Below are 72089 nucleotides of genomic sequence, written 5' to 3' on the forward strand. Positions count from 1 at the left end.
TCATCTGTTAAATAAGAGAGTTGGACTGTTTAATCTCTAAGATCTCTTATAGTTCTAATCCTATCAAAATATTTTTGTGCTTTTTCTGATTATGCACCTTATTCATATCTATTTCCATTTCTTGACCTTGTGACATCTTCACATGAATGAATGAATGAAAAAGCATTTACTATTTTTCAGGTAAACACTGGTAATACAAATACAATACAAGACAATCCCTGTCCTCAAAGAGCTTTCTAATGGAAGGAGACCATATATGTTGGCAAATGATGACCAAAGAAGGAGACTTGGGTCTGGTGAATTACAAGGACAGTGATCCATAGGCCAGTTGAGTGGCATGATCTTTCCATAAGTTACTCATTTTAATGGTAATACTGAAATTATTACTATGCTGAGACCAAGAAGTAGAAAAGGGGTATAGGTGTATTGGCAAGATACTTGACAACATGGTCCAGGTGTCAAATGAATGGAGTGAAAAGTATGGCATGGTTGGGTACAGAGTGAATATTATCAACCAAAAAGTTGGGAGTAAGTGGGAGTAGAGAGAGTTAGCTAAAAAACTGAGTAAATTTACTCCTATAAGAACTAGAATTATTATTTCTGGGAGTTCAATCCTGATAATTCTATTCTAAGGGAAGGGCAGTGGTCCAGGTCTCCTTAAAAAATGGTTAAATGCATGACCTGGGGTCTACTAGATATAGCCAAGCAGATAGACAGAGGGATTTAATGAACTAAGTGGATTTACCAGTGTAAATTCTCTGCTTCATGGGCAATCTTGACTCTAGAGAGCCAATGGTGATATATGCCTCCTTGCTCTTAATAGAGAGACAATGAGGCTTTTGTTGTCACTCACCCATTTCAGTCATGTCCAATGATTTATAACCTCATTTAGAATTCTTTTGGCAAATGCTGGAATGGTTTGCCATTTCCTTCTGCAGTTCATTTTACATGAGTAACTAAAAGCAAAAAGGGTTAAGTGATTTGCCCAGGGTCACACAGATAGTAAATGTCTGAGGCCAGATTTTTCTTTTTTCTTTTTCCTTTTTTTTTGGCAAGGCAGTGGGGTTAAATGACTTGCCCAAGGTCACACAGCTGGGTAATTATTAAGTGTCTGAGGCCGGATTTGTACTCAGATCCTCCTGACTCCAGGACCAGTGCTCTATCCACTGTACCACATAGCTGCCCCTGAGGCCAGATTTGGACTCATGAAGTTGAGTCTTCTTAATTCCAAGTCCTTCACTCTATCCACTGTATCACATGGCCAAATTCATTGGTTTGTTTTGCTTAATTATATTTCTTTATTATAAGTTAGGATTAAAAGGGTCATTGATAAATGGTAGCAAAGGAAAAAAAAGAACTCTAATATTACATTTTTTTAAAGAGAAAAAAGAAAACTTTTAAGATGTTATTCATATACCATTTCCCAGTGGAGCCTTTCTTCCCTGATGCTCCTAACAGGAAGTAATATTTTTCCTCTTAATTTCTATAGGACTTTGTTCTTACCTTTTTCATAATATGCATTGTTTTAGTTCTTTGCATTGATGTCATTTGTGTTGTTGTACTGTTTTGTGTGTGTGTGTGTGTGTGTGTGTGTGTGTGTGTGTGTGTGTGTGTAGTTTGTTGACTTCTTACATTACCTCATGACAAGAAGATGAATCTGGTGTCTCAAAGTCTACTCAGTGGCATGCTACTACCTATCAGTTTCAAATATGTAGCCACTGAAGGACTGCATGTCTATTGTTGGAGGACTACCCTAAATGCAGATTGGTTCATATTTAGAAAGTTGGTTCATCAAGAATCGAATGTTTTCAATCTTGGCAACTCATGAAACCATCTACTAAAGATATATAGGGACTAGAATCTATTTTATTTAAAGGAAGTACTCACAATGATGAAATTCTGAACCTTTGAATGATTAAAGAATATGGACATGTCTTATGTCCCTGACTAAATTTTAATTCCTTTAAGGCAAATCTTCATCCCTATGATCAAGCATTAACCTTGTATATATTTGATGTCCAATGAAATATTCTTAAATTGAGTTCTTTTTGACCTTTGCTGTACAATGTAGTATTCAATATGAGCAACCTCTTTCTCACACATGGGATCTCCAGAATAGCCTTTCTTCTATGAATCTATGGGTCTGTATCTACTTACTACTTTAGTAGCTCATGAGCCCCCACTAATATGTTTATTTTTCTTTTCTTTTATTTACCAAAGGAATAATTCAAAACAAAGGTATTTAATGAAATTTCAGAGTAAGAATAACTATCATAGAGCATTTCCTTCTCTTTCTTCACTCTTTATCTAGAGTATAATCTCCCACAAATACACTAGTAAAGGGAAGAGTGGATATACCTAGGGATTATGTATGACAGATGCTTATGTAAGGAGTATTTGTGACCAGGGCAATGAATTTCCTGAGGCCAGATTTGAACTCATGAAGTTGAGTCTGGGAGTGGAAAGGTGTGAATTATTCTATAGCTATTATTATTATTCTTAACTCTGCTATGGGGAAATAACTTTGTTTTGAACTAATTGTTTTCTTTAGCTAATTAAGGGGGGGGGAAGGAAAACACACATAGAGGGACTCATGAACAACAGTATTGAATGGATATAGGTCCATAGACCCATTAGTAAGAGTAGGCATCCTCTTTGAGGGCAGAGACTGTCTCATTTTTCTATTTGTATCCCTTGCCTAGCAAAGGGCCTGCTACACATTGGCACTTATAAAATGTTCATTGATTGATTAATTGATGGATATGGATACTTTTTATTGATGTCATCAAACTGCTTTCTCTAGGTTACTTTCTCCAGTCTGTTGGATAAACACCAAGTTAATATGTTGTATTATCTCTTCTGTTCCCTGCAGAGTGTTATATCTCTGAAGCCCAATTCCACACAGGAATTACTGGTAAAGACCAATTGTTGAATTACTGACTCATGGGCAGTATATGATTGCTGATTTTTTGAAGTTATACTTATCTCTGTGTGTGTGTGTGTGTGTGTGTGTGTGTGTGTGTGTGTGTGTGTGACATCCCACACAAAATCATCATTGAATTTAATGCTTTAATTGACTTAAAAGATCTCATACTCCTACTCCCTGATTTCAAAGTTTTTAAAATAAATGGACCAATATGATAGAACAGTTGACCTGATAAAGTCATCAGATATTAGAATTTGCTCTTGAGCATTGAAGATGAGACAGTTTGTTCATTTCTCATAAGATCATAGAATCATAGATTCAGAGCTGGAAGGAACCTTAGAGATCATCTAGTTCAATCTTCTCATTTTATAAATGAGGAAGCTGCAACCCAGAGTATTAAGTGACTTACCTTTGATTATATAGGTAATAAGTAGTAGAAAGAAAATTACTTATGCCCCCAAGAAAACTTCCATTTCTTAGTATACTGCTACAGGACTAATTAAAGAGCCAAAGTTAGTTACCAGAGCATGGTGAGGGCTAGTACAACCTTTCTCAATTGCAAATGTTATTATAAAACTGTATATACAGTTTCAGCAAAAATTCAGGCTTAGGGCCTTCAGAACAGTGGAAAAGAGAACTGGTAAAGAGTGTGTGCCAGAGGGGCATTATTGTCCCTTGCAATCAGGTCAATTGGGAAAGATTAAAATGTCATTTTGAATGATTACCTGATATCATAATGCATAGACAGTCCTCAATATTGCCTTTTTGATCCATATTATCTTCATTTTTTAAAACAAAACCCTTCCATGCATTAGTTTCCCATAAAATCCCTCTAACCTCCAGCTAGCATTCCCAAGATAGTAAAGACTGTTTTTCTGTTATGGATGAGCCTATTGCAGAAAGTGCAGATTTTTGCCACTTAATGAATTGTAAATGAGCAAGTTTTCCCCAAGAGATGGAAAAAACACTTAAGTAATGGAAAAGACAAGAATTTGCCTTTACTGAGTAGTGTGTGTTGACAGAAAGCACTACCAACTCTCCTTACTGAGAGAGTTGCTTTCTGGAAATAATTCAGTCATAGTAATCAACTTAGGTCTTTGGAGATGTCCATTCATCCAAAGAGAACATTAGGGAAATCACTAATCAATTCATATTTTTTGTAGGGATCAACTAAGATCATCATAATGATGATTCATAAATACACAAAACTCAGAAGCTTATCCTGAGATAGCCCCATCCAGCCAGACATGGATGGCACAGCTTCCTTGGATTAACTCAACCTCTTTGTTTAATCCTCAAAACTATATAGTATGATGGAAAGAATGTTCATTTTGGAGTTGAAAGACCTATGATTATATCAGAATACTTTGACAAAGTATATAAACTAAGGCAAGTCACATGGCTCTCAGCCTCAGTTTCTTTATCCAAAAATGAGGTTAATAATTTTTGTATCTTCTATGTACAAAATAGGGCTATTGAGAGGAAAGTGCCTTGTCAATCATATTTTAAAAAATAAACATTGTGTTTTCAATAATAAAATCAATTTCCTCTTCTTTCCACTTCCATTCTTAAATATTCAGTCAAGTAAAACAAATTCTCATATTGGCTACTTCCAAAAAAAAAAATAAGTCACATTCTATACCCCAAATCCATTACCTCTCTGTCAGGAGGTAAATAACATTCTTACTTATTAGTTCTTTGAAATTTGGCTTGGTCATTGTGTTGATCAGAATTTTTAAGGCTTTTGAAATTGTTCACAAGCTATTATAAAAGTGGATGTAGCTATAATGATCTATACTGTTCTTCTGTCTTTGGGCAACCCTTCTACTTTCTCTGGAAAATACTTTGCTCATGAATACCTCTTGCCAATATTCTGAATTCAACTCTTTCCATTACAGCTATAAAGATGGCACTACCCATTCCTCTCCACATACCCCCAGGACTACCTCATATACAGGTTTTCCTCCAAGTTAAAATTTCAAGGTATCTCTCTTCCAGAAAGTCCCTATCAGTTCTTTGTCCATTAGTAGAATGAAGATGATCTCTACCTGAATCTGATCATTAATCAATAATTATATGTCTTCTCAATTCAGTTTTATTTATTATCCACTTCCTTGTTCACAAGCTGGCATCACAGCATGGTGTAGGAGTGTTGGACTTGGAGAAGTATCAATCCAAGTCTCTCTAACACTCTAACAATTCTAACACTCAAGCAATTTCCCTTCCTTTCCCTGGTCCCCAGTTATTTCATCTAGAAAATGAAGGCATCTAATCAGATGTTCTCTAAGATGCCTTACAATTTTAACATCCTGTGACGAGCCACTTGCCCTTAGAGAAGAAGCCATCTAGCCCATCTTGCAGGATTCCCCCCCCATCTCAACATTTTTTTTACCTTAAGTAATATAAATTAAGTAAGACTTGTTCCACTACCTTCTTCCCTTGCTTCTGTATTTCCATGATGCTTGATTAAATAAAAAGGAGATATTTTAACAATTAGATCATTATTATGGGTTTACTTAAAATCCAAATCCAGTTTGACTCAGACCAAACAATGCTGCAGATCATAGTCACTTTCCACCCCAGCCATTTTGCTACCCTTCTTGCAGTCATCTGTTCATCTATTCCCTTCCTATACAAATTTTTCTACCCCTTGCTCTGAGTTCAGTAATCAAATTGTTCTGGAAGGGAATGTTAATTAACTGGCCTATTGATTAACTCACCAGCCATGTGACTCCCTTTCATATGTACTGTTCCCATTCTTGAGTACCATGAAGAAGGGGGCTGGCTATTTCACTCCTTTATGTATATCCTCAAGTAAGCATATCAGAATTAGAAGACTTTCAGCCTGGAAGAAGCTTCAAGAAGCAGTGTAGTATTTTGAAAAGCATTGGATTAAGTCAGAGAACTTGGAATCAAATCCTCTTCAGCTGTTGTTACTGTTATTCTTCACCTTTCTTTCTCAAAGAGTACCAATGACATTCAGGAGGGTTATGACTTGACTTGCAAGTGAATTGGACTTAAGTGATTTGCACAGGGTTGTGCAAAGTCATAAATCTCATTCTTCAAAGTCATTGGAGTTCAGTGGCAAGATTACTGGTGATGACCCAGATGCAGAGGAAGACTGTGGCCTTTTTAAGATAAGGTCATTCCCTGGCCTCAGTTTGTCTGTGGTAATGCCCATTCAGTAGTGAAAGGCCAGATAAGAACTGAGGGAAAAGATGGCTTAATTTGCCTCTATGGAAGAATCAGTCTGAGAGTGAAAGACCTTCTGAATTTTTGGCCATAACAGAAACAATTGATAACCCTGAGCCATCAAAACCCAAATAGTGTTCAAGCGAGATTTGGTCTGGGATTTATTGGCCAATCAGTGAAAGCCAGCATGATTTGAATTTAAACGCATAGTCCGGTAATTCCATTTGATTCCTTATAGACTTTATCAAGTCTCATTTTTAGAACTACTTTTCTAGAAATCATAAATGAAAATATATGAAATAAAAGTTAATCATCCCAGTTTTTTGAAAAAGAAATGATAAAATAAATAAGTAGAGAAGAAAAAGTCTAGCTCCCAAATCCCAAGATACCTAATGAAGTAGAAGTGCTCTTTCTTCATCTTCCTCCTCCTCCACATGGTGAATCATGTGCTCCATATGGTGCTCCATCCTAAATCTTGGAAAAAAACACTCTTTTCCTCTAAGATTCAGTTTCCTCACTTGTGCAATGGACTAAGTTGGTTGACTAGGTTCAATTCAATGAGATAAACGTTGATTAAGTATCAACTATTTACATGCTAGATGCTTGAGGCAGCTATGTGGTGTAGTTGCTAGAGGACCAACCTTGGAGTCAAGAGAATCTGAGTTCAAATCTAGTCTCAAACATTTACTAGCTGTATAACCCTGGGCAAATCACTTAGCCCTGTTTCCTTCAGTTTTCTTCTCTATAAAATGGAAAAGAAAATGGCAAACCACTCCAGTATATTTGCCAAGAAATCCCCATTTAAGGTCATGAAGAATCAGACATGACTAACTGACTAAGCAATAATAAGAATGCCTAGGTGCTATCATTTCAATGATAAAAATGAAATAGTCCCTAGCTTCAGGGAACTAAACTGGGCTCAGCTTTGTATGTGGACAGATTACCTAACATGGAGTTACCCATACCATATCTTCTGGGAGGAGATATTCTTCATTCCCTTATCACAAGCATGGGAATAACCGATTGAATAGGCAGAAAAGGGTGTGTCTTTGACTATTATACCAAGACAGGTCCACTGTCTCTTTTTCTGGCTTCATCCAAAAAGGTGAAAGTTCTTGTCATCCATAGTATGGACACTATGAATTGAGGGAAAAGGATAACTCTTTTCCCATTTTTAGACTTGGTTTCATTTGCCCTTTCCAATTCTAGGCACAGATGGTGGAGTTCCCAGACCTGGACCTGAACCAGAGTGACCTTGAAGGCAGGATTCTAGGTTAGATGTAAGAGAGTCCAGAGTCCAGAGAAGCCAGGATACCTTGGACTCAAGCCCAGCGGGGAGTGGTATTTGATCTGCCTATGCTAAATCAACTGAGCTAAACTGTGAACTGAATCCCCTTCCATTCCCCAGAGATTGAAGTGATGCATGGTGAATTATTTGGGGGAGGAATGGTTTTTATGTAAATATGCCAACTTATCTGACCATAAAATTATTAAAAGGATCTAGACCCCAGGGGATCCCCTAAATTGGAGAAACACCCTAAAGTAGAAGCCTCTAAGTATAACAAAGAACTCTGGGGGAGGAGTGAAATGGAGGGGGTGTCCAGGAAAGGCATTATTATATTTATATTCTAAAGTAGGGATGCAATGTGTAATAACTTATATCTTCAAAATTCCATGATTTTAGATTTCTAAGCTAAACTTTAGTCTTCCAGTGAGATCTTCTAAGGACTCAGTCTGACAAATCTCCAGGGAAGGAAATTCTAAGCTTCTTCTCCAATACCCTCCCACAATGACCATCCTCCTTGTACCATAGCTACAAATTCTTTCTCAAAAGTAATGGAAAGGGGGGTGGCTAGGTGGAGCAGTGGATAGAGCACCAGCCCTGGAGTCAGGAGTACCTGACTTCAAATCTGGCCTCAGACACTTAATAATTACCTAGCTGTATGGCATTGGGCAAGCCACTTAACCCCATTGCCTTGCAAAAACTAAAAAAAAAAAGTAATGGAAGGCCTCAGGCTGCAATGAAATTGGACTTTTTATTGATGAAAATCAACTGGTCAGAGACCTCTGGATGATGGTGTCTATACGAGGTGTAAACATCATACTTGAAAATCCTCTTAGCTTGTGATAAGCTCACAGACCACAGCACTTCATAATGGTTAGAGAGACATACAGTCATAATTACTGCTCCTTTTGGAGGCAGCTGTTTGTGCCACACTGCATTTCTGTGACTAATTTCTGTTACTAAGTCAGAGAAGGAATGAAAAAGCCAAGATCCTAATCTAATCAGTGCAAAATGAAAAACATGCTATCATGACCAGACCTTGGAGTGTTTTCATATGAGATTATGAAGGTTAATATCACTTGAATAAAGACAATGAATTTAAGGTAGTGAAGAGCAAAGGCCTTATGAGATATGACCAATTTCCCTGAAGGCTTTCAGTCTGCATATAAATATCTGACACCTTTCTCCTCCCAATAGAGAGCCTCCTCTTAGTGACGTAGGAGACAATATACTTGCCAGGAAATATATATTCAATTCCTGACTCCAAAATTTAATAGTAGTGTGAGGTTAGCTTATTTGCATGTTATATTCTTCAGCTGCAAAGTGTAGGGGGGATAGGGAAGAAAGAAGAGAGTCAAATAACATGATGTCTAAGGCAGCTTGGTATAGTGGGAAAAGCATTGAATTTGAAATGGTAAGACCTCAGTTTGAAACCCTTCTCTGATGCTCTGATGTCAAATGACTTAACCTTTCCAAACCTCTGGAAAATGAGTTAGTTGGACTAAATGATCTCTTAAGTTTTCTTCTAGATTTAAATCCTATGAGCCTAGGACCTGCTTAAACCTGTGGCCCTTATTTAAAAAATAAAGATGCCATCTATCCGTAAAGGACTGCAGTGAGAAAAATGCTTTGCAAGACAATACTATAGAAGAGGATGTTGCTATTTTCGAGAACTAATCTCCATCAATCTTTGATAGCTCTGGAACCTATGCAGTTTAAATGATTCTTATTTATCAATTATATTGCCTTGCTTGCTCCGAGACAGACTTACTCTTGCAAAGACACATCCATCAATAAATACGTTCATGTGTGCATGAACACATGCAGCCGCCCACACAGATCAACACAGGGCTCAGAATTTTCCAAGGGGAACTAAGCAATCAAGAGTGTCCTTTTTCAAACCTGGGCTCTTTCCCACCCAGCCCCCACATTGGCTGCCAGAAATCACACCATGCTGTAGTTCTATACTGACTCTCTGGAGTGACTCATCCTCCTTTTATTTTGGCCAAGGCTCTGTCAATTAGAGGACAGAAGACTTTTCCTGGAATTAGTATGTTGTATAAATCACCTATGGAGGTGTCAGCAAAAAGGGGAATGATAGTGGATTCATATTGCTGTTATTTATCCCTTAAGTGACCTTGGTCAAGTCATCTCAGGTCTTTAAACTTTAGTTTCCACCTGGGTTAAATAAAAAATTTAAACTAATAAATAAGTATGATCCCTTCTGACTCTAGACCCTTCTAACCCCTCTCTAGGTGGAGAAGCTACCTTTTACATTTTATTTATGAAGGGAAGTCTACCTGTTACTTTTATATTGTATATAAAGTGATGTTAATGCTGTCAACCTGTGGCAATACTCAAATATCTAAATATATCTGAGATCCCATTGATTCCCTTCAATGACATATATCATAACCTATCCATGACTGTCCATTCTTCATGACTTCTGTCCTTATCCTCCCATAAATTTGTCACAAAGAGGCCCACCCCAATATGCTGGGGATCCTCCTTTTCCTTGTCATCACAGGGTTATTCACTTAGACTGTTCATCAATTATCCTTTACCCTTGCTCCATGACCAACTTTTCTTTTTTGAGCATACATTTTACCAGAAATATCCCTTATTCTAGAAAGTTTTCTAAGTTCCCTATTTTTTAAAACAACAATCAATTAACAAATATTTTCATTTTCAATTCTTTGGAAACTGATGAGTTCAATGTCTATCAGATATACAATAATGTTATTTAAAAGATGTATCCAGATATTTTTTCTCAGGTCACTGAGCAGGTCACTGAAGCCCTTTTTGGATAGATAGCATCCTTATTTTTTGGATTAAGGACCACAGACTCAAGCAGGTCCTGGAATCATATGATTTAAATCTAGAAGATTTCTAGGAGAAAGTTGGGGTCATTAAAATAGTTTTGTAATTTTCTGGAAGCAATTCAAAATCCATTCTAGTTCTTTTATTTAATTTTTAATTTCACTCATTGTTCATTTATAAATGTAAATAAATATACTGATAGAGAAGCTCTATAAATTTTTTATTTAATAGTCCATAATAATCAGGAAACCATTCTTTATTCACTTGTTTTTTTTCCTGGGTGAATAGTTGGACCAAATTATTTTTAATAGTTGTGGATCTCTTTCAGGAGGCCCTACAATGATGTAGAACTTAATGACACCAAAAAGAAGTTATCAATCATTCAATGTTTATTAAGTACCTAGTATTCAGTAGACATCTGGAAGGACTTTGCTATCCATAGGGTATATTTGAACTTTGCACTAGAAGCTCCATCAAAGTAGTGAATAATTTTATCAAGAGTATTTCTTCTTGTATTATGCCTAGCTAGATACATTTTCTCAGGTCATTGAGCAAGGTCATTCTTTTCATACTTTTCAAAAACTCAGTTAATTTTTGATGTATATACACTGTGTTTGAGAAGATTCTTTAAAGCTACATTTTACTTTACCAGAGCGAATTTTGGCCTGATTATCTTCAAGGTAATCTAAAGTTATGACTATTATTTTAGTGGAATTTTGTATTCTGTAAATCTTTCAGCTGATTATGTGATCAGTGAAGATATATTCTATGATAGAATATTGCTTTTGAAAGAATTCCTAAATATCTCTAGTAGGTCTGTATTCCAAAGATATCATTTAAAAAAGGGGAAAAGACCTACATATGCAAAAATATTCATAGCAGCTCTTTTTGTAGTGGCAAATTGAGGGAGATGCCCATCAACTGGGGAATGACTGAACAAATATTGGTATGAATTTGATGGAGTACTATTGTTCTGTAAGAAATTATAAGTGAGTGGACTTCAGAAAAGCCTGGAAAGACTTTCGTGAACTGAAGTTAAAAGAAGTGAGCAGAACTGGAGAGCTCTGAACATTGTAACAACAATATTGTGTGATGATCAACTATAATGGACTTAGCTCCTTTCAGCATTTTACTGATCAAGGAAAATTCTAAAATACTTGCCACCCACAGAGTAGACCCCAAACATACTATTTTACTTTTTAAAACTTGTTTTTATGCTTTTTTTATTTCTTATGACTTCCCCTCCTTAATTTTTTCTTTTAATTCTAATTCTTTTTTCTACAACATGATTAATATGTTAAACATGATTGTAGATGTATAGCCTATTTGAAATTACTTGCTGACATAGGGGGGGAAGAAATAGAGGTAGAAAAATGTAGAACTCAAAATCTAACAAAAAGATGCATGTTGAAAACTATTTTTGTATGTAATTGGAAAAATAAAATAAAATAATATTAAAAAAGAAAGAATACTAATTCAATAGCCATGAGTATTAGTGACAAGATTCTGAAAAAAAAATTCTTGTATGGTGGAAAAGGAGAGCAGAAACCTGAGAAGGAGGTATCAAAAAGAATGTGGTAAAATATGTGAGACCAGTAAACTTACCTAGGAAACCATCTTCATTTTTTGCAAAAAAAAAAAAAAAAAAAATGAGAGCTAGAGTTGTCTCTTACAGGGAAAAAGAACTTAGAGAATAGTGTAATAAGGTATGAGTATCAAGTAGAAAGAGATGGTCCTCTTCTAGCTCATAGTGGAAGTTTGGATGATTCAGACAGATTCCAAGAATGATGGAACCCTCTGTTTAAGTAGCCAAAATGTTAAATTGCCTGAATGTTTTCAGGTGGGAAGATAGGAATAGATAAGAATCAGGATGAATTCAAATACTACTTCCTTATTAAGAAACCATTAACCCTTAGCATTACCCTCAAGATGCCATTATCTTAATAGAGTGGAAGGAAAGAGAGATAGTTGACTGAGCTTGCTACCAGTGTTAATACATCTCCTGTCTATTCACACAACCATCACTTGACCCATTTATCTCTGTGTATATCTACACATGTGTATACACACATACCCATCTGTACATACCCATCTGTACATACAGTTGGTTTTGCCTTATGTATGAAGACATACATGTAAAGTAGCTTAGTGGCACAGAAGAGAAGGGTGAAGACTCATTTTCCTGAGTTCAAATCTGGCCTCAGATACTTACCAGTTGTGTGTACCTGATCAAGTCACTTAACCATGTTTGTCTCTATTTCCTCAGCTGTAGAAATGAGCTGGAGAAGGAAATGGCAGACCATTCCAATATCTTTGCCAAGGAAACCCCAAAATGGGCTTCAGAAATAACTGAAAAACATTTAAACAACAACAGTACATGTAAATAGGCATATACTCACAATATGTATAGATAGATATCTATATATATATTTATATATCTATGCATACTGTTTATATATGTCTATGTGTTGTATATGTGTGTGTATACATACACATATGCATATACATCTGCTTAGTAGTAATATCTCTATGTCAAAGGGTTTGCATAGTTTCATGACTCTGAGAGCATAGCTCCAATTTGTTTTCCAGAATGACTAGATCAACTAAACCATTTTGTAACTGCATTTTGGCCTGATTATCTTCAAGGTGATCTAAAGTTGTGACTGTGTATGGTGGTCATAATAGACCCCATCAAGGGTCTATTTTTTTTAGAACAATTAGAGAAAAGGCAGTAGCTCTGGAGTGAGAGTCTCTGGGTTTGAATTCTGACAATGCTGTTATACTACAGGGCTTTCTTGTGTGATCTTGGGAGTGTCATTCTATAACTTGTACTTTTCTCTGTAAAATGAAGATCTTTGACCAGATAAAACTTAAAGACCTCCCAACCACATTATTATATTAAGGAAAGTTTACTGAACAGTAACTAATCTTTACTGTTGATTAGTGTTTAAAATTTAAACAATCTGAACAGAATAGAAGGAAAAAAATAGGACATCGAGGACCCTGGAGGCATAGAATCCTCTTGGAAATGTATGGAAGAGGCTATTTCATTGACAGAGAAGACTACATGAAGTTTAAGGGAAACATGTCTGAGGTCTATAAGAGGAAATATCTTCCTTTATTAAGAGACCAAGATTCAGTACATGGCTCACAAGGTCTAAATATAAGCAGCAATGAATATAAAACAGAGGAACTCAACTGGTGCTATCCAGAGTTGAGCATAAGGGATTTTGCCATATCTAGGAGGGAAAAAACCAAGAATTTTAGCTGGCTTATTTTCCTCAGTGCTGATATATTCTGGCCAGCCCAGCCCAACCTTTATGTGTTTGACTGCTTTTTATGAGAGAGATGTGAAAGGTCCAATAGATAAAACTCCAAGAATATTGCAGAGGCACAGGTATGGCAGTGTTGCTTGGTGTAAAACCTCATCCCCTCTGCTTCGTCTATAGAGGGCATTTGCTCAGGAGCTTATGTAACATATTTGTGCTTGTTGTAGTGCCCAAGGTCAGGTGTCATATAGTTTGAGATCTAGGAAACTGAATGCATCCAAAAAAGGAATTGAATGTCCATTACATATACTGCAGATTCAACTTGACAGATAAGATATCTGATCCTTTATGATTGAGAAAGTTGGAACCCTGGATGTTAACTTTGACATAGTCTATAATGCCAGTATGGTTTCAATATCAAAATACAATGCAATCCAAGAGTGTGCCATCTGAAGATACCCAAACATAAGATGCCTAAGTAGCAATGGACTGAGAATCCCTCTAGACCTGGAAACTGTGCCAACACAAATCTACCACTGTCTGAAATACTCAATAACTAATTTTGGCATGCAAATAAGACATAGCTAAGGTGAAGAACAGAAAAGAAGTCTGAAAGTATTATCATTTTTGTCACCTGAGCTGATCTGTAGGGCTTTGGGTTTACAGATGTTGTATTCTGTCCATATATGTCACTTCCAAGTTTGATGCTTCTGTATTTTGTTTTATTTTTCCTTTTGTTTCTAAGTACAGCACCTTTAAAAAAATTATAACATTTTCTTGGTAGAACTAAGAGTTTTTTTCTGGGACTCTGGTCATAACAGAGGGAGAATAGAGTGGGGAGATTGGGTGTTCCAAGCCCTTTGACATACCAAATAGAAAAAAGGCAATACAAGAGGTGAAAATTTGAAGAGGAAATAGATTGAGGAGGCAGGGAATAGATGTGATTGTAATTGTTTGTCTGTTGCCTTTGGCCTTCTTGTTCAAAACATTATCACTGAATCCTTCTCCCTCCCCCCCAGTATACACCTTGAACCATCCTTTCAGGTGAGAGTACTTCCTTGCAAGTTATCTCTTGTCTGGAGTTGCTTTCATCAGATTTAGAGTAAGTGGAGATTTTTTTTTTTAGGTTTTTGCAAGGCAAACAGGGTTAAGTGGCTTGCCCAAGGCCACACAGCTAGGTAATTATTAATTGTCTGAGACTGAATTTGAACCCAGGTACTCCTGACTCCAGGGCTGGTGCTTTATCCACTATGCCACCTCGCCGCCCCTGATTTAGAGTGTTAGTCAAGCTAACCAGATGCTGTAGGTACAACTTCATCATTAGGCAATATGAGTAGATGGGGTTAGAGTTAAAACAAGGGTCACTTTATAAAAGAACTTTATGTAAGTCTACATTTTTTTCAATGCAAAAAAAAAATCTTGGCCACATGGTCCTTAATGACTTATTTGAAGATAAATCAAGTCCCATGGTATAATAGAAAGAACACTAGATTTTTAAGTGGGAGGTTTTAAATCTCATCCTTGCCATTTAGTACCTTGTGACTTTTGCAAGTCACTTTTCTTTGACTTCAGGTTCCTCATAAGCAAAATGAAGGGGTTGAGCTATATGATCTTTTCAATTTCTTCCAATTCTAAAATCCTGTGACTTGAAGTCATAAATGACAGGGGAGGTGTGAAGCTTCCAGTGAACCTAGAAGGCATGATTTTCAAAATTTACCTGGCAGTGTCTTGGCATCAGTCTTGATGCCTAATAAGATGAACATCCCTGCACCAGTTGTGAATGACTCAGTATCCACTGCCAACTTGCATTAATATCTCCTGGATTCCCTCACTGCCTGAGCTCTCCTAAAGTTCCAGATCTGGTCCAGTAGCTGCTACCACCCCCATTTCTATCTTTACTGACCCATGTATGATTAAATCCCTTTTCCTCCTGTCAAAAGAAATGAGATTATGGTTCAAAACTATCATTTAAAAATCATTTTATTGATACTTTTTGTTTTCACATAGCATTCCTTTCTAAATATATTCCTTCCTTTTTTGCCTCCTTGATGAGTCACTCTTTATAACAAAATTTAAAGAGAAAAAGAAAAAAAAAGCTGTTCATGAAATACAGCCAACTCATCAAACATGTCTGAAAGTATATAGCATGTTCCACATCCATGTTAGAACATGGGTGCATTTTCTCAATCATCTGGTAACTCTTGCTAAGTAACAGTGCAAACAAAAGAAGTTTGCCTTAAAGTCAAGGTCCCCTGAGCAAAAGGGATAAGGCTTAGGACAGAGTGCTGACATAAAGCAGAGGGATCAAACACACAATGCATGGTTCACAACACTCTGAACAACAGACAACAACAACAACACAACACCTGATTAAAATATAACTGGAAATATTTGAAAAGTAAATAATATACAATAAAGCACAGATAATGTTAGATTTAAAAATTAAGTCAAGATGCAACCCTATAGGGCTCTTTATGTATGTATTAGAGATTATTTTTTCTATCTGAATTTGGCACCATTGATATTAAAGGCCTGGCAATTAAGAAGAAGTTGGGGTGGAATTGAAGTTGGGTTAAGTAAACAAGCTTTTTTTGTTTTTTACAAGGCAATGGGGTTAAGTGACTTGCTCAAGGTCACATAGCTAAGTGTATATTGTGTCTGAGATCTTAACTCAGTTCCTCCTAACTCCAGGGCTGGTACTCTCTCCATTGTGGCACCTAGCTACCCCTAGTAAACACAAGCTTTTTAAAAGTACTTATGTATAAGGCATCATGCTTAACAGCATGAATATGTATATATATATATATATATATATATATATATATATACACATACATATATATATATATATATGCAAAAAAGTTCCTATTCTCACAGAGTTTACATATGAAAAGGAGACGCTAGCACATAAAACAAAGTTTAAAAGGATTAGATTGGATTATGGGTGGAAGTGGAACAGAAGGTACTCTCAGGGATCCAAGATGAAGAAAGAAGTCCTAAGAGTCAGAAGAGCCCAGAAAGGAAGAAAGGAGTAAACCTTGTAGTTGTAAAACATACTGTTGCCCATGTTGGGAATTTTCTCTCTCTCCTTTATCTATTGAATTTCTACATAATCTTAAAGTCTGACCTCAATGACAACTTTGTTTTGAATTTTTCCTTATTTATTACTATAAGTAATAACTTTACCTTGCGTATGTCGCAGGTACTTTGCTTCTATCTTGCTGATATAGCCATTCTATAATATTGTGCATTATAACCCATCTGTCTCTCCCACACAGAAATGGATAGATGAACCCAGACCAGGAGAATGTCAGATCCTATAAATAATGAAGAGAGTCACGTTTGAAAAATTTGGAAGGAGATTGAGTTTGAATATGAAGAGAGAGATCAAGGACATGGTGCTTTAACTAGGAAAAACCCACGATCCTCTTTCTATCAGTTTTGGGATTTCTTATCTAGCTAGTTTTATGCAGGATCACCCTTTCTGAAAAAGTGAAATTTAATATGTGTAGTAAATAACAGGACAAGAAGAGACAGCTAGGTGGCAGAGTTGATAGAACACTGGAGACAGGAGGACCTGAGTTCAAATTCAGTCTCAGACAATAATTATTTAACCATGAGACATTGGACAAGTCACTTAACCCCATTATATTGCAAAAAAAAAAAAGACAGGAAGAAAAACTGGCTATTCCAAGTGAAACTTGATTGCCTATAAGGAAAATCAGGGTCTGATCCTGTCCTGTTTGTTCAACCTATGGTCCACCTTCAGAAGAGAATTTCTAAGGGCTCTTACATTGCATCAACAGTGAGTTGATTCATCAAGGTCTCATTATTTGAATGTTTTTATATACTTCCATTGGACTGAAATCATCATATTTTACATAATAACAACAATAATAATATTTATAAATAATATATAATATAAATTATAAATATATATAAATGATTATATGATTATAATTATTTCCCCTCACTAATTCATTATATTCTGGGCCATCACCAGTTATCTTGACTTTTCTCTTGTCACTAGACTTCAATGACTCTGGAAGAGAGAAAGAGGTATGTGTATGAATCCAATTCACATGCAAGTCAATATATCACCCTGGTCTTTGAAAACAAAGAACAAACAACAAGTTGATCCATGCAGTGCTTTGTGAATGAATAGCCATGGGTTCAAAGGTCAAACTTGTTCTCAATTCAGAATGATGAAAAATTGATATTCCAGGCTTTTTATCAGTCATTTGAAGGATGGATATAGTGGTTAGGAGTTTCATTTTTGTCCTTATCTCTTTCCCTCTAGCATCTAGTGCAATGTCTAGAACATAATAGGCATTAAACAAGTATTTGTTGGGTTTGCTATAATTTAGTTTTGCCATGATTAAAACATTTATGCCATATGACTTCAAATGAAATTTGTTGTTGTTCAGTTGTGTTCAATTTTTGTGACCTTATTTGGGATATTTTTGACACTTAAGGGGTTCCCTCTACAGTTCATTTTATAGATGAGGAAACCGAGGCAAGCAAGGTTAAGTGACTTGCTTAGGATCACACAGTTAGTAAATGTTGGAAGCTACATATGAACTCTAGAAGCTGAGTTTTCCTGACTTTAGGCTCAGCACTCTATCCACTGAGTCATTTAGCTGCCCTTTAAATGAAACAAATTGAGTAGAGAATGAGTGGAAGAATTCATTGAAAGTGAGGCATTATACTCATAATTGAAGAATGAAGACCCCCCTCCCAATGATGCAGTAAATTGATACCTCATGAAGGGATAAGAACAAAGGGAGATGGTGAACTTCCTGAGGGCACAGACTTTTTAAAAAGATATTTATATCTTTCCCAAGATGCAGTATAGTGTTCTGAACTCAGTAAGTACAGAATATGAATTTTGTTTAGTTTTATTAGATTCTGAAAAAATTATAACATTTCTTTGTGGCAACAATCCCCAACTTGCTATATGAGGAAGTGAAAAAGCACACAAAAAAGTCAGGAACAGCATCAAGACTCAACCAAATACACAAAAAGAAGATTCAAATTCAAAGTGATGAAATGTGAAAGTGACAACAAATTGAATCCTTCAATATTTGAAAGAAGGGAATGCCCTGAACCAATAGAAGATGATATTATTAACACAAAAAAGGAATCAAGAGATCATCAATAACTACCAGTTCTTATATCTTCTCCTTTCCTATTCTCTCATCTCTATCATTTACTTATTTACTTATTTATTTATTCATTCATTCATTCATTCATCCATTCATTCATTCATTTGTTCATCCATTCATTCGTTTGTTTGTTTGTTTATTACTGGTTTTTTTATTAAAGATTTTATTTATTTTGAATTTTACAATTTTCTCCCAATCTTACTTCCCTCCCTCCACCCCACCACAGAAAGCAATCTGTCAGTCTTTACATTGTTTTCATGTTGTACATTGATACAAATTGAGTGTGATGAGAGAGAAATCATATCCTTAAGGAAGAAACATAAAATATAAGAGTCTATCATTTATTTATGAAAATGAGTTACCTATATATTTAGGGTATCCTTGGCGGAAATATTAGAAGAGAATAGGTAAGATTTCACAAATTATATCATACAGCAGATTATGGGATCACAATCACAAAATTGCCCAAGCTATTGTGAATAAAAGATACCACTGTTATTTATTATATAAAAACATATTTTATTGAAAAATTCTACTTTGAATTCTTCTCTAACAAGAGATAGTCTAAGCTGTGCAAGTTCCTTGGGAACAAGGATTGTTTCATTCTTTCATGTATGTTTTCAGAGTCTAGTAGAGTGAGCAATTAATAAATGCTTGCTGATTGATTGATCTACACATGAACAAGAAGTCAAGGTAAAGTTAAGCGCCTGTCATGAGAGCAGACTACCAAAAACTCAGAACAAGGTGAGAATATCTTGAATTTTGAAAATTAACCTTAGTAGTGTAAACTTATCTTTGGTATTGTCTCACCTTAATGTTGGTGGGAGAGGAGAAATTATATTGTTTCAGGAAATAGAGGAACCACAAATGATCCTTGAAGGTAAACTGCATATAAAATTCACTGGATATCATCAGGTTGTGCTCCTGAAGGTCAAAGAAATGTCAAACCAAAGGTGACTTGTTCAGCATACCCTCAGCACTGAGGGAGTCATACTAAAGCCATTACCTGGATAATAAAAGCTAGTACTTACGTAATAATACTTAAAGGTTTGCAAAGCTTTTTACATTTTATCCTCTCCATTGGCCTGGGAGATAGATGCTTTTATTATTCCTATTTACAGTTGAAGAAGCAGAGGCAGATAGATATTAATGACTTCCTGATCACTGGTATCTATCCAAGGCCAGATGTGAATTGACTTCTTCATCACTGAGCAGCAGGTGGTGCAACAGATCTGGAAATCAGAAGACTCGTCTTTTTGAGTTCAAGTCTGACCTCGGACACTTATGGGCTGTGTGAGCCTGGGCAAGTAATTTAATCATATTTGCTTCAGTTTCCTCATTTGAAGAAATAAATGACAAGCCACTCCAGTATCTTTGTCAAGAAAACTACTATTATTGTTATGGAGAGTCAGATACAATTGAAATGACTGAACAACAGCAACAAAGTATAAAATGTCATGACTACAAGTCAGACTAAGAAAAACTAGACTAGAACCAAGTCTTCTCACTTGAAATCCAGTGCACCCAAGCGTGTACAAGACTGTCAAAGAATAACAAAATCATAAATAAAATAAACAAAGAAAAGAGGGATAACCTGTACCCTTATTTGAGTGTCATTTTGAGGAGAGGTGAGAGAAGCAAAGTCTGGTCAAAGGAATAGGAGGAAGCATGAATACATCTCGATGAACTTAAGGTTTTGAAATTTTAATTCTGCTGAGAACTATGAACTTTTTCTTCATAGTCACTATTTGGAGCTGTTAAGAGAGGTTAAGTAATCTGTCCAAGTTTACACAACTAGTTACTTGATCCTAGGTCTTCCTGACACCATGTCTAAAATTTTATTAACTATACTTTCCACCTTATCTGCAGTTGTTTAATCAGTTGTGATGTTGGTTGGAGTGAACTATCAGACCCAGCACTAGCTACCAGTTTGGAGTTTGCCAGGGAATTCTTTTGCCTTAGGCTTCTTCTGCATTATTCTGAGCCACTTTTAAGTCAGGCAAAGAGGTCTTATGGTATTGCAGATAGAAAAATGAATTTAGAGTGAGAATTCCATTGCTAACTACATGACCTTAGATAATAAATAAAATAGTTCATATTTCTATGGAGTTTTAAAACTGATAAAATTGTAAAATAGCCCTATATAGTTTTAATGATCCTCTTTTATAGTTGAGAAGAATGAGTTGCTTGAAGTCACAAAGTTGGTCAGAATAGGGATACAAATGACCATCCCTTACTCCAAAATCAGTGTTCTTCCCATTGCATCATGTTCCTTCTCTGGGTCTTGTTTTCCCCTTCTGCAAAATGAAGAGGTTGAACCAGTTAATCTTTAAGGTGACAACCTCTAACACTTCCTAGTTGGGTGACTCCAGGAGAATCATTGAATCTTTTGGAGTTTTAGTGTACTTACCTTGTAAAACTGGAATAATGCCTGCAGCACTTATCTTATATGGTTAAAGTGGTCTGTAAGTTTAAAGCATGTTTGAATAATCTTTCATTCCATTCTCATATTTTTATGGAATTCAGGTATTATTTATCTCTTCTCATCTTTTTTTTAATGTAGTACAGATAGAAATAGACCAGGGTCAAGCCACTATCCTTACTGTGATTCTTTTACATTTAGTGTTCTATGGACTATTGATGAGGTGAATAAGATAATTACTTTGGTAATTGAATAAGAATCTCAGGTTATGAGCTCATGTTCTGGAAAAGAAGACCAGAATAACCTCATTATCTTGATTACGTTGATTAGGGTTCACATAAACTGGGAGTAGTTTGGTATCAAAATGAATAGTACCAGACATGAAGTTAGAGGGACCTGAGCAAAAATCTGGCCTCAGACACTTACTAGTTGTGTGACCTTGAGAAATTCACTTCACCCCACTTGTCTCAGTTTCCTCATTGGTAAAATGAGCTGGTAAACATCAATTGGGGTCATGAAGAGTCAAATACAACTGAAATAACTTGATAGCAATAAAAGGGGCTTGGAATGATACTTATTTTTTGAGTAGCATGTGGCAGAAATGTTGGGAATCATATTCCCTTAGATTCACATGATAAGAAAGAAGTTTAGTAACTACTGTTGCCTTCAAGTCAAATCTGAAGAGGCAGGAGATGGTATAACCCCTTGCCAATGTGATTGGTCACTTCTCTCAGTGCAGGATAAGAGCAGAGGTGAAATAGGCCAGAACTCAAGTCTAATTCAAATGAAAAATAATGGAAAAGAATGCTAAGTGACAACAGAAAGGGAGATCCCAGAGAGCTAAAGCTAGGTCAATAATAAGTGCAGTCAAAGAGCCAAGGGCAAAATCAGTCTCAAACCAGGACTTTCAGAAGGAAATGGCAAATTACTCCAATATCTTTGCCAAAACAAACAAACAAACAAACAAACAAACCCACGGACAGCTGTTCCATGGGGTCATGAAGAACTGGACATGACTGAGCAACAAATATCTGCAAAGAATGGGCTATTATCTCATTCCTCTTCTGTGGAGACAAGATTGGTTTTCATAATTTTGTGGCATTCCATGGCAATTGTTTTCTTGTTCTTTCTACTTACATTGCTGTAGTTGTGTAATATATAGTTTTCTCCATTCTGCCTTTTTTCCCCTTTGAATTAATTCATGTCTTCCTTTGCTTCTCTATTTTCACAATAGTTATTGTTTCTTAGAGCACAGTGATTTCCCACAATTTATTTAGCCAATCCCTAATAGATGAGCATCTACTTTGTTACCAATTTTTTGCTATCACAAAAATTATTTCTAGAACTATTTTGATGTATTTAAGGCCTTTTAAAAAATCATTGACCTCCTTGGGGTATATGTCTAACAGTATAATCTGTGGGTGAAAGGGTTTGATAATTTTTATCATTTTCTTCTCATTATTACAAATGACTTTCCAGAATAGTCAAAACAATTACAACTCTATCAACAATGCATTAGCATGCATTTCTTTCTATAATTCACAACCCCTCCAATATTGACCATTATCATCTCCAACATTGACTTTTTCTATCTTTTAATGTCTTTGCTAATTTTTTGAGTGTCTTCATATCCTTTTGTTACATATTAATTAGACTAGATAGACTAGATACAGGGCCATCTCTAGTCGTCCTGATTCATATATGGCCACTGCATTCAGATGACTTAGCATAGTATGCCCTCACTTAAATCCAATTAATGTGCTTGTCATCGTCTTGCTCAAGAACAAAGGACAAACATCATCATTAGACTGGTAGGGGCAATAGGTAGACAGAGCTCTAACCTTGGAGTCAGGAGGACAGGAGTTTGAATCTAGTCTCTGATACTTGACTCTTACTAGCTTTGTGACCTTGGGCAAGTCGCTGAACTCTGACTGCCTTGCATCCAGAAACATCTCCAGTCATCTTGACTCATATCTGGTCACTGGACCCAGATAGATCTGGAGGACAAAATGAGACTGGTGACTTAGAACAAACAGTACCCTTTTACTCAAATCCAATTCATGTGCCTGTCATGATATCACCTCCCTGGTGTTTTGGTCTTCCTTAAAAATGAAGAACAACAGGGCGGCTAGGTGGCGTAGTGGAGAAAGCACTGGCCCTGGAGTCAGGAGTACCTGGCTTCAAATCCAGTCTCAGACACTTAATAAGTACCTAGCTGTGTGGCCATGGGCAAGCCACTTTAACCCCATTTGCCTTGCAAAAATCTAAAAAAAAAAAAAGTTAAGGACAAATATTAAACACAATTAAACTGGTACATTAAAGAATACCAGAAACATAAGTTACTTTTTTAAAAATTTAATATTTACTCTCATTTTGTACAAATAATGTTTTTTATACATTAATAAAATATTCTTGTTTAAGAGTAAATGAAATAACCCCTCCCCCCATAAATATAGACTTGTTTGAGCAATAAAGGGGAGAGAAAAAAATTAAAATTAAAAAAAATAATAGCAATAATTGTAGGTATGGCCAGGTGGTGCAATGGGTGGAGCACCAGCCCTGGAGCCATGAGCACCTGAGCCCACATCTGGCCCCGTACACCCAACAATCACCCAGCCGTGTGACATGCAAGCCACCCGAACCCCACTGCCCTGCAAAAAACCAAAAAAAAAAAAAAGAAAAAAAAGACCCCAAATAAAATAAAATAGTAATAATAGTAGGGGTTGCTGGGTGGTGGACAGAGCATTGGCCCTTGAGCCAGAAGCACCTGGGTCCAAATCCAGCCTCAGACAACCAACAATCACCCTGCTATATGGCCCCAAGCAGGCCACCCAGCCCTATTTGCCCTGCACCCTCCAAAAAATAATAATAATGATAAAAAATGTGCTTCAGTCTTTGTTCCAACACCAACAACTCTGTCGCTGGTGGATCACATTATTTATGATAAGTCCATCACAAAAGTTACTTCCATATTTTTCCACCATTGCCATTGCTGATCACAACTCCCTCCTTTCTTATTTCTCCACTACTACATACTGTACTATATTTTCTCTCTCCTTTCACTCTGACTCTGCTGTAGGGTAGCTGAGTGGTGCAGCAGACAGATCCCCAGCTCTGGGGCCAAGAGTCCCTGAGCCCCCATACCACCCCTTAGGCCTAGCATCCACCTTGCCCTATGGTCCTGGACAGGCCTTCCAATCCCAGCCCCTTGCAAGAAATAAAAAAGAAAATGTGTTATATCTGACCACTCTCCCCCCATGGTCCATCCTCTTCTCCATCACTCATACCCCCCCTTCCCCCATCCCCCTCCTCTCCTTCTTACTCCAGATGCCTATACCCCATTGAGTACATATGCTGTTTCCTCTTCTAGCCACCTCTGATGAGAGCGAAGATTCCCTCATTCCCCCTTGCCTTCCTCCCTTCTGTATCATTGCAACAGCTCATTGTAATAAAGAAAAATCTTATTATATGAAATATCTTGGCCTATTCTCCCCTCTCCTCTCCTTTTTCTTTCTCCCATCACATTTCCCTTTTTTCTATTGACTCCATTTTACACCATATTTTATCTCCAATTCAGCTTTCTCCTGTGCTTCAACTATAAAAGCTCCCTCTACCTGCTCCATTAACTAAGGTTCATATGAGTATTATCAGTGTCATTTTTCTGTGCAGGAATATATGCAGTTCATCATCAAATCCCTCATATTTTACCCCTCTCCTCCAATCTCCATGCTTCACCTGAGTCCTGTATTTGAAGATCAAACCTTCTGTTCAGCACTGGCCATTCCAATAGGAACATTTGAAATTCCCCTGGTTCATTGAAAGTCCATCTTTTTTCCCTGGAAGAGGACATTCAGCCTTGCTGGGTAGTTGATTCTTGGCTGCATTCTAAGCTCTTTTGCCTTCCAGTATATTATATTCCAAGCCCTATGAGCTTCCAATGTAGTTGCTGCTAAGTCCTGTGTGAACCTGACTGCAGCTCCACGATATTTGAACTGTGTCCTTCTGGCTGCTTGTAATATATTCTCTTTGACTTGGGAGTTCTGGAACTTGGCTATAATATTCCTAGGGGTTGGTTTTTGGGGATCTCTGTCTTGGGGGGAATCGGTGGATTCTCTCCATTTCTATTTTGCCCTCTGCTTCTAGGATATCAGTGAAATTTTCCTGTAGTAATTCTTTGAAAATGATGTCAAGGCTCTTTTCCTGATCATGACTTTCAGGTATTCCAATAATTTTTAAATTATCTTTCCTAAGTCTGTTTTCCATATCAGTTGTTTTTTCAATGAGATGTTTCACAGTTTCTTCTAATTTTTCATTTGTTTGGTTTTGAAGTATTGAGTCCTGGTTTCTCATAAATTCATCAATCTCCCTGAGTTCTATTCTTTGTCTGAAGGATTTGTTCTCCTCAGAGAGTTTTCTCATCTCTTTTTCCATTTGGCCAATTTTGCTTTTTAAAGCATTCTTCTCCTCAATAACTTTTTGAACTGTTTTATCCATTTGACCTAAGCTGGTTTTTAGCATGCTATTTTCTTCAGCATTTTTTTGGATTTCCTTGACTAGGCTGCTGACTTCATATTCATGTTCTTCCTGCATCTCTCTCATTTTTTTCCCCCAGTTTTTCTTCTAACTCCCTCATTTGATTTTCAAAGTATTTTTTTGAGCTCTGTCATAGCCTGAGCCCAATTTCTGTTTTTCTTGGAGTCTTTAGGTGCAGGAGCTTGTGCTTCCTCATCTTCAGACTGAGTATTTTGATCCTTCTTGGGCTCATATGCAAAATATTTCTCAATGGTGTTCCTCTTGCTTCTCTGCTTGCTCATTTTCCCAGCCTGAGCCTGGTTTTGGGGTGCTTCCTGAGCTTTTGGGACACTCCCACAAGGGACACTCCCACAAGGGTCTAAGTGTGTGAGGCTCTGTCCTCCCTCCTGTTCTGTGAATGACCATAAGCGCCCCCCTCTGCCATGGGGCTGAGGTGGAGGGGGCCCCTGCTGTTCTATGAGGGGGCTAGACTGTGATCAGGATCTGAATGTGGTCAGAGTCCCAGAGTCCTGTTCCAGGGGCAGAGTTCGACAGTCTTTCTCTTCACTCCCCTCCCTAGGTTCAATGGGCTCATGCCCTGGGGGCTCTTGATTACTGGCTCTGCCTGCTTCTGTTTCCTGGAAATCGGCTGTGCTGGCCACACTGCTCTCTGTGTGCCCTGAGGGCTTCACATGCTCTTGCTTGCTCTGGCAGAGGTCCCCCACTGTTCCCCCAATTTGTACCTGGTGCTCCCCAGGGTGTAGCTCAGGAGACTCCCCTGCTGCTGTGAGCCATGGCTCCCAGTGCCCTGGGGCTGCCTCTGGGAGGCTGAAGTTCTTTTGCTCTGGTGGGCCACCCCTCTGGCGGGCCACCCCCTCTGACCCTGGCAGAGCAGAGCCTTTCTGCTCTTTTCCAAGTTACCTTGAGTAGGAGAACTGCCTCATTGGGTCCCTCTGTGGGTTCTGTCTCTCGAAAATTTAGTTAGAGTCCTTAGCTTATGAGTTTTATGACAGAGCGCCTAAGACACGATCTGTTCTTGTCGCCATCTTGGCTCTGTCCCCAACATAAGTTGCTTTTAGCAAAGTATTTGACCAACTCTCTCAGGATATTGGTATGGAAAAGTTGAAAAGTTGAGATTACAGGTGTGAATGATAATTTGTTTAGGTAGATTTAGAAATGTTTGAATGACAAGAACTGAAGAATAGTTACTAATGGGTCAATGTCAACTTTGAAGAGTATTTGCAGTAGGGGTAGTTAGGTGGTCCACTGGATAGAGCACCGTTCCAGGAATCAGGAGTATTTGAGTTCAAATCCGGCCTCAGACACTTAATAATTACCTAGCTGTATAGCCTTAGGCAAGCCACTTATCCCCATTGCCTTGCAAAAACTAAAAACAAAAACCCACAAAAAAAAAGAAATATTAAAAAAAAAACCAAACTATTAATAAAAAAGAATGTTTGCAGTGGAATACCCCAAGGATATGTCCTTGCATAATTTAGATAAAGGTATATGTCAACTTTTCAGTGACAATGAGCTAGTGATGGGGTAGAGAATGGTATTTTTTGAATCTATTGATTGAAGATTGTTGTGAATCTGCCTAAAGTGGATGACAGAGTCAATATGTAAAAAGTAACTTGAAAGTTTAAAAAGTTGGGCTAGCTCTAAGAAGATGAAATTTAATAGGAATTGACTTGTTTAAAAAAGCAACTTCACAAGTGCCAGACTGGGGAAGAATCACTACATATCATTTCTGGGGAAAAAATACTATCTGGAAATATTTTATGGATTACATTAATGGGCATTCCATGACAATGGATAATACTAACTTTATCTTATATTGCATTGAGAACTACAGTATCCTGTCCTAGAGCATTAGTAACTCTGCTGTACTCTCGTGAGGTTAGACCCCATCTGAATATTTTGTCCAATTCTGGATGTCATATTCTGGCTTTAGAGTGGAAAACTAAGTGAGATAGGAATCAGAAAAACTCAGTTACAACTGTGCCATTGATCTATTAATTATTGTTGTTGTCCAGTCATTTCAATTTTGTCCAATTGTCAGTGACCCCATTTGGAGTTTTTTTGGCAGAGACACTGGAGTGCTTTGCATTTTCCTTCTCCAGCTCATTTTTCAGAGGAGGAAACTGTGACAAATGGGATGAAGTGACTTGCCCAGGGTCATAAAACATGTGTCTGAGGTTATGTGGAAAAGAAGAGATTATATATATATATATATATATATATATATATATATATATATACATATATATATATATATATCTGCATGTAGATATATATGCATAGATGTAGATGTAGATATAGAGATTATATAGGTATAGATATAGATGATAGAGATAGAGAGATACAGATATAGATATGGATATGGATATAGATATAGATATAGATATAGATATAGATATAGATGGTATAGATATAGATAGTATCTGAAACCAGATTTCAATTCAAGTTTTCCTGATCCAGATCCAGCACTCTAATCTACTCTTTCACCTGTCTCATTCCCAGGCCTTCTGGTAATTTATGATCCCTGATGAGAATATTTAGAGGGAATTCATGGTGTATCTCCTCATATTGAAATGTAAATAGTTTATCTTTGTTTAGGTCTATATGATTGTTTGTATATATATTTACTTTTTTATGTTTGGTTTGACTCCTATGCTTGCACTTCAAAGTTACTATGTTGCTCTGCTCTTTTTATCAGGAACACTTGAAATCCTCTATTTAATTTTTATCCCTTTAGGATTATACTTAGGTCTGCTAGATGATTTATTCTTGATTGTAATTCTATATCCTTTACCTTTTAGAATATCATAGGCTAATCTCTCCTTTTATAATAATAACTGTTAAATCATGTGTGATCTTTAGTGTAACACCTCTGTATTTGAATTCTTTCTGATTTCTTGCTATATTTTGCTTTGATCTGAAAATTCTGGGTTTTGGCTATGTTGGAGTTTTCCTTTTGGTGTTCTTTGAGGAACTGACTGAAGGATTCTTTATATTTCCACTGTGCCTTCTGGTTCTAAGATATTTGAGCAGTTTTCTTTTCTGATTTGTTGAAATGTAATCTCTAGTATCTTTTTTTTGCTCATGAAATTCAGATAGTCCAATGAGTATTTAATTTTTTTCCTCTTTAATTTGTTTTCCAGGTTGGTTGTTTTTACTTTGAAATGTCATATATTTTCTTTCTTCTTCTTCAGTCTTTTAACTTTGTTTTAATATTTCTTGTCTTCTTATCATAGGGAATCATAAGCTTCAACTTGGTCCATTCTCATTTTCAGGGAGTTTATTGCTTGGGTAAGATTTTATATCTTTTGTGGCAACCTATTAATTCTCTTCAAATTCTTATTTAGTTCTCTTTTCTTTTCCATTTTCCCCCCTCTAACTTCTAATTTCTTTATAAAAGACATTTTAGCTCTTTTTTAAAATAAACTCTAGCTTTATCTCTTCCAGGAATTCTAGTTGAATTTGTGCCCAAACTGGGTTTTTCTCCTAGGAACTGCTTTGGAGTTATTCTTTTCTGCACCTTGAACATTTCTATCAACATAATCTCATTATATGGTGGAATTCTTTTTCATTATTTTTTTTTGTTCATTCTTCCAGCCTACTTCCTGCCTTTGAGTTTGATATTAGTGCAGGGATATGCACATTTCTGGTGGGAATATCTGGGATAGTGCTAGTGTTGCTTTCTTAAGAAGTTGAATGCTATGTTATTTTAGGAATCTCAGGTACCACTCGGCCTGGAAACCTGCAATCTTTCAGCTCTTTCAAAGTGATCTGATCCAGGGCAAAGTCTGATTGCTGCCTCCCTTGTCTGGACTCTAAGTTGCTGAATCTGGGCAATAGGCCTATGCTTGTTTCTCTTAGAGTTTCAGTAGTCTACTATTGAACTTAATTTCTCTAAGTCAGCTGGAAACCTCTGCTATTTCAGAGTGATTGAACTATAAACTTCCCTTTGGTTTGGATTCCTGCTCTAGTTATTCCTCTGTGGTCTTCAGACTGAGCTAAAAGTTGGAACTGAGACCATACTTCACTCCCAAGGACAGTCACATAGCTACTGTTTACTGTTCTGAATTTCTTTTTCTCAGAACACATCTTATGGTCTTATGGTCTGCAATTGCTCATCACCCCAGAATGGTTGCAGGTCCCTTCCTCAATCTGCCCAGGACCAGTGACCTCCATATCAGGTAATTAGCAGTTGGCACCTCTTCCTGCATTCAGCATGGGTCTGGGACTTTGTTTTGCCCACATGTATAGCTTTTTGTCTTTCATTTCCTGGGTTCTAGAATGTTCTCACCAGTGACCCCTGGACAGCCATTGCCCAATTGGAAATGAATATTTCTTGAAATTAATTAAATATAGATTTTTATTCTGCATAGTCTAAGAATTCAGAACTAGAACCAATGATATCAGTTGAAGAGAGGCAGAATTGAGAAGATGTCTTCCTGATTTCAGGTCCAGCTTCTATCCTCTATGCCACATTAGCCACTCCAGCCTTCAGGATGGACAGATTCTTTCTTCTCTCTGGTCCTCAGGTTCCTCTTTCATATGCCACTCAACATTCTATGATTCTGTGACACTATTAACTTTATATAATACTAGACTCATGTATAGAATAGTAGACAGCAACAAAGTGTGATTTTATAAGAGATGGAAATGATATATTCAAAAAGTTTTGAACAAAAAATGTCACAGGATTATAGATTTATAACTTGAAGTCACTTCAGAGATTATCTAATCCAACCCTCTTTCTCTATCAAACTACCAAAATTTTGGCATTAAACATTAAGGACTTGGGGTCTTAAAGGCTTCTAGGTCACTTAATAAAATGCAAATGAAGATATAGTTGACCTACTTACCAAATTTTAGAAGGCAAAAATTGTGAAGATTAAATAATATGTTGCTTATCAGAATCACGATCCAAACAAATTTTAGCAGGTTTGAATAGTGGGTTGACCAAAAAAGATAAAATTTAATATAGAGAGTTGGGTGGCACTGTGGATAGAGCACTGATCTGAAATGGGAAAATTTGAGTTCAAATTCTTCCTCAGGTGTTTTATCATTAGCAAATCTCTTAATGCTTTGAGTCTCAGTTTCTTCATCTATTAAATAGAAGTAGCCTTAGTGTCAATCTTACAAGGTTATTGAAGGGAACAAATGAGTTAATATATGCAGAAACGCTTTACAAATTTTAAGATGCTATATAGATACTATTATAAATAGGGATAAATGAAAAATAATTCACTTAGATTAAAAAATCCCAACTTTACAGGCATAGATGGAGGGAGGAGGGAGATGATTACATCTAAAAAAGAAAAACAAAGGGGATTTTAATGAATTGTAGACTCAATTCAAGTCATCTGTGTGATGTATTAGCCAAAAAAATAGTTGTGGTTTGTCTTTCAATACACATTTATTCAGTACTTACTATATTCACTGTCCTAAGCTAAGGTCATTTTAAGATTCTCTTAAGGGAGACAGAGGGTTCTCAATAAAGGAGATGATAGTTTTGCTACATTGTGCCATGCTCAAATCATATCTGAAATTACTTCTGAAAAATGATATTTCAGGAAAGATAGAGGATCAAGGAAAGGGTGACCAATATGAGGAGGAGATTGGAAAACATGCTACAAAATAGTTGGCAAAAGAATTGGGGAAGTTTAACTTGGAGAAGAGATTTAGGAAGATTTGATAGCTATATTTGAAGTATTCAGAGGGCTATATGGAAAAGAATATTGCTTGTTTGGTTTTTTTGTCTGTTTTTGCAAAGCAATGGGGTTAAGTGACTTGCCTAAAGTCACTCAGCTAGGTAAGTATTATGTGTCTGAGGTCACATTTGAACTCAGGTCCTCCTGACTCCAGGGGCAATACTCTATTCACTATGCTACCTAGCTGCCCTGGAAAATAATATTTCTTAAGATGAATTGAATAGATTAGATTCATTCTGCATGGCCTCAGAATGAACATTAATTGAAGAGAGCTAGACTCTTGACTCTCTAAAATTCTTTTTCACACTTTTTCATACTATTCATTAGCCTTCTAATCTTGGAAGATCCCTCTATTCCTCAGTCACTTTTTTTTCAAGTTTTTACAAGGCAATGGGGTTAAGTGGTTTGCCCAAGGCCACATAGCTAGGTAATTATTAAGTGTCTGAGGCTGGATTTGAACTCAGGTGTTCCTGACTCCAGGACCAGTGTTCTATCCACTGTGCCACCTAGTGACCCCCCTCAGTCACTTTCTCTGATTAATCTTTTCTTCCTGGAAACTCCTTTTTTATTTTTTAAAAAAATGATTTATTTTTCCAACTTCTGCAAATATAGTTTTCAACAATCACTTTTTTTGCAAGGTTTTGAGTTTTATATTTTCCTCTCTCCCTCCCTTCCCTCCCCACTCTCCCTGACAGAAAACATTCTAATAATAATATGTATAGCCATACTAAACATAGATCCAAATTAATCATAATGTGAAAGAAAAATCAAATAAAAATAGGAAAAAAACATTAGAGAGGAAAAAACCCATAATACCTAAGACAACCTTTTTTTTTGGGCAAGGTAATTAGGGCAAAGAAACCAGTACAGCTGCTATCAAGTGTCTTGGGTTTAAATTCAAACTCACATCTTCCTGACTCCAGGACTAGTGAGTGCTCTATTCACTGTATAAGTAATTACCCTCTAAGATAACTTTTAGAAGTTGAAGATATTAGCTTTGATCTGCATTTAATTCCACATTTACTTCTCTGAATATGGATGATATTTTCCATCACAAGTCTTTTAGAATTGTCTTTGATTATTTTGCTACTGAAATGAACAAGTCCATCATAATTTATTATCGCCCAATGTTGCTATTAGGTGTGCACAATATTCATCGGTTTCTGTTCACTTCACTCAGCATCAATACATACAAGTCTTTCCAGGCTATTCTGAAGTCCCATAACTCATGATTTCTTATAGAACAATAGTTTTCCATACCACAATTTAGTCAGCTATTCCTCAATTGATGGATATTCTCTGAGTTTCCAATTCTTTGCCAACAAAAAAAAAGAGCTGCTATAAATATTTTTGTACATGTGGGTTTTTTTTAACCTTTTTTGTGTGATCTCTTTGGCAGATGGACCTAGTAGAGTTATTGCTGGAGCATAGAGTATACACAGTTATGCTACACTTGGGCATAATTCCAAATTGTTCTTGGAGTCTCCATTTTAAGGAAACCCCTGCCCTGAACTCTGATCCTTCTCCAATATGCTCCCTCCCCTTTCAGCTTCATTTCATAGGTTGTCTTTCTTCATTCGAATACAAATTCTTTGGGGTCAGGTTCTGTCTTTCTTTTTTTTTTCTTCTATTTCTTTATATAGTGCATAGCATAGTTTCTGTCAGTGCCTAAGAAATGCTTACTGATTATTAAGGGGATAAATGACTTCCTAACAGTGTTGTCAGAAAATATAATGAGTTTCCAACAGGTTTTGGATGACCTTTTGTCATACCCATTCAGTTATGGGTTGGTCTAGATCAGAGCTCAATCTGGGATCCATAGTTTTTGGGGTGTCCGTCAACTTGGATGGGAAAAGGTGTCTGTATTTTCACCATCTTCTAGAACCTAAAATTTAAGAAACCCTTCCATTATGATTTTTAAAAACTAAGTTATCCTTAGCCTTCACCATATTGCCAAAAGGAAACTGGATGTCCAAAAGATAAAGATTTCTACATGATAAGACCCTTGAAATCTCTTACATCTTTGAAATTCTGTTTGATGTTCTAGAGAAGACTAATGCCTTAGAAGATTCAAACCTTTGCAGGGTTAGTTATAAAGCAGATGAGAGCACGATCTTATGGAAATGGGAGGTGGGATTAGTAGTAGCTGGGCAGATATTAGAAGGAATGAGATGACCACAGGAGGAGTTAGGATGGTGTCAGATATAAACTTTCCAATTCTTCCGAGGGGTGGCTCTACCCATGGATCCCTCTAAAAGAGTTCATGTTAGTTAGGATTGGTGGTCTCTGGAGAATAACATGTTCTGTTAGCAACCTTGCCTTTGGGCACCCTTCCAATATAATAAACGAAAGAAGGGAACTCTGGAAAATATTATAATTTAATGAAAGGGAAAAAATCTTTTCTTGGATTTGGAAGATTTAGATTCTAGAGCTCACATAGCTATTAATTCACTAAATGACTTTGGGCATAACATGTGTGAATCAGTCTGTTCTATAGTTATCAATCTTTCTAATGGGAGGAGGAAAATGTGCTTTCATTATCTGTTCTAGGGGACTAAGATTGGTTATAGGTATTCATCTGAGTTCATTTGCCTCTTAGTGTTATTTTAATTTATATTATTGTTGACATTGTCTACAATTTCACATCTGAATATGATGATGACAATGATGATGATGATGATGGTGATGATAATATTCTTCATTCTTGAAGAAGACCATGACAAGCAAATGAATTGGATTTGAGTGGGGGGGTGCTGTACTAAGTCACCAGTCTCACTTTTTCCTCCAGAGCTATCTGGGTTCAGTGGTCAGATATGGATCAGGATGACTGGAGATGGCCCTGCATGTGAGGCAATCAAGGTTAAGTGACTTGTCCAAAGTCACACAGCAAGTAATTGTCTAAGGCTGGTTTTGAACTCCTGTTCTCCTGACTCCAAGGTCAGTGTTATATCCACTGTACCACCTAGCTGCCCATCTGTCTATAAATTCACATAAGGAATCACTCTGCTTCCTTCCCAGGAGGAAGCAAAATAAGAACAAAGGTTGAAAAAGAGAAGCCCTTCCTTTAATCTGGATTTTCTTAACCTTTTTGTATCACAGATACCTTGGTTAATCTGGTAAAGCCTATAGACCCCACCCTCCAAATGTTTTTTTAAAAAAAATTATAATGGAAGGAAATGCTAAATTTCTGGTAGAGGTTAATGAAAATTAAAATATACTTTTTCCCATCCAAGTTCATGTACCCCACCCCCCGAAATCCCAGATTAAGAATCTGTTCTCTAAACACAATAGTTTCACAGCTGTGGAAATTCATAGGACTTAAATAGGACTGTCATTAGCAGGGAGATTGTGGGACTACAAAACACCCACTCTGAATATTCTGCTCTTATGTCATCTCTCTGCTTAATTAAAGTCTTTTAATGACACAGTCTGTATATATATTTCCTTTTCTTCTAAGATGAGTCTCCCCATATGACAATTATCACAATGTTGTGAAAACTATCCACACTTGGCTCTTAATAGTTTTCCATTTCCAAATGAAAAATGAAAATGTTTCTGGAGAAAATGCAAATGGAGTAGGTTCGTCAACCACATTTCATTCCAGTCAAGCATTTTTCAAAGAAAAAGAAGTCAAACATTGATTGGAAAAAAAAGAGGTTTCATTATCATCATTCTCATCAGTTGGTTTTTGCTACTGGCTCTAACACTGATGAATCACTGCTCTCCAGTTTTTCTTCCTTTTAAGAAAATTTATTAATTCTTTCCCTCATAAGGCCTTAGTTTCTTTCTCTGTCAGATGAAGGGATTGACCTACACTAGGGGTTCTTAATTTGGAGACTGGGATAGGGTGCTCTGAAATGTAAAATGGAAAAAATACACTTTTTTATTTCAATAGAATTGATTTTCTTTGTGATTTTATGAACTTTATTCTATGCACTGAAAAATGTTATTCTAAGGTGGATTTCATAGGCTTCACCAGATTGACACAAAAAAATTTTCAGAATTCCTGGGCTGGATGTCCCTTCTGGTGCTGTTTCCATGTTCTATGTATAAAGATTCCCTCATTCTCCAAGATAACATTAAAATTCCTTTCATCTATGATATTCTTTTTCTAAAGTCCCTTCTGACTCTGGGGTAGCCTGTCTAGCTGTTAGATTCTATGAACTCTGTTAAAGGAGCCGATCTAAGGCTAAAATTCTGTATCTTCTACTTTCTAGCTCTGACATTCCAGGATTCCATGATCATCACTGAAGTAAAAAAAAGAGTTGTGAGGCTCTTTTTTCAGAGTCAGGAAATTTTAGAGACCCCAAAGACTACCCAACTCAACCATGGAGGTCTACATGCTATCAATAACAAATCCTCTCTAAAGAAGGAATGTGGGTGGGGGCAACTAGATGACACAGTGGATAGAGCACCAACCCTGGAGTCAGGAGTACTTGAGTTCAAATCCAGCCTCAGACACTTAATAATTGCTTAGCTGTGTGACCTTGGGCAAGTCACTTAACCCCATTGCCATAAACAAATAAAAAAATTAAAAAAAAAGAAGGAATGTGAAAGTTTATATTGATTCACCAAGGGGTAAACAGCAGAGAGAGTATGAGATTGTAGAAAGCTTAAGTAAGAACATCTGATTTCTACTTCTGGTTCTATTCTACCACCAAATTTTTAGTGATCTTATTGAACAGGTGACATCATTTGCCTGTTTTTTCATCTATTAAATGAGAATGGTGAAATGGACAGTCTCTGACACTTCTCCTGTTCTAATATTTTTGCAAGTTCTCTTTGTCTCAACTTCATTCATATTTGATATTTTGTGTATAGAGACAAAACAACTGAGAAGCCCGGGTTCTCAATCTCTTTGCAGAATTTTAGACCTAGAAGGGATATGGGAGAACATCTGTTCCAATCCATATTAGAAAAATATTCCCCTCAATAATATGTCTAACATATAATCAATTATTCAGCCTTCTTTTGAATACTGCTAATGAAGAAGAGTCTACTCCCTCCTGAGGTAGTCCATCTTACTTATGGATAACTTTTAATTGTTAGGATTTTTTCCTCTTAAGCCTTCATCCACATCTCTGTGACTTCTACCTGGACTCTGCCCTCTAGCTCTGAGCAAAACAAACTTAGTCCCCATTTCAAATGGTGCTTTTCAAATACTTGAAGCTATCTTAGTACACATCATCTTTCTGTAATGCATGAGTCTCCTCAGAAGTCTAAGATAGCTGATCTTAGAAAGGATAAAATCAGGCATGGTTCTCACTTTTTCTGGTGGAATTGGGAAAAGAGAGGAGGCATTATTGCTGACTTCATTCTCAAAACTGGGACAAGGAAGAAAAGATCAGGGACCTCAGAATCTCAGAAGGGACCTCCTCAAAATTCATCTTGTCCTGTTATGTGATATTAACTTGGTTTAAAATGCAATGTTCTCTGTGTTTTTATTGTACTTTTATTAGGTTGTTAAATATTTATCAATTACATTTGGTTTGGGCTGGGTGTCTGGCACCTCTGATCTACTCCAAACTATATCTAGACTAGAATTCCTTTGATTTTTCTCCAAGTCTCTTCCTTTCCAGGTTAAATAGCTCAAGTTCTTTCTAATGATCCATCTGTGGCATGGTCTCCATTTCCCTCTCTATCCTCACTGCTCTCCTCTGGACACTCTCCAATCTATGTCCTTTCCAAAATGTGACATCCAGACCTCCTTCCAAAGCATACGAAGAAAGACATATATCTGGCATCCTGGTATTCCAACCTTGGGTACACGCAAGGGATACAAGTTAGCTCAAACATTTCAGATTCCAGGGAAATTGCATCTTGTTAATTTTGAAATTTGGAGCCACTGTGGAAATCTTTCTTTATTTCCACTGGATTTAGGGAGGTAGATGGTTTAATGGATAGAACATTAGTCCTGGAATCAGAAAGAACTAAATTCAAATTTGACCTCCGATACTTAACAGCTGTGTGACCCTGGGCAAGTCATTTAATCTCTGCCTGAGTCTTTTAATCTATAAAATGGAGATCACCTTCAGTCCAGGGTTTCTAGGAGGATATCAAATGAGATATTTGTAAAGTATTTAGCACATTGTAGGCAGTTAATGAGTCCTTGTTGCCTTATCCTTTCTATCATCTTTGCTTATTTTCTGCTTCAATCTTTACTTGACTCAGAGGTGAAAGCCTCTCCATTTTGAGATGATTTTACTGAACTGGGACTAGTTCATCTGTCATTCAAACTGGCATGGTTACAGCAACTTTCTGAAACATAGATTTCTCTAGAGCAATCTGTGTCTTTTCTGTTCTTTCCTTCAAAGTTTTCTCAGGTCTTTGCAGCTACAGGTCATCTTCATTCCCAACATCTTTGTTAACCAAGTCAAAGTACTCGCTATAAATGATTTTATTCTTTGATTGCTTGGGATTTAAATAACTCTTAAAGAAGATCCAGTCTAACCTTCTTATTTTACAGAGGAGGAAATGGAGGCAAAGGCTAAGTGTTTTGCACAAGGTCTCACAAGTTATAAGTATAAGTAGCAGGGGAATGCTAGATGCTTTAATGAATAGAATGTTGGGCCTAGGGACAGGAAGACCCATCATCTGAGTTCAGATCTGACTTCAGACACTAAATATTTGACCCTGGGCAAGGTGCTTAACCCTGTTTGCCTCAGTTTCTTCATTTATAGAATGAACTGGAGAAGGAAATGACAAAACAATCCAGTATCTCTGACAATAAAACCCCAAATGGAGTCATGAAGAGTTGGGCATAACTTAAAACACCCTGAACAACAATTTCTGGCTAAAGCCTATGTTATATCTGCTATGCTATTATCTCTGGGAACAGCTTGAATTTGGTAACATGTAAAAGGCAATTTCCAGAGAAAGATATATTTGGGGAAAGCTTTTTTTTCCTATTAAAAACATCATCCTGAAAATTCCAATATTACCCACAGCTGCCGAAGTGGTGGGAAGTAAACATCACTCTTAGGCTACATGATTAGTATGTTTGGATTTTTTGCAATAACAAAACACTGGACTCTGGGAAGGTCAAGCTGACCTTTTCCATCATCTAGGCAGCAGCTTTGAAACTGTCCCTTCTCTAGGCATTCAGTGATATGGACAAGGGGGTAGGGGAAAGTTTTGCTGTTTGTATTCATTATCAATGGAAGAGGAAGTCATAAAGTCAGTAGTGCCTTAGAGGTAACTAAAAAGAGACTGTTAGAGCTGAAAGAGACCTTAAATAGCATCTAGTCTAACTTGATCCTCCTAACTATTCCTTATTTTACAGATGCGGAAACTGAGGCCCAGAGCAGGGAATTGGTTTGTTCTATGTCACTCAGAGTGAGGAGCAGAACCAATATTTAACACAAGTATGTGTTAAATACAAGTTTTATTTGTTTTATTTTTATTTAGGGCAATGGGGTTAAGTGACTTGCCCAAGGTCATGCAGCTAGGTAGTTATTAAGTTTCTGAGGCCACATTTGAATTCCAGTCCTCCTGACTCTAGGGCTAGTGCTCTATCCACTGTGCTACCTAGCTACCCCAAACTATGATCTATTTAATAGAAATCCAGTAATCTTTCCATTCCATGAAAAAAAAAGTTATATTGGATTTGTAAGAGATCTATGTGACCAGTGAGCTCAGTTTATACTTTTCAGAATTCCTTCTACAACATTACTGGCAAGATATATTTCAGCTTTTGCTTAAAGATTGATTTGCAGGCCCTGAGTAGGGTTTCTACACAGTCTTCAAAAACCACTCTGGCTAATTAGCTTGCTGGAAGCTCCAAGTTATCCAGTATATCATAATCAAATGTCCAGGCTAAGATTTGTTCTAGAAGTGATTGCAAGGACCAAAGAGACAAATGAGGAATCAGGGCTGTGGCATTTTACTGTAAACTATGGGATTCAACAACTTGGTTCTGGAATTTTTGCTCTTTCAAGAAGAGGACTGAGGGGCGGCTAGGTTGGCATAGTGGACAAAGCACTGGCCTTGGAGTCAGGAGTACCTGGGTTCAAATCCGGTCTCAGACACTTAATAATTACCTAGCTGTGTGGCCTTGGGCAAGCCACTTAACCCCATTTGCCTTGCAAAAACCTAAAAAAAAAAAAAAAAAAAAAAAAAAAAAAGAGGACTGAGACCAAGGCATTATGGTCTATGTCTTTTCAGAGGGGTGCAGACAGTGCTCTCCTATGACTTCCTGTCTGGTTCTTGCAGCCTCTAGGCTATCAAGGAACACCAGGTTTGAGAATAACTGAAAGATAACACAGAAGGGCAGGTTCCTAAGGCCAGCGGCTCGGCAATGTATGATGCTAGATGGGAAGGCAGTGGAAAACACATACTGCTTTTATTTTATTCGTCCTCACTCTCTGTCTTTGACTCATTTTCTTTCTCATTCTCTTCATCTTTTCCTTCTCCCATTCTCCATGCTGTTCTTCATTTTCTACTTCTTAATTTTTTCCCTCATTCTCTCTCCTTCTAATTTGGTTCATCACTCTCTTCTTCATACTTCTCTTTTTCCATGCTTTTCCTCTAATCCGAATCCTACTCTTTATTCTCTCCTTCCTTATGTCATCCTTTCTCATTTTTCCTTTTCTTCCTCTTTTCCCTTCTAAATAAGACAAGAAATAAAGTTGCTTCTTTACTCACTGTTTCACAGAGTTTAACATCCTCTCCTCCTTTGTACTTTTTCCTAATACTTTTAGGTCATTGTTTATTTTCCACACAAACAAGATATTGACAGGGCAAATACTATATTATATGGAGTTTCTTGAAAATTTTTTCCCATATGTTGGCCTTAAAAAGGCTGGGAACCACTTTGTTATTCAGTTGTGTCCTATTCTTTGTTACCCCAATTGGGGTTTTCTTGGCAAAGATATTGGAATAGTTTACTATTTCCTTCTCCAACTCATTTTATAGATGAGGAAATGAAGTCAAACAGGGTTAGGTCATTTGTTCAAGATCAAACAGTTAGTCTGTATCAGAAAATGCATTTGAATTTAGTTCTTTCTGACTCCAGGACCTGCATTTTGGCTATTGTATCACCTAGCTTCTCTGGAAACCTCTAGCATGGCATGAGGTAAATCAAGGTCATGGTTCCAAAGCACACGCTGAAAGACCTGGAGAAGAAGACATAAAAGCATTGGTTACTAAGTTGCATCCTAATATACATTGTTTCCTCAAGTCAGAGCAAGACTTTTTGAATTCCTCAGCATGGCATAAGATATTACCTTGTATTCAACATTACAGACCAAGTTCTAATAACCATTTGTTGACTAATATGATGATGCTTGCAAGGATGATTGACATTTCCAAGCATCTCTAGAATTAGAATAGACAGGAGATCATATTATTATCCTTGAGCAGGAATTTCAGCTATATCATCTAGGACAATATAATGCCTCTCAGGTAAAGCAGAACTCACTATGTTCACCCCATTCCCCTTGGAAAATATTCTAATTGTTAAGAAGCTTTTCCTTATGTCAAATTAAAATTTGTGTCTCTTGCCATTTCCAACTATGGCTCTAGTACTGCCCTCTGAGGACAATCAAAACAAGCTTAATTTTTCTTCCACATGATTCTAGCCATTAAGATATTTGAAGACATTATGTCTACTTTTTCATTCCAGGCTAAATATACCTGGAAAAGGCATCCTTCAATCAGTCTTCATATGACATGAATCCTATTCCTTTATCATCCTGATTACCTCCTTGTGGTCTGACTTTTCTCCTAAAAATGAATATTCTTGACATTTTTTGGTGTGTTAGGAGAGAGAAGTGAATGGAATAAGTACTTATATAAAGTCTTCTATATGTCAGACACTGAAAAAAGTTCATTTTACAAATATCTCATTTGACTCCAACAACCCTGAGGGATAGGTGCTACTATGATCTTCATTTTGTAGTTTGAAAAACTGAGGTAAACTGAGGTTAAATGATTAGGTCAAGGTCATACAGCTATAACTATCTGAAGTCAGATTTGAACTCAAGTCTTCATGACTCCAGATCTAGTGCTCTATCATTTCCCACCTAAGGACTATCATTTTTATATTCTGGGACATTGTCTTCCTCTAGTGAGGAAAGTTAAAGATAACACAAAAATTTTTTTAAATTCTATTGTTGGGGGAGGCGGCTAGGTGGCACAGTGGATAAAGCACTGGCCCTGGAGTCAGAAGTACCTGGGTTCAAATCCGGCCTCAGACACTTGATAATTCCCTAGCTGTGTGGCCTTGGGCAAGCCACTTAACCCCACTTGCCTTGCAAAAAAAATCTAAAAAAAATTCTATTGTGGGGGCATCTAGGTGGCATAGGGGTGGCTAGGTGGCACAATGGATAGAGCACCAGCCCTGGAGTCAGGAGTACCTGAGTTCAAATCCAGTCTTAGACATTTAATAATTACCCAGCTGTGTGGCCTTGGGCAAGCTACTTAACCCCATTGCTTGCAAAAACCTAAAAAAAAAAAAATTCTATTGGGTAAAAGAAGCATATAAGAAAGGGAAAGTACCATTTTATGGAATAGATGGAATAATGATAACTGAAGTCAGAGAGAAGGCAGAGTTATTCTTATTTTGCTTCTGTTTTTTTTCTGCCAAGGAGATCCCTAGATTCTGAAAAGAACAGAATAAAGAATAAACAGAATAAAAAATATATATATAGCTAATAGGGAGCTGATAACAGAAATAAATGAGGGGATATTAAGAGAACCCCTGACTCATGATAGAAATTGCTACCTATAGAAAACTGATGGAGTCTGAAGGCATATTGAAGTATACTATTTTCATTTTTTGGTCTTTTTTCCTTTTGCCCTATTTTTCTTTTTATAATATAACTAATGGGGAAGAATGTTTTACATTATCATACAAATACAACCTATATCAGATTGTTTGCCATCTTTGGGAAGGGGAAAGGGAGGGAGGCAAGGAAAAAAATTTGGGACTCAAAATCTTTTAAGAAATGAATGTTAAAAATTGTCTTTTGGGGTATTAGTAAAAATTAATAAAATTAGTGAAAAATTAGTTGTAAAAATGACCACTAAGGAATTCTAATTCTGAAATTCTGTGATTTTTATTATTATTATAGTTACAATCTTCTCTATTCTAGTTTATTATCAAAAAAGAAAATGATTTTAGAGTAGCATAATTTATCCTAGAAAAAGACATACTGTAATTGGGAAAAAAATAAAATAAAATACTATTAAATTAAAAAAAGAACCTCTAAGCCTTCATGAATTCAAGTCAGCCAACCCAGATCTATATCCTTAGGAACTGAGAGAATAGGCAACTGTGATTACAAAGCTGCTGTCAATGATTCTTGAAAATGTAGGGAATGGAAAAAAGTTTCCTACAAAAGTGGGAAAATGAGCAAATATTACCTCAATTTTCACCAAAAAGAGAACAGAAGTTTCACACTGAAGATATAGACCAGCAAATTTGACTTTAATTTCTTGAAAAATTCTGAGTATCATTAAAGTGATTGTTAATAAACATCTTGAAAGGGAAACAGTAATTAATCACAGAATCAATATGTCTTCTAGGATAAATTGTGCTACACTAATATTATTTCCTTGTTTTGATATATAATAAACTAGAAGATTAGAAAATACTATAAATATAGTAACAAAATCACAGAATTTCAGAAATGGAAATTTTTAGTGGCTTTCTAACTTAACTCATACCCCAAAAAGACTTTGCTAGAAGACCTCCAATGGGGATGTGGATAGGGGAGGGTTTCATTATACCCTGGATAACTCTAATTGTTATTCATTATACCCCTTTGGATAACTCTAATTGTTAGAAAGCTTTTCCTAATGGAAAAATCTAAATTTAACAATTACTCCTCATTACTCCAAATCCAAGCAGAACAAGTTGAATGCCGTCTTCCACCTATCTTCTAAGACTTTGTAGACAACTTCTATGTACCTTCCTCTACTGTCAATCTTTTTTCCTGCAGTACAAATATCCCCAGTTCTTTCAACTAATCCTCATTTGCCACAGACTGAAAAACCCTTCATCAATCCAATTCTTTTAAATTAAGGAATACACTTCCAAAGTCATATTCTAAGCATAAGTTCCATCCCACAATATGTCAGAGATAGATCAAATTTGCCTCCTTGTGTTAAGGGAATTAGTTCATCTGGATATGTTTATCTTGCACTTTTTTTATGTTTTATTTGCAAGGCAAAGGGGGTTAAGTGGCTTGCGCAAGGCCACACAGCCATGTAATTATTGAGTGTCTGAGGCTGGATTTGAACTCAGGTACTCCTGACTCCAGGGCTATCCACTAGGTGCACCTAGCCACCCCTATCTTGCACTTCCGAAGAAACATTTGAGACCAGTGCTGACTGATTCTTGGATTTTGTTTCACGTCAACTTCTGGGCTTTTCAACTTTTATTCATCCTAGTTATTTCTGTGCTCTCTGACTTATGGAACTAAATGTACAATTTTCTACTTTCCCCTTCTTTTTCAGTTTAAAGCTCTTTTGATTAGATTTTGAAGACAACAGAAAAATATATTCTTCCTAAACCTTGTTAGACACTTTATCCCTGTATATTGCTTTAAATCCTTGCCAGTTCTATATTTTAAGTTATGACTCAGGAATTAAAATCTCATTCTGTCTTCTTAACCAGCTATTCACTTGCCAAATTTGCCTCTCTACTCTGCCTTTTTCAGTTTCTTGCTATAAGTTTTAAAATCTTTATAATACTTTCTTGGTTCTGATAAGCTATATCATTTGTGCCTAGGTGAACCAGTGAAAGTGGGTAATAGTCTTCTCTTTGATAAGTCTTGACCTGTATCTTCCTTGTCCAAAAATTGTAGAGTAGAAAAATGTCACAAGAGAAAGGTAAGAAAAGGACTTTTGGTATATTTTGTATATTTTCCAACCAATCTGTCTGGCCAGAGCATTCATTAATTGCCCCCTATTTTTGTCAGAAAATGGGCTAAGTAAAGAAAGCAAGACAATCCTTACCCTCAAAGATCTCACAAACTAATGGGGAAAAAAACATGCAGTTATGTGTTGTTCAATCTTTTCAGTTGTGAAACATCTTGGCCTTAAAAAGGTTAGAAACCATTTTTCTCTTCATTGTATCCATTTTTTTGTGACTGCATTTGGGGTTTTCTTGGCAAAGATGCTACAGTAGTTTTCCATTTACTTCTGGAACTCATTTTACAGTGAGAAAATGGAGGTAAACAGGGTAAGTGGCTTGCCCAGGATCACATGCCTAATAAATGTCTGAGGCCAGATTTGAACTTGGGAAGATGAATCTTCCTGACTCCAAGCCCAGCATTCTATCACTGTACCATTTAGTTACCCTTAAGTAGCTATGTATAAACAATCTAAAACCAGAATAAATTGGAGACAATCATCGGGGGGAGACTTTAGAATTTAGAGGGTCTGGGAAAGCTTCTTGCTAAAGATGAGATTGAAAGAAATCAAGAGGCCAGGAGAAGAATATATATGTACACATGTGGCAAGGCAGGTATCTGTTAAATTTACTTGATAAATATGGCATTTGTGGCTCATAAAAATTAAGTGGTTTACCTAAAAATCACAAAGCTACCATGCAGCAGATTAGAGGGAAAAAATGGACCATAGGATTTGAGAGAGAGAGAGAGAGAAAGAGAGAGAGAGAGAGAGAGAGAGAGAGAGAGAGAGAAGATGGATGGATGGGTGGATGGATGGATGGATGGATGATAAATGGATAAAGAATTAATTGTTTTTATATGACAAACACCATATTAAACTATTTAATACTGGGATACGATCACAAGCAAATAAGGCAGTGCCTGCTCTCAAGGAGCTTACATTCTAATAAAGGAAGATAAAAAAAGAGGAATGGTGTTGGTGTTATGTAGCAGATCTGGGTCCCTAAAAGATGATGTAAAGATAAACAGCATAATACAAAGTTCCTATGAGAACTGGGGGATTATAGCTATATCCATCAATATATATAGCCTGACATGACATGCAACATAGAATGAATTTCCCACTGATTTATATTAGAGATATGCCACACACACACACAGACACACACACAAAATCACCCTACATATCATGTCAAAATGCCTAATCTACTACATACTTCAAGGGGATGTTTTACCTTATTCAACTGCATCTAAATGTATTCACTAGAGCTATTAATCATGGTGAAGTCTCCTTTAATATGCTGCTTCATTGACATAGAAGAAAATTCCCTAGGAAACATAACAAATATTAAGGAATTTGTTAAAAATTCCTTAATTATGAACTATAATTAGGAGAAGGATGGAATAAAGTAACAATACTCCACCTAGATTTAGGTGTGGAGGTGCAGAGCATTGCACTATTAGCTCAGAAGTAAAGACAGAAATAAAACAAAATTCAAACTAAAACACAGGATGAGTATATAGGCAATGAGCTCATATGTATGCATGCGCATGTGTGCACACCCATGCGCATGCATGCACACACAGAGCAGTTATGACAGTAGCCTGTAAATGTTAAGCAGAAAGATGATAAAGGCTATGATAAAGAGGTCAGAGAAATGACCATTACTTGGAAGAGTCAGGAAAAGCTTCCTGGGGGAGTTGAGACATCTGCCCCCTAAAGGAGGAAAGGGAAGGAAATAAGAATTAAATTTCTGCCAAGTGCCAGAAGCTATCTCATTTGATTTTTCACTACAATCCTGGGAGGCAGTAGCTATTATTTTCCATTTGAAGACAGAAAAGTGACTTGCCTAGGGTCACATAGTCAGTAAGTATCTAAGGCTGGATTTGAATTTAGGTCTTCCTGATTCCAGACCCAGACCTCCATCCACTACCCCATCTAACTTCCTTGAATCATGAGTAGATTTTAAATAAGCGAAGGAGTAAGAATGGGTATTCTAGGATCACAAACTGGATAAAGTCTTTGAGGAAGGAATTGTGATTACAGGTTTGTCAGGAAAATAATTGTAAAGGATAGAGAAGCAAGCTGGAGTACCATTTGGGAAGACTCTAACCAAAGCCTCCTCTGCAAAATGAAGAGGTTGGATTAGATGATCCACAAGGTGTTATCTTGTTCTCTGTGGCTGTATGGTCAGTATTCTGATGATTGCCTACTTTCACTATTTTCTACCTTGAAAGCCCAAGATCTGTTGTGAGTAGTGCTAAATTGTGTGTGTGTGTGTATGTATGTATGAGGGTATGAATAAATGTATATGTAAGTATAATTATTCTCCAGTTCTGATTTTTTAGAGTTTTTCATAGCTTCTCATATTGGGGTATATAAAGAAGCCTTAAAATCAAAGGGCCATAGGATTTATCAAAGGGAAGTGTCTGAATTTAGGAAGACCTAACTTCAAATCTAGTCTCAGAAAATGCTTAGCTGTGTGACCTCTGGCAAGTCACCTAACCTCTATCTGCTTTAGTTTCCTCATCAGTAAAATGAAGAAAATAATAACATCTTCTTTGTGAAATAATGTTTGTAAAAATGCTTTGAAAACCTTAAAATACTGCTCTTAATGCTTTCCATATTCTTCTTATTATTTTACTTGTGAAGAAACTAAAGGCTTGAAAGAGGAAATAACTTTGCAGAATCCCACTGTTTATTGGTGGAAAAAGCAGAAAGAAATGGAATCTAGGCTCTCTGCTTCCAAGTCAAATGCATTTCAACCCAAGCCAGGGTTAATGCCTACCCTTTGACCAGAGGACAAAAGACTGGAGCCAGTTAGCAAATGCTTATTGTTTTTGAAGTGATTTCCCCCCCTCCCCCCTCCCCTGAGAGAACCTGGAATGGAAATATTTGAGGGAAATACATCTGCAAAGCTCCAGCAAGTAGGGGATATGTACACAATAAAACACATGGCCAGACTGCCCTAAGCATTTGTTCAGGACAGGAAATTTGTCTTCAGTACACTGAGCTTCTCCTCCTTCTCCTAGAAAATACTCTGAAATCAGTCACTGGTCCCTTCAGCATTAGTAACAGTCCCTGTGCTCCTCCTCCCCCATCACAGCCATTCATTCAACTGGCATTTCTTAATAAGTGGGTAAATCCTATGACAAACACTGGGTGGGTGGTGGGCTAGAATTAAAATTAAATGAGATTCAATCTATTTACTTGAGGACTTTATGATCTAGTTTGGGAAATAAGACAGGGACATAACAAGGTAACATGATACTAATAGAAAGAACAGTGAATTTTAGTGATGATACCTGGTTTGACAACCTGGTTATGGCATTATCAATTGATTAATCAATTATTAGTCACCTCCTAAGTACAGGTACTGTGTTAGAAACTGGAAATACAAAGATCAAAATACCCCTAATGTCAAGTGGTTTAGACAAAATTCTCATTATCAAGGAAGAATAGATTGTTAAAGTGAAAATGATGGGGAATTCTGATGGCAAGTGACTACTATATCTTAGAATTTGTGATAGAGGAGAGGAAATCTGGAGATAATCTGAAATGCATTCTGGATTTTCAGAAGGCTCAGAGGAAAGATAAATAGGACCTCATGTTTCAGAGAGAGTCAGCTGAGGATAGATGAGAAAATGAAATTCTGAAGGTATCAGAGGGAAAAAATTCCATTGTGGAGAGAAAATGGGATTTGCTTGAAGAGGCCATTCTGGATCCATAGGGTAGAAGGGGGAGGAAACAAGTATTTATTAAGACATAATAGGTGTCAGTAACTGTGCTAGACAACTCATTTGAATTCACCAGCTTAAAAACAGACAGAATGGTGAAGAAAAGTTAGTTAATAGAGACTGAATGTGAATGTGGCAAATCCTGAAAAAAAAGTGTCAGGAATACTACAGTTCTGAATGAAGAGCAACTAATGAGAGAAATTAAGGATTCCTAAACAGAACCTTTTAAAGCTATGTTGAGAGGAAAGGAATAAAAAAAAGTAAATAGGACCTATGTTTGGGATGGACGGGACAATACTAACCACTGAGAGAGAAGGCAGAGCTATTCAGTTTTTGTTGTTATTCAGTCATGTCCAACTCTTCATAACTCCATGGACTCTAGCAACCTCCTAGCCTCCATTATTTTCCAAAAGTCTGTCCAAGTTCATGAGTATTGTTTACATGACATTATCTACCCATCTCTTCCTCTGCTTCCTTATCCTTTTGTTTTCCAGTTCAATTTTTACTTTTTTCTCTGCAAAGGAGAATGAACCTTACACTGGAAATCACAGAACAAAAATGACTGCTGATAGGGTTGATGCCCAAGTTAAGTGAGATGGTAAGAGGCCACCTAATCATCCTTGAAAAATTCCAATCACTGGGCCCATATAAAATACATAACAGAATCTTGAAGGAACTGGCTATTATTATTTGCTAAACTGCTTTTTAGGGATATTTGAAAGTTTGTAGAAAATAGAAGAAATACTATAATGTTGGATAAGGACAAATATTATTCCACTTTTCAAAAAGTGAACAGTTTGTTCTAGACCAGTGAACTTAATGTCAATTCCTGAGAAAACTTTAGGATGAATCATTAAAGAGGTATTAGTCAAAGACAATTCTAAAAGACTTGTGATGCAAAAAAATATCCATGTCCCATGTCTGGAGAAGGAACAATAGAGTTTAACTGCAGACCAAACCTAACTTATCTTCAATTTTTAAAAGTTATCTTATGTTTTGTGCTTCTCCCCTCCTCTAATTTCCCTTTTTGATTTGATTCTTCTTTCACAACATGATTAATATTTTTAATATAGTTGTACATGTTCAACCTACATTAGATTGCTGTCAGAGAAAGGGGGAGGAAAGGGAAGGAAGGAGAAAGATATGAAACTTAAAAACCTTACAAAAATGTTTGTTGAAAACTATCTCTTCATGTAGTTGTAAAAATAGATAAATTAAATATTTTTTAAAAAAATATATATATATATTGGTGAATATTCAGAATGGGAAGTAAGTATTGATTCCAAAGAGTCAGTTCATCTTTATGAAGGACTGGTCAGGTCAAATCAGAAGATGAGGTAAATGATGTGGCTATAGTTTGCCTAGATTTTAACAAATCTCTGGATGAAGTTGTTCATTCTGTTCTTTGAAGAAGATGACTTCATAACCTAGTTGAATTGCCAGAATCAAAGAGCAGTAATTAATGGTTAATATCAATTCAGCAGTGTCCCAGGGATCTGGACTATTTAACATTTTTATCAATAAATTGGATAAAGACATAGTTGGTTATGCTCATTGAAACTGGAGATGACACACTTCTGGGAGGGATGGGCTTAATGCACTAGATGACAGAGTTAGAATTCAAAAAGATTTTTGACAGATTAGAAGATTGGACTGAATCTAATAAAAATAAAATCCAATAAGGGATAAATTTGAGTTTTATATCTGGGCAAACAAAAAACTAAAATCTACAAGAAAAACATGGGAAAGGATTGTACTAGAAAGTAGTTGTTTGGGGCAACTAGAAGGTACAGTGGATAGAGCACCAACCCTGAGTTCAAATCCAGCCTCAGACACTTAATAATTATCTAGCTTTATGACCTTGGGCAAGTCACATTGCCTTGAAAAAAAACCAAAACAAAAAAGTAAGTAGTTGTTCTAAAAATGAACTGGAGGTTTTAGTGGACTTCAAGCTCAATATGTGACAGTAGAGTGATGTGAGAGCCAAAAAACTTATTCAAATTAAGAGCCTGGAATACTCTTCTCCTTGTGTCAGCCTTTTGGATTTCTTCGAAGCTCAGCCCAATTGCTACCTCTTTAGGAGCCCCTTCCTCGTTTATCTCTCCTTACCTCTGAGATTACATTTCATTCATACTGTATTGTTGTTTAGTCCTATCCTACTATTAGTGACCTCATCTGGAGTTTTCTTGGCAAAAATACTGGAGAAGTTTGCCATTTCCATTTCCAGCTTATTTCACAGGTGAGGCAAACAGGGTTCAGTGACTTGTTAGTGTCTTGTTAGGTGGCATTTGAACTTAGATCTTCCTGACGCCGGGCTGCAACACCTAGCTGCCAATGGGGTGAATAGTATTTTGCTGTGTTATAGGAGTGTGGAGATCCTGAGTTCACCCCGTATAGTTAACAAGAATAAGGAGGTATGAATGACACTACTGTGCTCTCACTAGACTTCATCTGGGGTATTATGTTCAATTCTGGGCCCCATGATAAAGAAGTCTACCAAGTTGGCAAATGGTCTTGAATCTATTTCATGTGGGTATTAGTTGAAGTAATTGAGAAGGGTTAGCTCAGAAAAGAGAAAAGTTCCAGAAACATGGTAGTTGTCTTTAAGTATATGAAGGATTGTCCTGTGGAGAAGGGTTCACATTTATTCTTTTTGGCCCAAAAGGGCAGAACAAGGAACAATTTGATAGAAGTTGTAAAGCAACAAATTGAAGTTTTATGCCAGTAAAAACTGCCTAAAAAAGGAATTGGTCACCTCAGGACAAATTTGGTCTGTGGGATGGAGTGGACACTAATGCTTGTCTCTGTGGCCATCAGTTTTCATTATCACAGAATTTCATTAAAATAGGTTTGCCACTTGATTTCTGCAATCAGAAGAATCCACCATGGAGTGCTTCCTGAGTCAAATTGCTTTTAGTAGCAGGAAACTGTTGGGCTGTATTGCCTCTCTGAGGCTGGCCTCTGGTTTGGATGAGATGCTCTTCTTAGTCACACATGCTGTCTCTTGGGCATTGGTCCCCACCCTTTCCTTAAAGGTCTTCATTCTGAGGCTGCATGTCCACTTGCCAGTTATATTATAGAGGAGATTCCTTTTACGTACAAGGTTGACTAGCTACCTGCCAAGGTCCTTTTATGGACAAGGTTGACCAGATACCTGCCAAGGTCCCAGTCTACTCTCAAATTCTATAATTCTGTGATAAACATATGCAGATTCACAAAAAGTGGATGGGGGGGTAGGATGTGGGGGGATAGGAGTGGGAAGACACTAGGATATGAGGAAACTAATATTTTTTCCAACTTGCTAAATGACTTTTGATTTCAAAATGTGACAAGGATGGGAGGTACTATCTGGCAAATGAACCTATCCAAACATAGTTTTCACAGAATCTTATAGGATGAAGAATCCATTCAGGGAAAGTCAATATATCAATCAACAAATATTTACTAAGCACTCACTGGGTATCATACCGTTAACACTATGAATACCAAAAAAACCCCATAAAAGCTCATGGAGGAGAGGAAAACAAACATAAGTTGTATGATTCCCCTTTGACATCTACCCTATTAAATCTTCATTTATTGATAGAGCTTGGAAGAAAGCAAAATTGAGAATGAATGGAATAGAATTCAATAAAATTTGTATGAGGATGAGAAGGGGAAGGCAGACCTTATCAATTCTTGTTAGACTAAAACAGATCATTGACTGGACTGAACAGTTTTTTATCAATATAAAGGATTTGTGACTTCTGCCAAGAATGCAAAACATTCATCTGGTTTAAACTGCAAAGAAAAAAAAAAGTCCAGGAAAGCTGTTTCTGTAGCCAAAGAGAAAAGTCCATCTCCTGGGATGGAGAGTGTGCCTTGATGCTTGTCTCTGTAGCAATCAACCTTCATTACCACTGACCAGAATTTCAATGAAACATGTTTGCACTTGACTTCTATAGGGGTCCACCACACAGTGATTTCTGGCTGAGTCAAATTGCTTTCAGTGGCAGGAAGTTTTGGGGTTGTATTGATTAGCTCTCTGAGGCTGGTCTCTGGTTTGGAGAACTGTTCTGTTAGTTACACATGCTGGAGAGAAAAGAGACCTGTCCTGTCTCTGAAGCAATCCTAGTAGATGTTAGAAGAAGGGAGAACTCAACCTGCAGAACTGTTCTAAGACTCTGTCTTCTGTACTTTCTGGAGATGCGTTTTCATTGGCTGTACTCCAGATGTGAAATGCTTTCTCTTCTCATGTCAAGAGGAAGCCTCTTGGTTTCCTCCAAGATTTAATTTCTATCTGTGTGGGAGGCCTTTTCTGGTTTCTCCACTCCCCTCAACACCCTCCCTACTCACCCACCCATATACCTTCCCCCCACTCCCACCCCACATATATCCCCCCACACACACATACTTCTGAGATTACCTTCCATTCTTATCTCAATCTGGTATTTATAATTTTTTTTACATGCTGTTTCTTTTCCTCTTCCCCCTCACCAATTAGAATGGGAATCTTAATTTGGATCCTTAATACTTAGAATGGCACCTGGTTTAAGAGCTTAATAATTGCTGTTTGATTGACTTTTTGTTTACTACCCTGAGATCAGATGGGATGAGATTTACCTTGTGACTTCCAGCTGTAGTTTGATAGCTTGAGTTATCAGCTTAAGGTTGATCCCACTCTCTCACATATCCCCCTCAACTTATGACATCCAGGACAACTATCTGAATGTCTACCACCTGAACTCTCTTCCATTGTCAGAAGGTCTTGCTCCTTGTCAAAGTAGCCATTTCCTGGTAAGTATTCAGTAATTTACGTTGTGGGAATAAATATAATGGGAATAAAGGTTGTCAGAGTAGATAATTTTAGGGGGAAAAAAGGAGGGCCTTAGGCACCTTAGGTAGGTGGGAGGAGGACCCACCAAAGGGAGAAAGGGAAAATGCCATAGAGGTCAAAGAAAACATTTAATGGGCAATCTAGGCAACAGTGGCAAGGTTCGTGTTCTTCATTCTCAAAGATGCTGATTCTCAAAGAAGACCATCACATCAGGGAGGTGATGCTATGACAAGCATGTATATTGGATTTGGGCAGGGGTGCTGTGCTGAGTCACCAGCCTCCCTTTCTCCTCCAGAACCATCTGGGTCCAGTGGCCAGATTTGGATCAGGAAGACTGGAGATGGTCCTGGATTCGAGGCAATCAGGATTAAGTAACTTTCCCCAATCACCTGGATATATAGGTCACATAGGCAATAGAGTAGATAGAGTTAGAAAGATCACTGGACTCCCCCTCCCATACTGTCTATGGGTCATAGGCCCTTTGTCAGTCCCCTTCTTTCAATAGGTGGGAAAACAGTAGCAACTGAATAATAGCAAAGAAACTATATCCTTGAAACAGATCTTCAGCAACAAGGACCTTGAGGGGCTTCAGAAAGTATATGAGCATGATAATTGAACTAAAGGACAAAATGAAATGTGGAATCTACTCACCACCAAAGGCAGAAACTGAAAAAGTTTTATATTTTACTTGTTGTTCAGTTTAACTTACACAGAACAAAATTTTATCCCCCAAAGCTGTCTATCACCAAGCTGCAGCAGAACAAGGGTTCATTGTCATTGCACTATAGACACCAGTCCCTATAGCTATAATATTAAAGAAAACAACAGCTGGGACTTTGATACTGGTGTTGGTTTCTATGTGAATGTCACTTAAGAACCTTGAAAAATTAGCTATAGGATGTATGCATACAATAAGGAGCTGCCCAAATTTATATATGTCAATTTTTCAGCTGACCTAGAGAAGATTTTTTTTGGCCACTCTATGGGAGATCATGGAGCTCTGATTTGTGCTTTGAAGAATCCGGGAAAATACAAATCTACATCAAAGTTCTCTTCAATATGGAATCTACTTAACAAAGACAGAAACTGGAAAATATCTTGGACTTTACTGGATGTTTGCTTTAACTTGAACAGAACAAAATTTTATTCAATCCAATGCTCTGTCTTTGGAGGGGAGGGGAGGGGAGAGAGGAAGGAAAAGGAAGAGAGGAAAAGTCTTTAGGGGATATTTAGGATTAGATCAAAGTATGTGTGAGGCATTGGATGCTTTGTTTAGATTCTCAGTTGGACATATTAATTGATCAAGGTAAATATCTTAAATTTAGACAATTACCTCCTGGCAACTTTATAATTTCTTATGCAAACAAAAATCTCAGTCTTTTATTAAGGGATATTGTCATTAATACTACTTCATAGCAACTTTTGGGGAGGGCAGGGCAAGGCAGTCTGATTTAAGTGACTTGCTCAGGGTCACACAGCTAGTAAGTGTCAAGTTTCTGAGACTAGATTTGACTTCAGGTCCTTCTGACTTCAGGGTGGGTACTCTATCTACTGTGCCATCTAACCACTCTATCATGGCAACTTTTATGAATGATCATGCCAGACATTATACAAAATATCTGAACATAAAGTTTCATATATGACAAATCTTACAATTATAAAAGTTATCATGTAAGACAAACTTTTGAAAAGATAAAATTATACATGAAAATTTATTGCCTGTGAACATTTATTTCTAATTTTTATCAATGGCTAACCATTTTCCAAATAAATACATAAAATCAAGAAATCTGATTCCTTTTATTCCCCATAAGGATCCTGATAGAGGATATGTCATAACCTAGGGGCAGTTTGAAATCCTTGAAAAATTAAGTGTGTGTGTATATATGTGTGTGTGTGTGTGTGTGTGTGTGTGTGTGTGTGTGTGTATACATAAATATATGTAGAACACATAAATGATCACAGTTGACTATAAAGAATAAAGTGATTCAGACTACTTGAGGATGTAACAATAAATTGTTGGTCATTTAATATATCAGTTCTTACAGAAATGAATTATGGAATTGTATCTCAGCAATTGAATAAAGAGACTTAATCCAACCAAAAAAAAGAATTGGATTTTCAGTCAAGTAAAAATTCCAATTTTTCTATTTTTATCTATATGATATTGTTTAATTTATTTCCATTCTCTGGATCCCATTTTTAGCATGTTTGAAATGAAAGGCTGGATTAGAAGATTTCTTACCATCCCTTTCAAATTTTAAATCCCATGAGTTACTCTATGAATAGACTTTAGGAAGTGAAAAAGATTTCCGATAGAGAAGTGGTAGGGGGGCTTTTCAGAATAGAGAAAATGTATAAGCTCTGAGAGGGAGTGTAGTTTGTGTAGGGTGCAGTGACAACGTACCTTAAAATGTGTCAGGGGTATAATGAGAAAGACAGGTAGCCTGGTGTACTAAAAAGAGCATTGGACTGCCTAAGTATAAGATCAGGGTTCTGGTAAATCCTCTCTTTCTGGGGGTTACTTTCTTCTCTTTGACCTCTGCAGAATTTTCCTTTCCCCATTTGGTGGGTCCACCTTACATCTACCTGAAATGTCCAGTATTCTCTTGTTCTCTCCCCTATATTCATCTACACTGTCATCCTTTATTTTACTGTAGTATAAAGGACTAATGACTTTAAATGTGAACCCTCATATTTTCCCAGTCTTGTGGTAGTTCAACTGTAACCACTCTGCTGTAATCTGTGTTTTCTTGGCAAAGATACTAGAATGGTTTGCCATTTCCTTCTCCCATTGGAAAGCATTTAAGTGACTTGCCCAGGGTCACATGGTTTGAAGTTTTGTCTTTCTATCACTAAACCCCAGTACTCAATCACTCTGCAATTAATTAGCTGCTCCCCACCCTGATTGGCCTATTCTTTCCCTAAAAAAAAGAGGGTTAGATTAAGTGGTTCTTATATATTGTCAGAACACATAGGCAGGGTGTTTATGTAGTGGAACAGTAAAGCAATAACTAATAACAGTATTAGCAATAGCCCTAATGCAGGTACAGATATTTCTTTGTGGTTGCCTATAAACAACAAATGAAAATAAAGGATGAGTGAACTTCTAAAGGTAGTAGGAGTTTTTAATAGTAGGAGTAAGATAAATGAGTAAGGCTGCTTTATGGCAGAATAATTTTCTAGAGAGTTTGGTGATCTGGTTAACTTTTCCTAAGTGTTTATGTTCATATTTCTATGTTTTGTGACTCTGGGAAACCTTGTACATTGTTCTGGATGCGTTATGAAGTGCCCGAGGTCTGGGCCCAGAGAGCAGGCAAGAGTTTGGCTGTGAAGACAGGTTGTCATAAAATCAGAGACAAATAAATGCATCCCTGATGATTCTTTCTCAGCCCTTCCCTATTCTCTAGCAAGTGCCTGGGTCAAACATCATGGGATCCAGATAACCCTTGAGATTCAGTGATCCTGTGAAACTGGACTAGCTAGAGAAGAGTGTAGGCTGGAGAAAAATGAGGAAATGAGGACACAGAGATTAATGGAGTTTATAAGACCTTGACAAGAAAACTTAGGGTGAGAAACAGCTTTTCAGTTTAAATTCTTTCAACTTTCAGCATCATGAAGAAAAACATATATTCTGAGATATAAAGTGACCTGGAAAGGAGAGACCACATGATGTAGCCATCTCTCCCTTTGGCAGAATCTCTACCTCTAGTTGCCTCTTTCTCTTGTCTTAGGGATGACTGTCACCAGTGTCCTACTTAGTAAACTTACCAGTGTTCAAGGTGACACCCCTGCCCCCTTTAATTAATCATTAGTACCAAGAAGAGAATCTCATCTGGGCCTTTGCTTTCCTAAATGACCTACTGATAGGCCACTCAAGGCTGCCTCCTGGAGCTTTGGGATTGACCTAATTGCTCAGAGTGTGTGAAAGACTTTTAGAGCTTTTTGAGTGTTTTTTTTCCATTTTAAAGTGAGTTGGAATAGGAGTGGAAAATGCTGATTCAGCACTTTCCTAGGTAGATGGATGGGTTACCACTCTTTGGGTAAAACCAAAAGGGAGTGGCCTAAAGTTCCCAATAGGGGTCATGCTTCTTTTGGAAATGTGCAGGAGAAAGAGTCTGTCCTTCCCTGAAACTTGACAAAAACCCTGATTCCTACTTACCTTTCCAGCCTTACTCTTCCTTTCAGTCAGTCTATACCTACTAGCTGTTTTTCTGATGTGGAATTGCTTCTCTCACCTCTGTACCCTTGTAGAAGTGGTGCTCCAGGTTTGGAATATATATTTTCTCCTCATCTTTGACTTACAGCATCTATAAATCACTTAAAGCATAACTCAAGTGCCACTTTTCTAAATAAGGTTTTTCCTTATTCTCCATTATTAATACTCCCTCTTCAAATTACATTACAGTATGTTGTATAACTTTTTCAGTCACTTATTGTAAAAATTGACAGATAGCTAGGTGGCTCAGAGGAAAGACTGCTGGGCTTGGAGTTAGGAAGACCTAAATTCAAATTGGGTCTCAGAAATGTATTGACTCTGTGACCTTGGACTAGTCACTTATAATCAGTTTGTTTTAATCCATTGTAAAAGGAAAAAGCAAACCATTCCAGCATGTTTGCTAAGAAAGCTATATCATCCATGAGATAGACATGACTTAACCACAAATTGTATATATCATATCTCTCAAATGTAAACTTTTTGAAGATATTTGTCTTTGTACCCCCAGAATTTTACTTGGTGCTTTACTGAATTGAACTATTTATTGAAGTCCCCAGACATTATGTATGCCTACTCTCTGAAGAAAGGTACTTTCTTGGGAAATAGGGAGTAAACTCATCTGGTACCATTCAGATAAGAAGCATGAAGTTGGATATGACTATAATATCATTCATCATTGCCTACTTCCCCAATTCTGTGTTTAGGTTTTACAGCAGCATATACTTTGATCCTGAACTGTCACAGTCACTTATAACAAACAACACACACACACACACACACACACACACACACACACACACACACACAGAGAGAGAGAGAGAGAGAGAGAGAGAGAGAGAGAGAGAGAGAGAGAGCCTTTTCTGGCTCAACACCACAGTAATAACAAGGGAAGAGACTGGGAGACTAAAGACCAAACAATGGTACCCCAGTCTCAACCTGTCCTTCCTTCTGTCCTTAACAGACCAATGCTCACTACATATTACCTTCCTGTCATAGCTAGACAGGCTATCTAAAACACTCTAACCCTCATTCCTTTCTCCTAGGAGAGGCTGTGGGGTGTAGTAGAAGAAGTGCTGAATTTGGACTCAGAATCTTCAAGTTCCAATACTGACCCTACTGTTTGTAGGCTGGATCATCTTGGTCAAGTCACATATCTTCTCTAGTCTTTTGTTTCCTTTTCAATAAAAAACTGTATAAAATAGTAAATTAAAAGAACAATAAAATAATACTGAGTTTACCTCAGAATTATTGTGAGGAAAGTACTTTGTATAAAACTCTATAGAAGTAATAGTAAATAGTAAATAATGTAAATGTCAATGTAGTCAGCTTCCTTTCTATCTCCTTTATCCATAATATCCTGTGCTCATTCTATACTGACACTTAGATAGCAATAGGTACCCAAGATGTGGGTCTGAGATTACAGGTGGAGGGAGCACACATTTTTGTTGTTACTATTAGACCCTTGAGACTCCCCCTCAGAGAGTTCTGCTCCATTTCAATAATTGGTCCTTGTTCTATATATAACCATTGGTACTGAAAAAGCAGCTGGTCCCTGAGACTTTGGTGGCAAAACAGCTAAAGGAGAATTTGAGACCATTTTTATTTTAGTGAATATGGGTAATGAATCGGGTTGGGACATCTCTAGTGGGTGTGCTTAGTCCCAACAGGAGATAAAATTTAGCTCAAGAATCATCTGACTTGCCAGCATAATTAGGGCTCCATTTCATCTTCTACTGCAAGATGGACAAATGGGAGGGAATTTAAGGGAGAGTGATCAAAATGGAGCTGAAACTCTTGGGTCTCATTTGAAGATTAGAGACACTAAATTTAGTTAAATGGTACTTATGAAAGGACATCTTGTACAAAATGTTCTAGGGTGGGAGTATTGGGATGGCATGTGTTATCTAAGATGCCGTTCCCTTATCCTTCATATCCTACCTGTAAGAGTGACAGAATCACTGAATATCATAATTGGAAGGGGGTCATCTAATCCAAAGTATATCTGACCAAGTATCCTCTCTGTTGATTGCTGTCTTGTGGATTAAAGTGAAAACCCTTGGTAGTGGGAACCTCCCCAAGTCAATTCAATTTGGCAAGCATTTATTAACTCCCAGGGAATGGGGAACCCCAAATAGATATAAATCAGTCCCTGCCTTCAAGGACCTTACATTCTGTCTGGGAAAGACAATATGTACACAGATAAATACAAAACATGTACAAAACAAATACAATATGTGTGTGTTTAGGGAGGTGGGAGAGTGGGTGTTAAAAAAAACTTCCTGAGATAGCTCATTTCATCTTTGTACAGATCAAATTGTTAGGAAGTTTCTCCTATTTCTGCTTTCTGGGACCAAAGTAGAAAATCAAATACCTCTTCAAAATTAAAGCCCTTCAAATTCAAGATTTCAAATTCAAATTCAAGAAGACTGCCCTTATTTCTCCCTATCCTTCTGCAGCTGAATAAAATCTTTAATATATCATGTTCTCTAGTCTTTTCATCATTCTGCTCACCTTCTTCTGAAAGCATTTGCAATGATCAGTCAGTTAAGAACCATTTATTTAATACTGATTATGTGCTAGGACCCTGTTCGAAGAGCTGGGGATACAAAGAAAACTAAAACCTGTAGCTGCTCTCAAGGAGCTCACACTCTAAAGAAAGAGAAGCAATGTGCAAGAAAAAATGAATTTATAGGATATATATATTTTAAAAGGAAGTTTATCTCAGAAGGATGGTACCAATAGTTTGGGTTGGAGGGAGGAAAGAATCCTCAATTCCCTGACTGTCAAGAAGGTCATATTTGAACTGAGTTTTTAAAAAACCCAGGGAAACCTGTAAACTTGATCTTCTCTGATTCATGTTTCCCTACTTCTGCTGCCATAATTATATGGAATGAAAATTTAGGAGCACAATCCACAATAGATTAGAAACTACAGTTAGGAAAATTCTTAACATTTGGAAAGAGGTCTGATTCTCTTCCTGAATTTAAATTCATGTATATTTATAGTTAAATCCTGGTCTCTTTAAGATTGAAGCAAAAATTCAAATTATTGGTAACACTGGTATAAAGAAATGAATAAAGTATGTCACATTGTTCAGTCATTTTTCAGTTATGTTTGACTTTTTGTGACAAAAATACCAGAGTGGTTTGTCATTTCCTTCTCCAACTCCTTTTATAGATGACAAAACTGGGGTAGAGTTAAGTGACTTGCCCAGACTCACACAGCTAGTAAACATTGGAAGCCAGATTTGAACTCAAGAGGATCATGTCTTCCTGACACTGAGCTACCTAACTATATATTGCAGAGTTTCTTAAAGGATAGTCACCAGGAAGGAAATTGAGGGAAGAGCAGAACTTCCCTTATAACATACTTCAGTCCTTAAAGAGATCTGTACAAATGGAAGTTTTAGTCTGATTTCTGATCTGACATATCTAAGGGGGTCAAAGTCTCTCCTCTATTTTTTTTCTTCTGAACTTCCACCACTCAGTTTTTATTTCCCTTTCCAACTGTTGCTCCCATGCACCCAATTCTTTGGCTCAACTATTGAGATTCTACTTTTTCTTCTAAGACTCTAACTCTCTCTCTCTCTCTCTCTCTCTCTCTCTCTCTCTCTCTCTCTCTCTCTCTCTCTCTGTCTCTCACTCTCATAGAATGTGTATGCTTCTTTAAGAACTTCAAAATGGGACTCAATTTAAGCTTTTGGCCTAAAGATGGAAAAGAGTTACCTCAGCCTTCAGAGAAGTTGTTTATTCCTTTGAACTACACATGTAAAGACCCCTAGTTTACTAGTATAATGATCCTCCTTGGAAGGAAAAAAAAGCAAAATGAAATGGGTTGTCCTGCTTTTTCTCTGTCATTCATTATCATCAATCATTAATCAATCAATAAGCATTTATTAAGTGCCTGCTTTTTACAGGGTTCCATGTAGGCACTGTGGTTGCAAATGCAAAATTGAAACAGTCTCTGCCCTCAGTTGAAACAAGTCTCTGCCTTCAAGCAATGAAAAATAGGTCTTCTTCAGTTCAACTTTTTCCTCCAACATAACTTTTAAAAGTCCTTTTCGATTTATGACATTCATTCCCAACCTTGGCTTGTTCTAGTATTTCCTGTTATTCTTTCAGCACTGTTCTACCCTTTGTTTTATTCTGGGTAACTTATTATTGCTTCCATCTTCTATGCACATCTTTTAAAAAATCCAAGTTGGTTGATTAGTTCTCTATGTGATCTTTTGGCATTTCCTCCTTTTCCTATTTATCAGAATAATTTCAGCTTGTATTTTCAGGATTTATTTTTCCCATACTTCTTAGACTGATTTTTCCAGCAGGACACCAAGCCATTGTAGCCTATTTTTTAGTTGAACCCTTTAAAATCAGAATTCCCCTCACCTTGGGTCCATGTTAGATGATATCTAGCTTTCCTGTCTTCTATCAAGAATTCTATGATAGGGACAGCTAGGTGGTACAGTGGATAAAGCACTGGCCCTGGAGTCAGGAAGATCTGAGTTCAAATATGACCTCAGACACTTAATAATAATTGCATAGTTGTGTGACCTTGGGCAAGTCACTTAACCCCATTACCTTGCAAAAAAACCAAACAACAAAAAAAAGAATTCTATGGTAAAGTTCCCCATTATTTCTATGTTAACAGATAGATCTTCTTTGTAGGTGAGAATTAGGTTCAGAATAGCAGATACCCTTGTCCTTTCCTCCACTGTTTGAAGACTGGGTATTTTTTTTTAAAAAAATCCATAGATTGATCAACTATTCTGTTTTTGGCAGAAAGAAAACTCTAAGCTTTGTTCAAATAACTTAAGGCTAGCATCACTACCATTACTAGCAAACATTACTATGTTTCAGGCTTGTGATGTTTCCCAAATTCCTCATCTATTGAGTCCTTCTGTCCAGATGATCTGTAGGCTATTTCCATGACAAAATTTCTTTTATTTCTCCTTCCACTGATTCTTCCTCATGTTTTTGACCATGCTTCCTTTTCTTTGGTTCCTGGAATTTCTCACATATGTTTATTTTTAACATACATATATATGTATATATACATATATATATATATATATATATGTATATATACATACCATTCCTTCTCTGTTCCTTTCTAACTATTCTGTTACTTTGGAATAGAATACTTTTTTTCAACAGCCACATTCAAAACTCCTCACCAAACTCATTGATGATGGAGAATGGGAAGATCTTGGAATTAGGATCATTCTGATTTTAACCCTGCCTCCAACATTTATTATTTGGCCAACCATAAGCAAGACCCTTGCATAGCAATATATGGTTGTGAGAATTGTACTATAAGTAAAGTGGAGGGATGTAGAAATAGGACTTTCAAAATATGGTGCTGGAGATTTTTGCAAGTTCCTTGTATAGTAAGAAGATCAAATCAGTCAGTACTTAAAGAAATTAATTCATGCTATTCACTGGAAGATCAAATGCTAAAAGTTGAAGAAATGTAAAGTTTGACCAAATATAGAGAAGATGGGACTCATTGGAAAAGACCCTGATCTCGGGAAAGATCGAATGTAAAAGGAAAAGGGAATGGCAGAGCATAAGATGGATAGATAGTGTCATATAAACAACAAATATGAACTTGGACATACTTTGAGAGATAATGGAGGATAGAAGTGTGCAATGGTTCATGGAGTCAGAGAAAATTGATTGACAACAATGTTAGACACTTAACTTAATTGAGAATTGTAACATCTCAAAATTGGAAGGGAACTCAGGTACCATCTAATCTATCCTGTATCCAACAAAGAATCCCCTATTAAAATACATCTAACAAGTGATCATTTAGTCTTAAAGACCTCTAGTGAGGTGAAGTTTGCTACCTCCTAAGGCAGCCTGCCTATTCCACTTTTTATTAGGAAATTTTTTTTCTTTTACATTTAGTCTGGATTTGCTGCTTTTAGTCATTGCTCTTAGTTATGAAACATGTGGTCCATTACATGTCCAAATCTACTTCAATTTTACTAAAGACAACTATCATATTTCTCTTCCTAATAACCCGTGTACTCTCCTATTCTTGCTCCCTACCCCCACCTCAGCCTTTTCTTCTCTAAGCTATTCATCTGTAGTTCCATTAGAAGATTCTCATATGACATGCACTTGAAGCACTTTATTATTATGGCTACCTTCTCCTGGATGTTCTCTACATAATCAAAATCCTAAAACATAGTACCTAGAATTGAGTATAAAAATGCCTGTAAAACTCACCTTACAAGGGTGCTGTGAGTCTCACATGAGATAAGCTATATAAAGCAATTTATAAATCTTAAAGTGCTACATAAACATCATTATTATTATGCTTCTTTGTGCTAATACCTGTTTAATCTCATAAATTTGTTTATGAACATGATGACATGATTAGTATTGTTGGCATTCTCCATGGTGACTGTCTCCTGTGATTTTTAGTCTTTTCTGATATTCTTGCCTGGAATGATTCACAGATTTTTAAATTGAGGTCTAGAATGCTAAATCCCATCCCATCATCTTTTCAACCACTTATTCACTTTCCCAAATCATCTTCCTCTCCTAAATCTCTAAACTTCTAAAGTGATAAAAACACCTCTTTTGTCCCTAATGGCTTTACTATTTTGTTCAGGGCTTCTTTAGAAATACTTTCTAGGCTTTTATTGTGGTCATCATTTGTCCTCATATGAAACACTTGAAATGAGTAATAGTCAATAAGCCAATTTCTGGAGGTTCTGTCACATCTTGGATACATATCCCAGAGAGAAAGCAGATTCTCCTCTATCCTTTAGTGTCATGTTGACATCAATACACCTCAATCAGAAGTAACCTATCCTTACTATTCTTCTCGTTAACACTATATGAATTCATATCAAATATCATTTTGACTTTATATTTTCATTCTTTAGAGTTCAATAAGAGATTTTCCTCAGGAAAATCTAGATCCTCTCTTTATTAAAGAGATCTATATCTATTATAGATATATAAATATATTATATCTATTATTTAGCACTGAGTTCTTCTTCCTCTTTACATTCTTCCATTCTCTAACTTTTTTTTAGGTTTTTGCAAGGCAATAGGGTTAAGTGGCTTGCCCAAGGCCACACAGCTAGGTAATTATTAAGTGTCTAAGGCTGGATTTGAGCTCAGGTACTTCTGACTTCAGGGCTGGTGCTCTATCCGCTGTGCCAACTAGCTACCCCTATTCTCCAACTTCTGATCTACATCTGGATCCTCTTCTATCTCTTTAGATTATTTTTCTCTTTTTTAAAAAAAGTCTTAAAACGTTACCTTTTTCCATTTTTTTAAAAGAAATATTTTGTCTTCTTTAATAATGTAGACAAAAAATTGTATTCATTTAGAGTTTTTTACTTTCTCTTCCAAGAAGGACATCAGTCTATTCTCATTGTTGTATTTTGTTTTCTAACAGGACCAATAACATCATTGATTTGCTTGTGAATTGGATTTAAATGAGCTGAGCTGCACAAAGCAGTCTGCCTCATTCTCTTTTCCAGAGTCATTGAAATCCATTGGCAAGTCAAAAGTCAAGATGACTAGTGGCAGCCCAGTGGATAACCTTGGCATCTTCAATGTCTGACCAAGCTCTAAGTTCTCCACAGTGCCTGCTTCAACTGCCTTCATGGTCATTGGAACAGCTTCTCAACAGTGCATTCTTCTAAGAGAAGTCTTCACATGCTTGGGATAGAAAACTCCTAACTCATCAATAGGTTTGAGTCCTGGTTACCTTGACAATGGAAGTACATTCTCCATATATCATTGGAAACCTCTTTTCCCTCCATACTTTTGATAAGAGTGATCAATAGTCCTTTTTTTAGTTTGTGAAACTTTTAGTTAACTTTTATGGGTGTAAATTACCTATTTATCACAACTATTTGCTATGCTGGGGGCTCAGTCACAAAGAGTTCCTAGGAGAGGCTTAATACTTCTTGGGTTAATGTTCCATCTTTTCTGGTGATGCTCCCATGCCAATAGCGAACAGAAACAAACATGCTAATCTATAGCAGGAATCAAGCTATATGATTAAATTCCCTTACTTTATTATAGATCTTCAGGTATTGTCCTCTTTAGGCTATTGGGGTTTCTGGTCTCCTGAGAAGTTACCTTAATTTATTTAGTAGGTAGAAGCAGACATAAGACATAAGCGTGCTAAAGCAAAAATAATCTAATCCACAGTCGCAACCCAGTTATTGAATTAGATCTAACAGCCTTGTTTTACCTTACCCTTGATCTCTGTACTTCTCTGGCTGCAAAGAGTCATTATAGACTTCTCCAGAATAGTACTAACTTCTCAACCTTGGATCAATCAGTGGGCAAATAATTTCTAAGGGGTGGGAGCAGAAACAAAGGAATACAGATCCCCTTATTTCTTATCCAGGACCCTATCTTTCTTTTTTAAAATTAACTTTATTTATTTATTTTGAATTTTACAATTTTTCCCCTAATCTTGCTTCCCCCCACCACAGAAGGCAATCTGTTAGTCTTTACATTATTTCCATGGTATACATTGATCTAAGTTGAATGAGATGAGAGAGAAATCATATCCTTAAGGAAGGAAAATAAAGTATGAGATAGCAAAATTACATAATACAATATTTTTTTTTAAATTAAAGGTAATGGTCTTTGATCTTTGTTTAAATTCCACAATTCTTTCTCTGGATACAGATGGTATTCTCCATCACAGATGCCCCCCAAATTGTGCCTGATTGTTGCACTGATGGAATGAGCAAGTCCATTAAGGTTGATCATCACCCCCATATTGGTTAGAGGGTGCAATGTTCTTCTGGTTCTGCTCATCTCGCTCAGCATCAGTTCCTGCAAATCCTTCCAGGCTTTCCTGAATTCCCATCCCTCTTGTTTTCTGATAGAACCATAGTGTTCCATTACATACATATACCACAGTATATTAAGCCATTCCCCAATTGATGGACATTCATTCAATTTCCAGTTCTATGCCATCACAAAGAGGGCTGCTATGAATATTTTTATAAAAATGATGTTTTTATCCTTTTTCATGATCTCTTCAGGGTATAGACCTAGTAGTGGTATTGCTGGATCAAATGGTATGCACATTTTTATTGCCCTTTGGGCATAATCAGGGTCCTATCTTTCTTTTTTAATTTATTCTTTTTAAAGACTATTTATTTTGAATTTTACAATTTCCCCCCCATCTTACTTCCCTCCCCCTCCCCCCACAGAAAGCAATTTGTCGATCTTTACATTGTTTTCATAGTGTTCATTGATCCAAATTGAATGTGATGAGAGAGAAATCATATCCTTAAGGAAGAAACATAAAGTATAAGAGATAACAAGATCAGATAATAAGATAGCAGGTTTTTTTTCTCAATTAAAGGGAATAGTCCTTGAACTTTGTTCAAACTCCATGGTTCTTACAGATGGTATTCTCCATTGCAGATAGCCCAAAATTGTCCCTGATTGTTGCACTGATGGAATGAGCAAGTCCATCAAGGTTGATCATCACCCCCATGTTGCTGTTAGGGTGTACAGTGTTTCTCTGGTTCTGCTCATCTCACTCAGCATCAGTTTATGCAAATCCCTCCAGGCTTCCCTGAATTCCCGTCCCTCTGATTGCTAATAGAACAATAGTGTTCCATGACATATATGTATATATACCACAGTTTGCTAAGTCATTCCCCAATTGAACAGGGTCCTATCTTTCAAAGGTACTTGGTGCATATGCTTAAATCATATAGAGAGCTGGACCAACAAGGAATCAAAAAGTTTACAGCATTACTTTGATATGACATCCAAACTGCTACCTGACTCCTTCAATTAAATTCAACAAGCATTATCTTATCGTCCTCTCTTCTCTTTGCAATCAATTAGTCTCTGTGAACAGAATAATAATGACCCTGTTTTTCACATCAGCGATGCTCATATTGCTTTCACTCTTCAGATATCCTGGATAAACATGGAAAAATGCTTCCCCTTTCCCTCCCCATCTAATCCACTGCTCTTCCCCAGTAAAAGAAAAGTAGAAAACATCACTCCTAGAAGTCTCCCTCATAAAGTAGCAAACAAGCCATAGGATCAAGAGCTGGAAGACAACAGCTCAATGCTGTAGTCTAGTTCTTTTGTTTTATAAAAGAGGAGACTAGAGCACATAGAATGGGCATAACCTTCCTTGGATCACAAACAAGGTCAGAAAAGAGCTGGTAATGGAGTCTAGGAACTCTGAATCAAATTCTTCTATAGTACAGCCACTTTGTGCATTAGAGAAAACTGTCAAAGACAAACAGGTGTCAGAAAATTCTTAAACAATAATGGCTATAGGCTCAGATCCATGGGAGATGCTGAGGAGAAAGAGAAAGAATGAAAAGTAATCCCCTTTACCTTAAGGAGCTCATGCATGAAACAATTGGAAAAGAAAAAAGGAACAATATTTGAATATTTCTATGAATAACAAAACTGTGTATATATATATATATATATGTATGTGTGTGTGTGTATATATGTGTGTGTGTGTATACACATTTGGATAGATACATATATCTCTGTAATCATGCTTATGTATATGTAGTGGAGTATAGCTAAATTTCTGTATACATACACATAAATCAATATCTATATACACATATCTATAAATCTATATATGCATATATCTATATCATGGACATGTATAAATAACTATATCTCTCTGATAGCAACTATATATCTGATAGCAAGATGACACAGAATAAAATTCCAAGCCTGGAGTTAGGGAGACTCATCTTCATGAGTTCAAATCTTTTCTCAGACACTAACTAGCACCCTGGGCAAGTCATTCAATCTTATTTGCTTCAGTTTCCTCACCTGTAAAATGAGCTGGGAAAGGAAATGACAAACCAATACAGTATCCTTGTCAAGAAAACTCCAAATGGAGTCAAGAAGAGTTGGACATGACTGAAATGAAAATAATTGAATGACAAATCTCTCTCTCTCTCTCTCTCTCTCTCTCTCTCTCTCTCTCTCTCTCTCTCTCTATCTATCTATCTATCTATCTATCTCTCCCATCCATCCATCCATCTTTCTATCTATCTATCCATCCATCCACCCATTTACCTATCTAGATCTTCATTATGCTTAGTGATTGTGGCTTGGGAAGCAGTACCAGTCTGAGACAGGAAAGAGACTAGTTTGCTCTGTTTCTAACTAACCATATAAACATAGAATAAATTATGGAATTATAGATTCAGTGATTTAGACCTGGAAGGGACTTTGGAGGTCTTTTCATCCAACCTGCTCATTTTGTAGGTAAGAAAACCAAGTTCCAAATCAGCCAAATGAATAGTACAGGCATATACTAGTTGTAGTAGCACTTCATCTTCTTGAGTCAGTGCCTCCTCTAAATATGGAGAGAGCAGTCCATTTTACAGGAGTATTGTGAGGAAAATACTTTGTCAGTGTTAAAGCATCTAACAAATGAGATATTATTATGTCAAAGAAAAAGTAATACTGATAATTGTTCTATGATGTGGACCCAAATCCAGAAACTATATTATTGATTTTAACATTAATTTATATTGAAGCCATTTCAAATTTAGGGAGAGAGGTGTCCAAATTGGCAGTCTTTCAAGACTTGTGACACGACTCTGCCCCAAGATAATTTTAGGTAACATTTATAGGAATTTTGAACAAGAAAAATGAATGTGATATAGTAAAATAAGATGACAATCCAGATAGCCACTCAGATCCTTTCTGTACCATTCCCTTTAAGAATTGAAAATAGTTCCTTCCTGAGCTCATTATTTTAACCCTTAATGCAAAAGAAGATTTTATCCTTAGGTGCAACAGGGCTACAATTACTTAAGGAAAAGGCAGTCAAGAGTTGTCTGTTCCCCACTTTTGATCCCCTTTAAAGGAAGCTCTTAGCTTCTGTTCTTCCCCCTTTTTAAAATGGAAAAATCTAAATCATCTTGGGCAGATAGGTGGTGCAGTGGATAGAACTTGGAGTCAGGAGGAATCCAGCCTCAGATACCTGACTCTTAACTAGCTGTGTGACTTTGGGCAAGTCACTTAACCCTGATTGCCTCTCACCCAGGATCATCTCCAGTTGTCCTAATTCATATACAGCCACTGGACCCAGATGACTCTGGGAGGAGAAAGCGAGGCTGGTGACTTAGCATAGCACTCACTCAAATACAATTCATGTGCTTATCATGGCATCACCTCTCTGATGTCATGGTTTTCTTTGAAAATGAAGGACAAACAAATGGAAATGTCTAGAAAGGGTTTTAGGTTGGAGAAAATATTTTTTCTTAATATTTCTAGAGAAACTAAAAACATCTAAAATATTATTACGTAATTATTACTATTGTTAATATAAATATGTTTTTGAGTTGCTTTTGCTCATTTAAAAAATCTTTTATCTTCATGGCCTTGCAAAGGACCTTACCAATGTTATATGGTTAATAAATATTTGTTTAACTGAATTAAATACTTTGGAAAGTATAGAACAAGTGCATACAGGGGATGGAAGGAACTATGTTCCTGCTAGATCTGGAATTTACAGAACCACATTCACCCACTAAGCATGGTGAATGTGAATAGTAACTTATTACCCATATGACCTTAAAAATAATAGCTATCTTTTATATAACCCTTTAAAATTTGTCAAGCATTACATAAATATTCTTATTTGATCCTCAGTACTTATCTTGAAGATAAGTACTGTTTTTATCCACATTTTTCAGTTCAAGAAATTGAGACAGATCTATGCATGTAATATATGAACTATATATATATAAACATATAATATGTATGTCTATATGAAGAGATGATTTACCTGGTTGTACTCTTAAAATGGAGATTTTAAAAACAGTTCCATACTATTTACTCCAATACTCCAGCCCTCCAGCAAAAGGGGCAGTGAGTACTAACATTGATATATCCATGTGAAAAGCTATATCTGTGTCTAAATCAATTCCATCTATATCATCTGTGCAGTTGTTCAGTCATTTTTCTATCATGTCCTATTCTTCATGACTACATTTGGGATTTTCTTAGCAAAAATGCTGGAATGGTTTGCCATTTCCTTTTTTTCATTTAATATTTATTTATTCTCATTTTGTACAATTTTTTTATACATTAATAAAATATTCTTGTTTAAGAGTAAACAAACTACCCCCCAAAAAAATATAGACTCGTTTGAGCGATATAGTAAAGGGGAGAGAAAAAATGAAAATGAAAATGAAAAAAACAGCAATAATTGTAGGTATGGCCAGGTGGTGCAGTGGACGGAGCACCAGCACTGGAGCCAGGAGCACCGAAGCTCAAATCCAGCCCTATACACCCAACAATCACCCAGCTGTATGACCCCATGCAAGCCACCCCAACCCCACTTCCTTGCAAAAAACAAAAAACAAAAGGAAAAAAAAAGAAGACCCAAAATAAAAATAAAATTGTAATAATAGTAGGGGAGGCCAGGTGGCAGACAGAACACTGGCCCTTGAGCCAGGAGCAACCAGGTCCTAATCCGGCCTCAGATACCCAACGATCACCCTACTATGCAGCCCCAGGCAGGCCACCCAGCCCCATTTTCCCTGAACCCCCCAAATAATAATAATAATAATAATAATAATAATAATAATAATAATAATAATAATAAATGTGCTTCAGTCTGTGTTCCAACACCACTAGCTTTGTTGCAGGTGGATCACATTCTTTAGGATAAGTTCATCACAAAAGTTACTTCCATATTTTTCCACTGTTGCCATTGCTGATCGCAACTCCCTCCTTTCGTATTTCTCCACTACCATGTACTATATTTTCTCTCTCCTTTCACTCTGACTGTGCTGTAGGGTACCTGAGTGGTGCATCAGACAGATCCCTGGCTCTGGAGCCAAGAGACCCCAAACCCACATACCACCCCTTAGGCCCAGCATCCACCCAGTCCTAATGGTCCTGGACAGGCCATCCATTCCCAGCCCCTTGCAAGAAGTAAAAAAGAAAATGTGTTATATCTGACCACTCTCCCCCCATGGTCCATCCTCTCTTCCATCACTCACACACCCCCTTCCCCCTGTTCCCCCCTCATTCTTACTCCCGATGCCTATATCCCATTGAGTATATATGCTGTTTCCTGTCCTAGCTACCTCTGATGAGAGAGCGAAGATTCCCTCATTCCCCCTTGCCTTCCCCCCTTCCATATCATTGCAATAGCTCATTGTAATAAAGAAAAATCTTATTATATGAAATATCTTGGCCTATTCCCCCACTCCTTTTCCTTTCTCCCATTACATTTCCCTTTGTTCTATTGACTCCATTTTTACACCATATTTTATCTTCAAATTCAGCTTTCTTCTGTGCTTCAACTATAAAAGTTCCTTCTACCTGCTTTGTTAATTGAAAAGGTTCATATGAGTATTCTCAGTGTCATTTTTCTATACAAGAATACATGCAGTTCATCATCATTAAGTGCCTCATATTTTCCTCTTCTCCTCCACTCTCTATGCTTCACCCAAATCCTGTATTTGAAGATCAAACCTTCTGTTCAGCTCTGGCCGTTCCAACAGGAACATTTGAAATTCCCCTGGTTCATTGAAAGTCCATCTTTTTCCCCTGGAAGAGGATGTTCAGTTTTGCTGGGTAGTTGATTCTTGGTTGCATTCTAAGCTCTTTTGCCTTCCGGTATATTACCTTTAAGAATATTATATTCCAAGCCTTATGAGCTTTTAATGTAGTTGCTGCTAAGTCCTGTGAGATCCTGATTGCAGCTCCACAGTACTTGAATTGTGTCCTTCTGGCTGCTTGTAATATTTTCTCTTTGACTTGGGAGTTCTGGAACTTGGCTATAATATTCCTGGGGGTTGGTTTTTGGGGGACTCTTTCTCGGGGAGATCGGTAGATTCTCTCCATTTCTATTTTGCCCTCTGCTTCTAGGATATCAGGGCAATTTTCCTGTAGGAATTCTTTGAAAATGATGTCAAGGCTTTTTTTCCTTTTTAAGCCCTTTTTGTAGATGAGGAAACTGAGACAAACAGGGTTAAGTGATTTGCCCAGGGTCACACAGATAGTAAGTGTCCAAGATCAGATTTAAACTCACAAAGATGAGTCTTCCTAATTCCAGAGGCAGTGCTCTATCTACTGCACCACATGGTTGCCCATATCATCTATGTCTATATCTAAACATAGATATG

The 72089-nt window shown here is 36.9% G+C and overlaps 1 pseudogene; it reads left to right on the forward strand.

The window, feature by feature from the left end:
• Positions 1 to 16685: 16685 nt before the first annotated feature.
• On the forward strand, positions 16686 to 55467 carry LOC141488038 (S-formylglutathione hydrolase-like; annotated as a pseudogene).
• The last annotated feature ends 16622 nt before the right edge of the window (positions 55468 to 72089 follow it).

This window comes from Macrotis lagotis, chromosome 1 (genome assembly GCF_037893015.1).
Source record: "Macrotis lagotis isolate mMagLag1 chromosome 1, bilby.v1.9.chrom.fasta, whole genome shotgun sequence".
Lineage (NCBI taxonomy): Eukaryota > Metazoa > Chordata > Mammalia > Peramelemorphia > Peramelidae > Macrotis > Macrotis lagotis.